This window comes from Trichosurus vulpecula, chromosome 3 (genome assembly GCF_011100635.1).
Source record: "Trichosurus vulpecula isolate mTriVul1 chromosome 3, mTriVul1.pri, whole genome shotgun sequence".
NCBI classification, from domain to species: Eukaryota; Metazoa; Chordata; class Mammalia; order Diprotodontia; family Phalangeridae; genus Trichosurus; species Trichosurus vulpecula.
Genome location: NC_050575.1, coordinates 134,321,636 through 134,393,724, shown reverse-complemented (window position 1 = coordinate 134,393,724; position 72,089 = coordinate 134,321,636). Strand labels below are relative to the sequence as shown.

The following is a 72,089-nucleotide window of genomic DNA, read 5'->3' as shown; positions in this document are numbered from 1 at the left end:
ATCAAAGACTGGAAAATGGAACTTATTGAATAAGAATTCAATACCGTCCCCCCCACCTTCTTCAGCTGTCAAAAAGGGAAACAGCCTTTAAAAAGAATCTTATAATCCTTTGTTTATTTTATTCCTACAAAGACATATGTCTTACTGTAAATTATGTGCTACTAAATGATAAAAATCTTATCAATGTACCTATTCACTAAATCTATAAGTAACCTAGACTTAAGAAAATATCTAAGTTAGTTTGGCTTAGCTGTTAGGACTAGCTTTTCTTAAAGAAAAGAGTTTAATCCTTTAATCAAATGAAAAATAAATCAAAGCAATCAATGCTAACTGATTTAAAGGGCATTCCTTTTCACAGCATTGACAGAGGCAGGAGTCATGGAGGGGAGATATTTTAGAAGGTAAAGATGAGTTCCTATTTCATAGAATCTTGAGAGCTGGAAAGCACCACAGAGGTACTCTATTCTAATTTATGCCTGCATGGAAATTCTTGTACAACAGTCCTGACAAGGATTCACCCAACATTTACTTGTACACCTCTTGTGATTCAGAATGGGCTACTTCCTGAGGCAGCTCATTCCATTTTTTAGACTGTTGTAATTGTTAAGAAGGATTTTTTCCTTTTATATACAGTATCCACCTTTTTCTCTGTTAACTCCTGACCTTTGTTTCTAGTTCTGCTCTTTCTGGCCAAGCAGATCAAGTCTAATTTCTTTTTCATATGACAGTCCTTTAAATACATGAAGGCAGCCATTTCATCCCCTCTAAATCTTCTCTTCTCCAGGTTAAATCTTCCTAGTTCCTTTACCTGATCCTCAAATGGCACTTTTACCATATTGTTCATTATATCTTCCGTTCACTCCTCAGTCCCTACCTCATTCTTAGAGGGGCTCACCTCCAGCTTAGGGGAGTAATTCTGGTCTGGGTTTTTTTTTTTGTTCTTTGTGATCTCACTTTCTAGATCCTATTTAAGTTCTCTTTCCTAGTTGCTTCTCTCACTCTCTGGAAGGTTTATCCTTCTTCAGTTGTAGGGGAGACAGGACCCCTTCTCCTGGCCAGCTTAACCTGTATCTCATATTCGTACTTCCCACCAGGCAGTCAGGGCACAACACACTTCCCCTTCCTCCGTTGTTTTCATTGTAGAGACATGGAGGGCGGGGGCTGCTCAAGTAAGGTAGAGGGATCTGTCTTTTAACAGACATGTGGTGGATCCAGGGTGGGGATCCTTCCAGTGAAAAGCCATTGAGCCAAAGCCCCCACCTCTGACTGCCTGGTCACTTCCTTTCACAGTGTATCCCCCATCATTAGAATAGGAAAGTTAGCCCTGAGGAAACCCAGTCAGTGATGCTGACTGAATGATTCATCTGTTTGCTAATCTCTGAGTGGTTTCGATAGCCTAGTCACGTACCCAATCATTGTTTTTCTAGTGTCCATAGCCTCAAGGAGATCCTGAAACCCGACCTTTAGAAAGGGGAGGGAGTTGGTCTGAAGCCCCAGGTTACTACCTTGCACCCCTCCTCATGGGCTGTGCAGGTATATATGGTCCAAGACAGAATGGGATGTACTCATACCTGCACCATGAAGTCAGCAGCGATCTTCATGCTGCTCAGTGGCATTGCCATGCTGTTGGAGTTCCCAGTGGGTAGGTGCTCATGGAATGGACTTCCTAACTGACTGCTTTCAAGGCAGAGAAGCACTCGGCAAGTGGTGTGTGTGTGTGTGTGTGTGTGTGTGTGTGTGTGTGTTCGTGTATTGAGGGTGGGGCTCTGTCAGACTGGGGCGCAGTACATTTGGCTTAAAAGTTAATCCTAATGATAGGTAAAGTGTGGTCAGATCCCCTCAGGAGACTAATTGGTAGTTTGTTATCCTTTCCAGACTGTACACTATGCCCGCTTGTGAAAGAGAATGTCTATGCATTTCTTAACGGCACAACTGAACAATATAAAGAAATAATAAACAACAACACAGATAACCAAGCAATTAAACAAAATGGCCTACACCTGAAAGCCTGTATTGATTCAAAGCTGACAGCAGAAGACAAGGATGCTGCTATCAGCTTGGTGGTAATTCTAATTCTCTCTCTCTCTCTCTCTCTCTCTCTCTCAGAAATATAGTTTAATTATTGAAAATATGAAGGATCAGATACAATCCAATGGGCTTTGTTTATTTCTGTAACCAGAAGTGCCATGCCATTCAATTCAATGACATTTACTAAGTACCCAATAGCGAGACACTAACAATACAAAATAAAAAATGCCTCAATTTCTGCCCTCAAGTAACCTACATTCTAATTGCAGGGAAGTATTCATTCAGTACATACCCAAGTCACTGTGATGCAAGTAGAGTGAGAGGTCCAGATCAAGTATTATAGGAAATTTGAGGTGGAAAAGATTCCTTTCTCTTGTCCAGAGGGCTCAGTCCTCTCAGGGACTGATTTGGGACTTAAAGGAAGGGAGGGATATTAACAGAATTTGAGGGAGTTATTTCAAGGGTGTGTGAAGGTACAGAGATGATGAAAATGGTGATAATGATACCAATTTATATTTATATAGTACTTTAAGGTTATGTAACTTATCTCATTTGAGTTAGGTTGAGGCAAGACAAGGGTGATGATGGAGAATAGTTCAGTTTCATTGGAATACAGACTAGAAGACAAAGAACAAAAACTTGAATAGTTAGGTTGGAACCAGATCATGGAAGGCCTTGAGTGCCAGAGTCAGGAGCTTAAAATTATTTGGTAGGTAATTAGGAGACATTGAAGGTTTTTGAGTAAAGGAGACATGCATGAGAAAGTTTTTTAGGTGTTGTTATCAAGGATGAATTGGAGAGGGGATAGCTTAAGCATGAGACATGTTACAGTGATCTAAATGAGGAGAAATGAGGCCCTGATCTGAACTGGTTGCAGTAGGAGTATGGAGGAATGGTTGGATGGGAAAGATATTGAGGGGTAGAAATGATGATACTTGTCATATGATCAAATGTGTATGTGAGGGAGAGAGAAGATTCAAAGATTCCATTCAATTAAAAAAATCCACATTTAAAGGTACCTCCAAGGGCAGGGCATTGAGCTAGGCTCTCAGGTTATAAAGAAAAGAAATAGTTCCTGCCTTTAAGGAGATCATATTCTACAGGGGTGGGGTGGAAATGGGGAGTTCAACTTTCAGTGTAGCTGAATGTTGCAAAGGAAAGAGTGCTAGGTATAATTGGAGGTCCTGAGTTTGAATCCTGGCTCTGTCACTTGGGCAAGTCACATGGGGTCTATGGGCTTCAGTTTCCTGATCTTTAAAATGAAGAATTTGTGCGAGATAATCTCAGGGTCCCTTTGCACCCCTCAATCTACAATCTTTCAGTTGTGTGAAAAGATTTGCGACCCCATTTGGGGTTTTCTTGGCAAAGATAGTGGAGTGGTTTGCCATTTCCTTCTCCAGTGCATATCACAGATGATGAATTGGGCCAAACAGGGTTAAGTGCCTTGCCCAGGGACACACAGCTAGTGTATGTCTGAGGCTGGATTTGAACTCAGGAAGATGAGTCTTTCTGATTCCAAGCCCAGTGCTCTATCTATGAGCTACTGGCTGCCTTTAACCATAACCCTGATTCCAAGGATGAGAACAAAGAAAGGTCATTGGATTTGACAATAAAGAGGTGACTTTGGGAGAGAGAATTTTAGTAGAGTGATTTGACAGAAAGACAAAAGAAAAATTAAGACTAATCCTAACTCTAACTGCAGAAACACTGAAACTCATTCTTTCTTCCTCTACTGTTGGTCCAAGTGAGATTGACTCATTTTCCCTTAAGAGAGCCTCTAAGAATCTTCTCTATTGCTGTCAGTATTATCACATCTTCCCAGTGTCACAGACCTGTAACCTTGGAGTCACGTTTGCCTCTTCTCTCAACCTCCCTCTGTACTTTGCCTACTCAGTCACCAATTGCTTCAATTTTTCTTTTACTTCCTTTCCTCAATTTCTCTCCCATCTATCCTCTCCTTTCCATGCCTATTGTCTTTAGTCTGACTTTATGCCAACGCATGTTACTCTGCCTCCATTCTCAATCCCTGTCAGTCTATCTTGCACAGCATAACCAGGGTCCCTTTCCTTAAACAAAATCAAATTATGCCACTCCCCAACCCAAGAGCCTCCATTAACACTCCAAAGGTTAATTTTACTCCTTAATAAAATCTTACATTTTAGTCCCCTCTTCCCCATTTCCTTTTTCTTCTGATATCTAGGAGCATTACTCTTCCTATGCCATATTCTTTTTCTTTAATAATTTTCTAATAACTTTGCTTTGTAGTTATGTTTGTATTGTTCCTTGATGCCTCATAAACTGTTGATTTTCTCTTTGCAGAATAAAATAATCGCCAGTAAATACTGTATTCTCTAATAGAGCATGTCAAGCAACAGAATACCTGGACTTGTCCTGAATCTTCACACTTGGCAACTAACTCATGAAGATGCTTAGCCTCTGAGTCAATAGTGCTTTTACTCACCCAGTGCCCCTTTCCCCCCCTCACCCTAGTGCAGAATGGCAGCTGACATAAAAATCTTCAATAAACTCCCTGCAATTCAACTGTGGATATGTCTTTTCTTTCAGCCAGAAATGGGACAACCTGGAGGGAAAATTGGGGATGTCCTGGCTATAGAGGTCGGAGGATGCTGTCACATCTAATTCATAACTTAATAGTCAGGGACCACACATAGTCTCTAATACGCAACATATAGTCATCACTGCAAATGGACAGAAAGGTACACACAACATAGAGTCATACATTCACACACATTTCTCTGTATTTTTCTGAACTACTTATCGGTTTCCATTTTTTTCTGTATTCTCTGGATTTATTTGGCTTCTTCTCCTCAGCCCCCAACTCCATCACTTCTCTGAAGGTCCAGGGATTCCCAACTCTATCTTGGTCAGTCCTCAGAGCATTAGAGAATCACTTAGTGATTTTTTACTAGTGAACTCTCCCACTTCTGGGTCATAGAAAGCCCCTCAAGCCATCCCCTTCTTCTATCTTCTCTAGATCCCAGAGATTGTCTCATTTCTCCCCTTCTTTGCAAGCACCATGGGTTCTTCCACCTGGGTTCCTTTTTCCTTGAAACAGTTTCCTCGCTACCCTCCCTCTCCTTCATTCCCTGAAACAAAACCAGAGTTCTTTTGAGGAGTTCTATATTTTACCCCTGTTTATAAATACTGGGTAACAGTGGCAAAAATAACAAACACAGTGAAATTACAATGAGAGGCAATATTGCATAGTGGATAGAGAGGTAGACTTAAAGTTGGAAAGACCTGTCTTCAAAATCTGCCCCTATTACGTATGGTTGTGTGGCCATAGTCAAGTCACTTAACCTCTCAGCCTCAATTTCCTCACCTCTAAAATGGGGTTAGTGATACCAATCTTATAGAGTTGTTGGGAGGCTGAAACAACACAATGCATCCATCAAAGTTTAAAACACTCTATAATCAACAGTTATAGTTACAAAAAATCTTAATAGCTTTTGACATATCAATGATCTAGGCACCCAGTCCCATTGAGATTCCATCCCTTCTTTTTCTGAGACATGATTTCATGACACCTTTTCCCATGGGATCGAACTCATCTCATTTCTCACTTATTCAGACTTCTCCCCACCACCATAATTTTAAAAAATCACGGGGGTGCATAGAGCATGGACCAGGTGTGCCAGCACACCTGGGCACACCTGGCCTATTTCTTATGCATGATTATGTAGTAAACATTGTGTTATTTCACCAGACTTTGACACACTTCTATCAAAAGTCCTGTTGGGTTACTTACTTTTAGTCAACTATGGGGTGTCTAATGAATTTGGAAAATGTAAATATCATTCTACAGGTGAGTCTGGAAGATGGATAATTCAGGACAAATAGTATCAGGCATGAAATTATGATTTTCAAGTTAGTAGGTAGCAAAGAAGTAAGAAACGCTATCATTGTTCACACAGAAACATACATATAAATGGAGTCACACATAGACATGTTCATCACTTCATCACTTTTTTTCAGTCTTTAGCGATAGGGACTGGACCTGTGATTTCATTGGTACAGGGATTTCTTGGATAAGGAAACTCTCTCTACTAATGCATGTTGGCATCTTCTTTGCAGTTTAGAGTTAGTTACCCAGGGCACAAGTTCAGTAGCTTACCCAAGATCACACAGCCAATATATGTTAGAGGAGGGACTTGAACCTAGGTCTTTCTGACTTTAAGATCAGGTCACTATCCACTATGATAAATTGTCTTTCTCTCCATACGTACTATAAATCTATGGGAAAGGAGGCCAGGGAAAGTCTGTTGCAGCATCTCAGAAAAGTGGAGATTTCACACTATTGATTGAATATCCATTTCCCAAGGTTGGGCTGGGTCTGTCTGTCTGTCTGTCTGTCTCTGTCTCTCTCTCTCTCACACACACACATATGCATATGTACACATATATATATGATACATATCATTCATTCTAATTTTATTAACTTATAGCCAGTACAAATTAAATAGTATATTTAAATTTTCATTTGCAAAGGCCATCATACTTTCTTTTCTCTTTTTTTGCTTATCCATTAATTTTTATCATTCACTTAAAAATTTTTGAGTTCTAAATTCTCTCCCTCCCCCATCCATTGAGAAGGCAAGCAATATGATATCATTTGTATGTGTGAAGTCATGCAAAACATATTTGTGTATTAGTCATGTGGCAAAAAAGCAAGAAAAAAAGAAAGTGAAGAAGTATGTTTCAGTTTGCACTTAGAGTTCTTTGGAATTGTATTGGATTATTGTCTTGATTAGAGTAGCTAAGTCTTTCACAGTTGCTCATTATTACAATATTGCTGTTACTATGTACAATGTTTTCCTGGTTCTGCTCATTTCACTTTGCATATGTTCATATAAATCTTCCCAGGCTTTTCTGAAGCCATCTCCCTAAAATTTCACACAGCATAACAGTACTCCATCACAATCATATACCACAACTTGTTGTTCAGTCATTTCAGTCATGTCTGACTCTTTGTGACTCCATTTGGGGTTTTCTTGGCAAAGATACTGGAGTGGTTTGCCATTTCCCTCTCTAGCTCATTTTACAGGTCTGGATGATTGCAATAGATTCCTCACTTTTGCCAATCTTTTGTTCAACCATTAAACTTCCTCATACCCAGATTAGATCATATCACTTCTTTTCACAAAACCATTCAATGTCTCCCTATAATTTACTGAATGAAAGGGCAAATGCCTTAACCTGGCATTCAAAGTTTTCCATAATCTGGAGATGGTGGCTGGAAAGCAGGGACTTGCGTGAGCTCCCCTCCGAGTCCCTCCAAAAACCTATAAAAATGGCTCTGAACCAATTCTAGAACTGCAGAACCCACAAAACAGCAGAGGGAAGCAGGGCTCCAGCCCAGGACAGCCTGGATGGTCTCTGGGTGAGGTCTACCCCGCATGGAGCTGAGAGCGGAGCAGAGCAGAGCCCAGCGTGGGCGGCGCGGACCAACCAGACCAGGAGCCGGGCAGAGCAGGCCCTAGTGCCCTGAATCAGTGAGCTGCGGCAGTTACCAGACTTCTCAACCCACAGATACCAAAGACAGCAGAGAAGGTTAGCGGGAAAAGCTGCGGGAGTGGAAGGAGTTCGAGTTCGAGGTTCGGCCACCGCCCCTGGGGCAGTGGAGGTGGGGCAGCTACAGTTGCTGTTGCTTCCGGCCCCAGGCCCACATGGTGGGAAGAATTAAGTGGCAGATCAGAGCAGGAGTGCACAGACTGCTGAAGATCTAAGCCCAGTTCGGGTTGGGGGTTCTTGGGGAAGGAGGAGTGCTGGTGTGGCAGAGCTGGCACATCCCCCCCAAATGTGGAACATAGCTACAAGCAGTCATACCTCGCTGAAAAACTCAAGGGCCAAGTTAGTTGGTTGGGAGTATGGCCAGGCTGTAAAAACACACCCAGATTCAGTCTCAGACTTTGGATTCTTTCTTTGGTGACAAAGAAGACCAAAACATACAGCCTAAAGAAGTCAACAAAGCGCAAGAGCCTACACCAAAAGCCTCCAAGAAAAACATGACCTGGTCCTAGGCCATGGAAGAGTTCAAAAAGGATTTGGAAAAGCAAGTTAGAGAAGTAGAGGAAAAATTGGGAAGAGAAATGAGAATGATGCGAGAAAACCATGAAAAACAAGTCAATGACTTGCTAAAGGAGACCCAAAAAATACTGAAAAATACACTGAAGAAACAACACCTTAAAAATAGACTAACTCAAATGATAAAAGAGCTCCAAAAAGCCAATGAGGAGAAGAATGCCTTGAAAGGCAGAATTAGCCAAAGTTTTCCATAATCTGGTGCCACCTTATTCAAGTTTAGCTCATACTTCTCTCCTCCATATGCTAATATTCTCTAGCTACATCATACTGCTTTCTACCCCATTAATAAAGCAGTTGTCCTTTCCACCCCACAACTTTCCCCATTGTAGTTACAATATATCATGGATCAGCATACAAAATTAAATAAGAATTTTTTGGGAATTTTGTGGAAGCTGCAGATGACACTTAGAAGATAGCAGATGACACAGAAAAAGTTTAGAAACTCAGAAATGCATAGAATATATGCATAATATTGTATAATATAAACATATTTTATTTTTAAATACCATAGTAATTCAGACTTCTTCTCTGGTATGAAGGTAGCATCAAAAAATTCTATGTGGATTTTCCAGATTGTGGGGGTACTGTGCCCCTAACACTTTCATTGTGGAAGGGATAACTGTATTTTGTACTTTTCTACTTTTGCCTTTTGCTTACATTGTACTTGGGGCTATGGACATTTTCCCTCCATTTCTACTCGTTGAAAACTTATTGAATTTTTAAGACTCAGTTCAAATGTCACTGTTTCCATAAATACCTCCTTGATCCTTCAACTAGGTTGTGTTCTTTTCCTCCTTGGGTCTTACATAGCATGTTCCTTCCAGTTCTCTTGCAAACTTATTATAGTCCATTTTGTGTCATGGGAATTACTGTGTGTACTATATCCTCCCTACAAAATTGTGAGTTCCATGAGGGCAGGGGCTATGTCTTATTGCTCTTTGTATCTCCTCCAACCTAAGTACAGTGTTCTGCACATAGATGGGTAGTAAATGATACTTATTGGATTAAATTGAATTGAAACTGATGGGACCTTAGAGAGCATTTCTTTTTAGGATATTTAAATATGAAGCTTGATTGGACCTTGGAGATCATTTTGTCCACATCTCATTTTTACTGACAAGGAAAAGAAGGCCAGGAGAGGGGAAGTGACCTACTCAGAATCATTAGTTAATCATTAGCTAAGTCTACACTAGATTTTAGGATTCTTGACCCTAATACGTACCTGTCTGCTTAGCCACCTTAGGAAATAAAATTATATCTTACGCTAAGTTACTTTTCTAGCTATTTTGATTAGGAAGTGTGTGCGTGTGGCGGGGAGTGGGGTGGTGGAGAGAGGAGAGAACTCCTCCTTACCCTATTTGTCTCTAGTCAGAAGAAGATGTTTGAGGGAAAATGGGCTCTGAGTCATGTGCCAGATTGAAGAGTTTTCTGTTGGTAATGGTGTTGGATTTCGAACTAAGCATTCCTTCAGAAAATGATAGTATTGTGCCATTGGTCACACCTCAGAGAACGGAGGGCCCCAGGGCTTCATTTACCTGCATCGTGGAGATAGTTTACTGCTATTAACAAGGAAGGAGCTTCTTGTTTCAAAACCCTCCAAATAAAGGAGAAGGGAAACAACATTGCTGTTCCTTCAATTTGATGTGGAAAGTGGAATGAAGTAAATCTCTTTGAAGGTATTTGAGGAGCAGTCATATGTAGCAAGAAGAAACATGACCAGGAACATGGGACCTGAGCAGATTGGGAATAATGGGTGGGGTACTTCAGGATAATATTCTAAAGGCTGTGCTCTTTCTGGGCTTTCTCTCTTCATCTCATCTCCTAGAGAGATGTAGCAGCCAGGAATATCATGAATCATCATCCTTACTTCATAAGATCACAGATTTAGAATTGAAAAGGATTTCAGAAGACATTTAGTCCAGTTTTCTTAGATAATGAAACTGAGGCCTAAGGAGTTTATGTGACTTGCTTAAGATCACATGGGTAGGACATAACTATATAATGATGATAGTAATAACACTGAGGCACTGGTTTCACCTCTGTTCTCCATCTACACACAGGTTACATTTTGGTATGCTCATATGGAAGGATTTCTTTTGGTGGTGGGGTGGTGGTGGTGTTGTAGAAAGGACTCTGAACTTCTTGTACTGGTGGTGCTCTAATGAGATTCCTATGCCAGAAGTCTCTACCAGGCGACTAGCTTTCACAGTTTTAGTACCAATGATGGAGCAGGCTTGAGCCTGACTTGTGGAGTGAGTGACCACCACAGCTGCCCAACTGGAGAACTGGTACATTATGTTGTTATATACCTTCATGAAGCTGCTGGTTTTGGGGGTGGTATCTATGATCTGTGATAAGGACACCACTGAAAGGCTGAGGACTCTTGGATGTAGCTGATATCTTATGTAAGCTGGTTGAAACCTTGAGACCTTCCCAGGTCCCCAAAGAAATACTGGGAAAGAGGGTACTTGAGAAGAAAAAGAAATGGTTATAAAACCTCTATTTCTGACCAGGAGTTTCTGAATTAGATCGGGTTTCTCACAAAGAATGCAGGCAGAATGTGGATTACATAAAGAGACAATTGGGGAGTGAGACCTCCCTCCTCTTAAGCTGTAGAACGCATGCCACAGAGGCTGGAACTCAACTGTTATATTACAGGCCAGTGGTCCCAAGGATATCAGCTCACCTACAGAGGGTGAATAGGGTGACAGGATAAAAAAAGAATCACAGTGGATAAGTGCCCAGTTTATTTGACTAGTAACTGGTTTGACAAATAATGCCCTCAGGGTAGCTGATAAAGATCCTATTCCAGTAGGCTAACAGCTACTGCTTGTCAACATCTGTGTGCTAACTTTAGTTAGGATGACACCCAGACATTAGAGTGTATGTAAGGTATACTATATATGTCTTTAATATGATACTACAGTATGTACCTACAAGTGATGTTATGTAGTACGTACCTGTATCAGATCTATGATTTTCTATGTCTCCCCACAACAGCTGCTGTTGCTGAGCTCTCTAGCCTCCTCTGCTCCTTTTTTTGTTTGTTTCTTTCTTTCTCTTGCAGAATGTATGAGTCCCTTGAGAAATCCCTAAATGTGACTCGTCACCTTCCGCTCAAAGACTGAGATAGTACCAAATCACTCCAGGGCATCAGAACCAAGACTATGACTTTGGCGTCGGTATTCCCAAGGAACGAGGACACCAACTGGTCAATCTTCCGGTGAGAGATTGTTCCCCACGCACAGAGTAAAGCCCGCAGGGAGGGTAAGAGAAGGGAAGGGGGGGGGGGGGGGGGGGGGGGGGGAAGGGAGAGGAGGAAAGGGAGAGGGAGAATCAGAGTACTTGATTAACCTTGGAAATTTTGCAGGACATCCGCCAGAGCCTGCCTCTCCCAGCGGCCTTGCCCTGTCTGCTCCCTCAGGTGAACAGTAGCGTAATTGCTGAGAGCATCGTAAACTCATTCTTCAACAGGTACTCGGAATAGCCCTTTCTGGCCTCAAAATCTCCATAGAGCCAGGAGGCTACATTGCCATAGAGGGAGCTGCGACAATAGAAGAAAGGAAGACTCAGTAGAGAGATCAGGAACAGCCGCGCGATTGTGTGGATGGAGGAATGAAACACAAAAAGACAAAGACATGGGGCTAGGCGAGTCGTATAGTCTGGCTTTTAATGGAGTTGCTGACAGTAGTTCATACAGGTTAACTGCTGTCATCCTGACTTCTAAGAAGAGTACAATATAGCATTGGATAAGTTTTTTATCTCCTTGTTCCTGGGAGTGAGACACTATTTTCCCTCAAGGCAAACCAAATTGAAACATTTATGTTCTTTCCCATATAGATAATCAGATTGAAACGTTTCTGTCATCTCCCATGTAGATAATTAGCTACCAGGAGGTCTTTGCCACGTCTTCTTATCCTAAACATGACCTTTTGCCTTGCATAGATCCTTCCTTAATTGACCCTGCCTTGCAGAGGTCTAAGAGGCCTAAACGGGATATAGCTGGCTCCCCACACTCTGCCTCTTAAAAGAAGCTCTGATTGAATTAGGGCAAACCCAGCCTTTTTCAGTCTTCTGGAGGGACAGGTTGTTGCACTTGGCCCCAAGGTGGGGAGGGGAGGAAAGCAGACCTGTTTTAGGATCCGGCCACTTAGAGGCACCACTTTAAAGATGGTCTTCACTGTCTATCTTTAGGCAGGTAGAGGAGGCTTCGACTAGTTACACAGTCCCCATTGAGGGTCTGGTATAGTCTGAGAATCCCGAGGAAGCCTCTGCCCAGAGAGCAAAATGGCAGCCAACAAAGGGCTAAATTAGGCGCGCAGCTTGAGGCAGCTGGATTGCAGAAGGTCGGAGGCTCCAGACCAGGAGAAAAGAGAGGGACGAATTGCCGAGTCCCTAATCATTCGCAGGGATCAAAAGTCACCTCTGCCAGTAGAAGACTCCCGGCTGGGCCTGAACAAGCGGCAGTGAGGACCGAAACTTTCCTACTAGAACAGAGAAACAGATACACCCACACTGGCACGTCCCCAATAATAGAAGATAGCCGTAGCTGATGGAGGCAGAAGAGCACAGTCGAAGAAGAGTTGGGAAGGGAAAGGTCCTCCAGGATCATGGTCGATGACTTTGTTCACGCCGGTGGGCTCTTGAGCTACCTGGACCTGTTTCCCATTTTTTCGTAGGCTCAGAGGAGACGGGAGTATCTCTGCTGCTCCTTTACCTGGGAGGATAGCGAAGAAGAGTGGCACTTCACCCAGGCTATGACTCAGGAGGATCTAGCCTCACTCGGAGAACTCCGGAATAGGCATTTAGGGCTTCCGACTGAGGGCAGGTCCTGCCGAAATAGGAGCGGGGAGTGATCCAAGTCAGGGAGGGGTGAACCCAAAGGAAGGCCAAGTACACTTGGGTGAAAAGGCACATTCCTCCCGTCCTCTCCGCCTGGAGGGAGGAATTAGTAACCGTCAGCTTGGTCTTTTCAGTGATAATTGTAAAGATGTCAAAGACTAGAAAGCATGCTGTGCTAGGGAAGGGCTGGAGGATTTTCCTCTTTCTCTTACTTCCCTATCGCCCCTACCACCATATTCCCCAATGTCATTCTCGGTATCCCTCGGTGTCTTGGAGTCGCCATTCTCTGTCTTTGAATTGATGGGTAGTAGAGTGGGAAAAGCATGGGATTTGGAGTCAGAAAATCTCAGCTTTAATCCTGAGTTTGACTTTAGCTCATTTCGCATCTCTAGGCCTCACTGTCCTCATCTGTAAAATGAAAATGTCTTCCATAATTCAGCTATCACTTCTAGAATGAAACCCTTTAGTTACTCCCCAAAAAAACTCTGAAAGGGGTCTCATCCACCTCAAATTCCCTTGTCACTTTGTCTATATTTCTACTTTGCAATTATCTCACTCTTTTTCCATAAATGCTTTATTTTTTAGTTAATAAGCATCTCCCACCCCTCTTTGAGAAAAGAAAAAAGAAAACTTTAAAAAAAACAAATACACATAATCAAACAAAGCAAATACTCACTCCATCAGGAGGTAGGTAATATTCTTTCCTCATTAGATCTCTGTAATCATGGTTGATCAGAGTTCTTAAGTCTTTCTTTTTTTAATCATAGGTATTTAAGCACCTGCCGTTATCCTAACTTCTGATGCCTATTTTGCATATTTAAGCATGATTATTTACACAAAGTAGCCACTTAATAAATATCGACTTACTGAAGAGCTTTTTTCATGTTTTAGAAAGGTGTTATTTTCTTTTTTTCATGTTTTAAAAGGGTTTTATTAACTTTAGATTAAGTAGACATATCGTACTTAATTTAAATGAGTTCTGGGATTTTTAAAACATCATTTTCTGTGATTAATATAGTAAATGCATTTAAAAATTTTTTTATTTATTTATTTTTAGTTTTCAACATTCATTTTCACAAGATTTTGAGTTCCAAATTTTCTCTCCATCTCTCTCCTCCCCATACCCCAAGATGGCATGCATTTTGATTACCCCTTCCCCCAGTCTGCCCTCTTTCTATCACCTCCTCCCCCCTTATCCTCTTCCTCCTTACTTTCTTGTAGGGCAAGATAGATTTCTATACCCCATTGCTTGTATATCTTATTTCCCAGTTGCATGTAAAAACAATTTTTTTAACATTTGTTTTTAAAACTTTGAGTTCCAAATTCTCTCCCACTGAAGAACTTTAATGGAGCCTGGTCATGATGGGGTTAGGAAATCAGTGGGACTTTGGTATCTTCTGATTTAGGGTGTTTGGGGGGATGTGAGGAGGCATCCAAAGTTCTGAGATTTGAGGACTGCCAGCATAGATCAAGTTCAGAACTCGAAAAGAGGGTGACTCCTCCCATCCCAAGGTAGGAAACAATGACTAAATAATCCACAGGAAAACCACATGTTCTCAAGATGTTTATTTTCTGAAGGGGAGAGTGTTCTGCTGAATTTGTTTGGGTATAGTATATTCTTTTGTGGCATAATAATGGATGCATCTTATGTATCCGAGGTGGCCCATCTCTGTTAATTATCTTATATCTCTTCTACCCTTTGTGGTTCAACTCCTTGAAAAGACCATCTACGATAGGTACCTCCACTTTCTGTCTTCTCACTCTCTTCTTAACCCCTTATAATCTGGCTTCTGACCTTATTCCATAAAATCTGCTCTCTCTACCTGGAAAAACTTATATGAACCAATGCTGAGTGAAATGAGCAGAACCAGGAGAACACTGCACATAGTAACAGCCACATTGTGTGATGACTAACTTTGATAGACTTCTCTCTTCTCAGCAATGCAAGGATATTACAACTCCAAAAGACTCATGATGGCAAATGCTATCCACATCCAGAGAAAGAACTTTGGAGTCTGAATGCAGATGGAAGCATACTATTTGCTCTCTGTTCCTTTTGCTTTTTTGTTTTGTTTCTTCTTTCTTGTGGTTTCTCCCGTTAGTTCTAATTCTTCACTACATCATGACTAATGTGAAAATATGTTTAATATGAATGTTTAAGTACAGCCTATATCTTGGGGAGGGAGGGGAAAAGGGAGGGGAGAAAATTTAAAATTCAAAATCTTATGGAAGTCAATGTTGAAAACTAAGATAAATAAATTAATAATTAAAACTCTGCTCTCCCCAAAGTTATCAATGATCTCTTAGTTGCCAAATCCAAAGACCTTTTCTTAATCCTCTTCTCCTTGACCTCTCTGCAGTCTTTGCCACTGTTGATCAGTCTCTCCTCCTTGATACTCTCTTCTCTCTAGGTTTTTGGGCTTTCACTTTTTCCTGGGTTTTCTCCTACCTATAAGGTACTCCTCAGCAACCTTTGCTGAATCCCCATTCAGATCACACCCTCTTACTGGAGGTGGACCACAGGACTCTGTCCTTGGCCCTCTATTCTCCCTCCATAGCACTGCACTTGGTGATCTCAACAGGTGCCAAGGATTTATTTACCATCTCTATTCTGATGATTCACAAATCTACCTATCCTGCCCTAACCTCTCTACTAACCTTCAATCTTGCATCTCCAACTGCCTTTCAGGCATCTCAAACTGGATGTCCAGCAGACATCTTCACCTCAACATGTCCAAAACTGAAGTAATTGCTTTCCCCCTAAACTCTTCTCCTCCTCCATACTTCCCTATTACTGTTAAGAGCACCACTATCCTCCCAGTCACCCAGGCTCAGAACCGAGCTATCATCCTCAGTTTCTTACTGTCTCTCACTCCCTATATCCAATCTTTTGCTGAGGTCAAAGGTCAACTCCACTTTTGCAACATCTCTCCAATATGCCTCCTTCTTTCCTCTGCCACTGCCATCACTCTAGTGTTGATCTTCATCACTTCATGCCTGGATTATTGCTATAGCCTGCTGGTGGGTCTGCTTGCCTCAAGCCTCCCCCACTCCAATCTAGCCTCCCTTTATCCACCAAAGTGATTTTCCTAAAGTGTATGTTTGACCATGTCACCACCACCCCCACTCAAGAAACTCCAGTGGCTCCCTATTGCCCTAGGATCCAACACAAAATCCTCCATTTGATATTCAAAGCCTTGTACCCTCTTCTACCTTTACAACCTTCTTATGCCCTGTTCCACACCACATATTCTTCCATCCAGTGACACTGGTCTCCTTGCTATTCCCCAAACATGATACTTCATCTCTCAACTCCAGGGTTTTTTTCTGATTGTCCTCCATGCCTGTCATGCCTTCTCTCCTCATCTCTGCCTACTGCTCTCTTTGGCTTTCTTTAAGTACTAACTAAAATCCCATCTTCTACAGGAAGCCTTTCCTGAGGCCAGTCATAATTCTAGTGCCTTCCCTCTGTTAATTATTTCCTCTTTATCCTGTATATAGCTTGTTTGTATGTATTTGTTTGCTTGTTTCTCCACCATTATATTGTGAGCTTCTTGAGGGTAGGGATTGTTTTTGTCTCTTTTTGTTTCCCCACTTCTTAGCACAGTGTTTGGAATGTAGTAGGCACTTAATTTTTATTGGCTTATTGATTTGTTTCTAGAGTAGGGTTTAACTATGGCTGACTACACTGTGTTACTTGGATTCAAGGGACAGGTATTGGCTGAGTAGCCTTTCAGGCTGTACTGCAGGTTATGTCTTTGATTGTTCCATATCTTAGTTCTATAACCTATATTTTAAGTGTCCATTTCTGTGTTAGACAATGAAAAAATGATTCTTGTACTCAAGAGGGGGAGGTTGAGGTTCCCCACCAGTATAGTTTTGCTGTCTATTACTTTGTATAATTCACTTAACTTTTCCTTTAAGAATTTGGATGCTATGCCACCTGGTGCATATATGTTTTGTATTGATATTACTTCATTTTCTATGGTACCTTTTAACAAGATACAGTTTCCTTTCTTATCTCTTTTAATTAGAGTTATTTTTGCTTTTGCTTTATCTGAGATCAGGATTACTACCCCTACTTTTTGTATTCTTACCCTTATTTACTCTGTGTATGTCTCTTTGCTTCAAATGTATTTCTTATTAAACAACATATTGTAGGATTCTGACTTTTGATCCACTCTGTTTTATGGGAGAGTTTATCCCACTCACATTCACAATTATGATTACTAAGTGTATATTTCCCTCCATACTTTTTTTCCCTCCTGTTTATCTTCTCTCTCCTTTTACCCTTTCCCTCTGGACTAGTGTTTTGTTTCTGTTCACTGTCTCCCATGATCTGTCCTCCCTTCTGTCAGTCCTTGGCCCCTACTTAATCTTCTTCTCTTCTACTTCAACTGATTGTGTATATTGTTCCCTCTTTGAGCCAATTCTGATAAGAGTAAGGTTCAAGTGATGACCACCTCCCATCCTCCCATTTCCCCCTCCACTGTAAAAGGTCTTGTGTGCCCGTTCATGTTAAATAATTTACCCTCTTCTACCTCTCCCTTCCTTCTGTACCCAATGTACTCTTCTTTCTTATCTCTTTATTTTTTATATCATTCCTTGAAATTCTAGCTGCACTGTGAGTGATACAGTCTTTAAGAATTACAAGTGTCATCTTCACATGTAGAAATGTAAACAGTTTTTTCTTTTTCATGTTTCTCTTGAATCTTGCTATTGAAAAATCACATTTTTATTCAACTCTGATCTTCTCTTTATGAAGGTTTGGAATCCTCCCATTTCATTGAATAACCACTTTTCCCCTTAAAGTATTATGCTCAGTTTCACCAGGTAGGTGATTCTTGGTTTTAGTCCTAGCTCCTTTGCCTTTTGGAATATCATGTTCCATGAACTCTGCTTCTTTAATGCTGTAGATGCTAATTTCTATGTAATCATCATTGTGGCTCCCTGATGCTTGGATTGTTTCTTTCTGGCTGCTTAAAATATTTTTTCCTTTACCTGGTAGTTATGAAATTTAGCTATAATGTTCCTTGGAGTCTTCATTTGGGATCTCTTTCTGGAGGTGATTGGTGGATTCTTTCAATGCCTGTTTTGCCCTCTGGTTCCAGGATATCAGGACAATTTTCTTTAATAATTTCTTGGAGTATGATATCCAGTTCCTCCTTTTGATAATGGCTTTCAGCTAGTCCAATTATTCTGATTTTATCTCTCCTGGATCTATATTCTAGGTCAGTTGTTTTTCCAATAAGGTACATTTTCTTCTATTTTTTCTTCTTTTCATTTTGTTTAATTGATTCTTTTTTTAAAATTTATTTAACATATTTAGTTTTCAGCATTGATTTTCACAAAAGTTTGAATTACAAATTTTTCCCCATTTCTACCCTCCCCCCACTCCAAGATGGCATATATTCTGGTTGCCCCATTCCCCAGTCAGCCCTCCCATCTGTCACCCCACTCCCCTCCCATCCCCCTTTCCCTTCTTCTCTTGTAGGGCAAGATAAATTTCTATGACGCATTGCCTACGTATCTTATTTCCTAGTTGCATGCAAAAACTTATTTTTTGTTGTTGTTTTTGAACGTCTGTTTTTAAAACTTTGAGTTCCAAATTCTCTCCCCTCTTCCCTCCCCACCCACCCTCCTTAAGAAGGCAAGCAATTCAACATAGGCCACATGCGTATCATTATGTAAAACCCTTCCACAATACTCATGTTGTGAAAGATAAATTACGTTTTGCTCCTTCCTAACCTATCCCCCTTTATCCAATTTTCTCCCTTGACCTTGTCCTTTTTTGAAAGTGTTTGTTTTTGATTACCTCCTCCCCCATCTGCCTTCCCTTCTATCATCCCCCCTTTTTTATCTTCTTCCTCCTTCTTTCCTGTGGGGTAAGATACCCCATTGAGTGTGTATGGTATTCCCTCCTCAGGTCAAATCTGATGAGAGCAAGATTCACTCATTCCCCCTCACCTGCCTTCTCTTCTCTTCCTATAGAACCACTTTTTCTTGCCACTTTTATGTGAGATAATTTACCCCATTCTATCTCTCACTTTCTCCCTCTCTCAATATATTCCTCTTATCCCTTAAATTGGTTTTATTTTTTTAGATATCATCCCTTCGTATTCAACTCACCCTGTGCCCTTTGTGTGTATATACCTATGTATATATACATACATACACACATATGTATATATATGTATACACACACATATATATGCATATTCATTTCAGCTACTATGATATTGAGGTCTCATGAATCATACACATCATCTTTCTATGTAGGAATGTAAACAAAACAGTTCAACTTTAGTAAGTCCCTTGTGATTTCTCTTTCTTGTTTACCTTTTCATGCTTCTCTTGATTCTTGTGTTTGAAAGTCAAGTTTTCTATTCAGCTCTGGTCTTTTCACTGAGAAAGCTTGAAAGTCCTCTATTTTATTGAAAGTCCATATTTTGCCTTGGAGCATGATACTCAGTTTTGCTGGGTAGCTGATTCTTGGTTTTAATCCTAGCTCCATTGACCTCCAGAATATTGTATTCCAAGCCCTTTGGTCCCTTAGTGTGGAAGCTGCCAGATCCTGTGTTATCCTGGTTGTTTTTCTACAATATTCTAATTGTTTCTTTCTGGCTGCTTGCAGTATTTTTTCCTTGACCTGGGAGCTCTGGAATTTGATGACAATGTTCCTAGGAGTTTTCTTTTTGGGATCTATTTGAGGAGGCAATCTGTGGATTCTTTCAATTTCTATTTTACCTTCTGGCTCTAGAATATCAGGGCAATTCTCCTTGATAATTTCTTGAAAGATGATATCTAAGCTCTTTTTTTGATCATGGCTTTCAGGTAGTCCAATAATTTTTAAATTATGCCTCCTGGATCTATTTTCTAGGTCAGTGGTTTTTCTAATGAGATATTTCACATTGTCTTCCATTTTTTCATTCCTTTGGTTCTGTTTTATAATATCTTGATTTCTCATCAAGTCACTAGCTTCCACTTGCTCCAAACTCATTTTTAAGGTAGTATTTTCTTCAGTGGTCTTTTGGATCCCCTTTTCCATTTGGGTAATTCTGCCTTTCAAGGCATTCTTCTCCTCATTGGCTTTTTGGAGCTCTTTTGCCATTTGAGTTAGTTTATTTTTTAAAGTGTTGTTTTCTTCAATATTTTTTTCAGTATTTTTTTAGGTGTCCTTTAGGTGTCCTTTGGGAGTCATTGACTTGTTTTTCATGGTTTTCTTGCATCATTATCATTTTCATCCCAATTTTTCCTCTACTTCTCTAACTTGCTTTTCCAACTCCTTTTTGAGCTTTTCCATGGCCTGAGACCAGTTCATGTTTTTCTTGGAGGCTTTTGTTGTAGGCTCTTTGACTTTGTTGACTTCTTTAGGCTGTATGTTTTGGTCTTCTTTGTCACCAAAGAAAGATTCCAAAGTCTGAGACTGAATCTGAGTGCGTTTTCACTGCCTGGCCATGTTCCCAGCCAACTTACTTGACCCTTGAGTTTTTCGTTGGGGTATGACTGCTTGTAGAGCAAAGAGTACTTTGTTCCAAGCTTGAGGGGATGTGCCGTTGATTTCAGAGCTATTTCTATATAGTCAGCTCTGCCACCCCAGCACTCCTCCTTCCTCAAGAACCACCAACCCAGACCTGATGCAAATCTTCAGCAAGCTCTTCACTCTTGCTCTGATCCGCCACTTAATTTCTCCCACCATGTGGGCCTGGGGCCAGAAGTAACTGCAGCTGTAGTTCTGTAGCTGCACCTCCCCCGCTGCCCCTGGGGTGGTGGCCGAACTACCAACTTTGTTGCCCGCAGCTTTTCCCACTAACTTTCTCTGTTGTCTTTGGTGTCTGTGGGTTGAGAAGTCTGGTAACTGCCACAGCTCACTGATTCAAGGTGCTAGGGCCTGTTCTGCCCAGCTCCTGGTCTGGCTGGTTCTGCTTCCTCCCAAGCTGAGCTCTGCTCCCCTCCACTCTGTGCACGATAGACCTCATCCAGTGACCATCCAGGCTGTCCTGGGCTGGATCCCTGCTTCCCTCTGCTATTTTGTGGGTTCTGCCGTTCTAGAATTTGTTCAGAGCCATTTTTTATAGGTTTTTGGAGGGACATGGTGGGGAGCTCACGCGAGTCCCTGCTTTCCAGCTGCCATCTTGGCTCCGCCCCTGGAAGTCTGTTTAATTGATTCTTGATGTCTCATAGAGTTATTAGCTTCCACTTGCCCAATCTCATTGCAATTATTTTCATGAGTTAGCTTTTGTGTTTCCTTTCTGTTTGGCCGAGTCTACTTTTTAAGGAGTTGTTTTCTTTTTCCAAGCTTTTGACTCTTTTTCCATAATTCTCTTACAACACTCTCATTTCTTTTCACAGTTTTTGTTCCTCCTCTCTTATTTGATTTTTTATTTCCTTTTTGAGCTTTTTCATGAGTTCTTGCTGGGCTTGTTTCCAATTCCCATTTGGGGGGTAGGGGTGGGGAGGCTTTGCCCATAGGTGTTTTGACATTGTTGTCCTCTTCTGAGTTTGTGTCTTGATATTCCCTGTCACCATAATCACTTTCTTTGTTCAGAATCTGTTTTTTTTGTTTGTTTTTGGCTCATCTTTTGCAGCCTTTTCCCTTACTTCTAAATTTGAGTTCTGCTTCCAGGGTGGAAGGGGCAATGTACCAGGGGCTACAGGTCCTGGCTGTTTACCTGGTGTTTCACTGGTGTTGCCCTGAGACCCATGGGGTGCCCCTTGTGTCTAATGCTGCACCAAGGGGGTGAGCTGAAGGGTGCTGGTGCTGCTGGAGGCCATAGGAGCCTAGCAGCTTACCTGGTACTAAGCTGAGTTCCATGGAGAGTCAGTCCCACTGCCTGTATTTGCCTATGTGCTGAGGCCCATGGGGTCCTGTCATTGGCATCTACCTATGGGTGGGGTATGGGTGGTGGTGTCTGCCTATTTGCCTGGTTAGGCTGGCTTACATGAGGGGTCCCAGCATTGGTGTATGCCTGTGCCTGGAGCTATGCTGAAGTATGTGGCAGGTCCCCATGCCTGTTTGCCTGGCTCTGCTGAGGCACTTGGGGGGTAGAGGAGTTAGTGTCCCAGTGCTGGTGTGTGCCCCTTGCCTGGCTATGCTGAGTTATATGAAAGGCCCTAATGTTGGCATTTTTCTGCTCTGCTACACTAGGGCTCAAGACTTTCTACTGGCTGGCTGAGGTGGGGCTTGCCTGAATACTTCCTGCCCTGGACTATACTCCCCTTTTTCTGAGAGAGACAGATCTTTCCTGACCCTCCAAGATTTTTTCACTCATCTTTTTGCTGGTTCTGCTGCTTCAGGATTCCTTTTTTCAGTGCTATTTCATGGTTATTTGGAGGTGAATATGGGAGATTTAAGGCAATTTCCTGCTTACTCTGTCATGTTGGCCCCTGGAAGTTACTAATATAACTCTTTTTGGCTATTAAAAATACTTTTTCTCTCTCTTTAAGCATCAAATTGTCTCATGTGAATGGAGCAGTTTCTAAGACAGACGCACTGCATCATACCACCCTAGAAAATCCAAGGAGAATCTAATATTGGAAACACCAATTGATATAGACAACAGCTGAATTATAAAAGGTAAGTTTTACTACATGGGCCCAGTGCTAATTGTTTTGGTGCTGTTATCCAGTGGCCAATTATTCAACTAAAGGGCCTAGTTTGTTTAGTAGAAAGGGGAAGAAGTATCTTCCTACCTGATTTCTTCCTGGCATAACCTAGCTTCTATCTTTGTCTTTTGAATGTTCTACTTGTTTATAATTACACACTTACATGCCTTCTTTATGTAGAGAAGGGAGAAGCCTGGGGGAAGATTGTTCAGTTTTCCTTCAGCATCTAAATCATTTTCTGAAGTTGTAGGGGGCTATGATGGAGTTCTCAGGAAGTCTAAAGAAGGCAGGCCTTGAGAATTAAGTTGTAATCAGTGGTTAATACGCAGCTGCCAATTTGTACTGGAGATTTGGTTAACGAGAGGTATAGAAAATCAGATCAACTTTTAGAGCAGAGGTAGGCTTCTAGCTCCAGATCCTGAGCAACATCCAAAGTACAGGGGAAAACATATTCTCAAATGATTCTTGGAGGTTTCCTCTTTTTGTGTGGAGAGTCCAATCCATATTGTAATATGTGTGTTCTTGTGATGGTTTCAGCAGATTAAAGTTAGATGGGAAGATACAGCAATCTTTTGCTGAGAGCTGAAACTGGTGTATTTTGGAAGGTGTGAGCAGGCAGCTACAACCATGTTCACCCAAGATAGTATGGGGAAACTAGAAGGTTGATGGGATAGGGACAGGGACAGAGACAAGGACAGACACTAAATCTGTGATTTCACTGGTAAGGATAACTCTTAGTTGAAGAAACTCCATCTGCTAATTCAGATTGAAACCATTTTCTGCATATAGTCAGTTTGTAGTCTTAGAGAGTCTTCTAGAGAATTGAGAGAGTAAGGGTCACACAGTCAGTTGTGTGAAGCCAGAATTGTACCTAGATCTTTTTTTATTCCGAAGCCTGCTACTGGTGATATCAAACTTAGATGGGAAAGGATCACTGTAGGCTGAATATTTACTTAGCAAATCACAAATTAACATTATCTATATTATGTTATATTTTTATTTATTTTGTTAAACATTTCCCAATTACATTCAAAAAATTTTTTTTGGAAGGGGTAATGCAGGGCAATTGGGGTTAAGTGACTTGCCCAAGGTCACACAGCTAGTGAATGTGTCAAGTATCTGAGTCCGGATCTGAACTCAGACTTCAGGGCTGGTGCTCTACTCATCGTACCACTTAGCTGCTCCACCCAATTACTTTTTAATCTTGTTCAAGCCACACTCAGCCAGGCTGCTAGTTTGACACCTCTGGACAACATGCTGACTCACTTCGTAATTAGCAAGTTTTAAAACAAACTTGCATGGTGCAGCAAAATAAATTCCTAAATTAGTTATGTCATATGTATGTCACACTTACTAGCTGTGTGAGCCTGGGCAAGTTGTTTTACCTTGTTTGCCTCAGTTTCCTCATCTGTAAAATGAGCTGGAGAAGAAAATGACAAACCACTCTAGTATCTTTGTCAAGAAAATCCCAAATGGGGTCATGAGGAGTCAGACATGACTGAAAAAGGACTGAAAAACAATAGAATTATAACCATCATACTACTACTACTACTACTACTACTACTTCTACTGCTACTACCACCACCACCACCACTTCTACTACTGCTACTACTATTACTATTACTACTAGTTATGTAATATGGTTATAGATGTTTTAGCCATGGTTAAGGTCCTGGGATATTTTATACTCGGTTAGTATAGGGTTCACTTTTCAAGAGTATGAGCTAGGCCCATAGTCTTTTTCAGGAAATTCTTGAATTCTGTATTTCTCAGGCAATAGATCAGAGGATTTACAATTGGGGTTACAACAGTATATATGGCTGAAATCAGTTTGTTGGAACTTCTTTGGTCAATGGCTTGGGATCGGACATACATGAAGATCAAGGCTGTATAGAAAATGATCACAACAATGAGATGAGAAGCACATGTAGAGAAGGCTTTCCAGCGGCCTGTGGATGATGGGATTAGGATGACAGTTGAAGAGATGTAGCCATATGACAGTATAGTGGAAATGAGTGGGAACACCAGGATGATGAATCCCAGGACAAAGTCTACAAGTTCAGCTGTTGAGAAGTCTGTGCAAGCTAGTTTAAGGATAGGCGAGACATCACAGAAAAAGTGGTTAATGACACTAGAACCACAGAATGTGGCATGAGAGATGAAGTAGACCTTGATTATAGAGATGATGAAGGCAGTTGCATAGGAAAAGGCCACCAGCTGCACACATAACTTTGTGGTCATGATTACTCCATACCGGAGTGGGTAACAGATGGCCACATAGCGGTCATAGGCCATGGAGGCCAGAAGGACACACTCAGTGCAGATCAGAGAAATGAAGAAGTATAGTTGGGTCATGCATCCAACAAATGATATGTTTTTTTGCTGAAAGAGAAAACCACTCAGCATCTTGGGAATGATGTCAGACACATACCAAACTTCCAAGAATGACATGTTGCTTAGGAAATAGTACATGGGCTTATGAAGAGAGGTGTTGGCCCAGACAGTGAAGATGATAATGAAGTTTTCCATCAAGACAAAGAGATAAACAAAAAGGAAGAGAAGAAAAAGCAGATACTGGAGCCATGGGGCTGTGGGGAATCCTAGGAGAATGAATTCACTGATGTTGCTGATGTTTTTTCCCCTCATTCTGCTTCATTGAGGGTTCTAGATCTGGAAAATAAAAATCATTATACACAATGTGGAATACTGAAGGTCAGGTGGTCAGAAGAGAGAGTCAATGAGAAACCCTCTGCTATGCTTTGTTCTTGGTATTAAAGTCCAAATACCTGGGTGATATGATCAGGTGGGAAGAACTTCCCCTTATCCAGGGATTTCCTTCTTTATTGGCAGATGTTATTCCTGCCTTCAATACTGTATGCTAGTATTATCTCATTAACCCCCGAAAGATGGTGTATTGCAGTTTGCCCATCAGTGGATGCCAGACATCACAGAGTTTCAACAGCAAGTGGTCCAAATTTCCAAAATAATCAGCCTCTCTACAGGAAATATCTGAGACACTGAAAGGTACAAATTCTTGCCTGAGACAGTGTTTGAAGCAAGTGGCCTGGGCCCCATAAAGTATGCAGAATTCCTCAGATAAATATTTTTTAATTTTATTTTTAATTTATGGAATAAAACAGGCATTTCCATAACATAGTGAAATAAAAAGATGATTGTACATGAAACTGAAAATCTACTATGCACAACTTGATACTCCTTTCAAATATATGACAAAATTATCATGTAAATTTCTTTTTTTACTTCCCAACGCTGCTAGCTCCATACCCTAGAGATGGCTATCATTAGACACAAATAGTGTGTGTGTGTGCGTGTGTGTGTGTAAAATTATTCTACACATATTTCTATTTATCAATTCTTTCACTGGATGCAGATACTATCTTCCTTCATAGGTCTTTTGTAGTTAATTTGGATATTTATAGTAGCCAAAATGACTTGGTCACTCAAAATTTTTTTAAAACTATATTGCTGTTACTGTATACAATGTTTTCTTAGTTCTACTAATTTTGCTCTATATTATTTCATGCAAATCTTTCCATGTTTTTCTAAAATAATTGAGCTCATCATTTCTTATAGCACAGTAGTATTCTATCACAGTCATATACTACAACTTGTTCAGCCATTCCTCAGTTGATGGGCATCCCTGCAATTTCGAGTTCTTTGCTGCCACAAAGACAGCTGCTATAAATATTTTAGAACATATAGGTTTTGTTTTCCTTTTTCCCTAATCATCTTTGGAAATAGACCAAATAGTGGTATTGCTGGGTGAAAGGGTATAGGTAGTTTAATAACTCTTTGGGCATAATTCCAGATTGCTCTCCAAAATAGTTGGATCATTTTACAATTCCACCAACAATGAATTAGTGTCCCAATTTTTCTACATCTTTTCCAACATTTGTCACTTTACCCTTCTATCATTTTAGCCAATCTGGTAGGTGTAAAATGATATTTCAAGGTTGTTTTTATCTGCATTTCTCTAATCAATAATGATTTAGAGCATTTCCCCTCTACAATTATAAATTGTTTTGATTTCTTCATTGGAAAACTGACTGTTCATGTCCTTTAACCATTTATCAATTGGGGAATGACTTGTATTCTTATAGATTTGACAAAGTCCTCTATATATTTTAGATATTAGGCTTTTATCTGATTAACTGTTTATAAAATTCCTCCCACCCCCAGTTTTGTGCTTTCCTTCTAATTTTGGCCATATTTGTTTTATTTGTAGAAGCCCTTTTAAACTTAGTGCGTGAACTGAGGTGGCACAGTGGATAGAGTGCAAGGCCTGGAATCAGGAAGGCTCATTTTCCTGAATTCAAATCTGGCCTCAGATACTTACTAGCTGTGTGACCCTGGGCAAATCACTTAATCCTGTTTGTCTCAGTTTCCTCATCTGTAAAATGAGCTGGGGAAGGGAATGGCAAACCACTCCAGTATCTCTGCCAAGAAAACCTCAAATGAAGTCACAAAGGGTCAGACATGACTGAACAACAACAACAGCAAGCTGGCAAGGAATACTTAAGAACAACTAGAAGGTTTTAGAAAAACCCTCACATTGGGAAAAAAGGAGAATCAGGGAAAAGACAGGAGTATTGCTTGGTGAAGATGTGCTGTCACAATGGGTGATGGAGATAAGGCCAAACTAATCAACCTATTTTATTGCTGTTTTCTTTAATAAGTTGAATAATCTTTTTATTATAATAAAGTATAGAATAATGAATAAAAATGTTCAACAGGAAGTTGACCCCCAAGATAAGTAATAAAAGTAGAAAAAGCATTAAAATTAGAGTCAGAAGAACGGGATTCAAGTCTCGGTGCTGATACTGTTTGATGTGTTTGTTGTTCATATGTGTCTGATTCTTCATGACACCATTTGGGAACTTGGCAAAGATACTCGAGTAGTTTGCCATTTCCTTCTCCAGCTCATTTTACAGATGAGGAAACTGAGGCAAATAGGGTTACGTGACTGGTCCAGGGTCATGCAGCTAGTAAGTGTCTGAGGGCAGATTTGAACTCAGGAAATTCACTGCACCATATTTAAGCTCCCTCTAAGCCCCAGTTTTCACCTCTGTAAAACAGATATAAAATGTAATACCTGCCTCATAGGGTTGTTGTGAAGCAAAAACAAAAAACACCCCTTAGTTCTACATAAATATAAAAATTACCTATAACCAAAAGTTCAGGAGTCTGTGGAACAGCTAGTGAGCCGGGCAGGGGGAGGTTCTGCTCCAAGCCACTATTAGATGGGAAAGACAGCATGAGAGCAGCCTTATATTAAGGCTCTCAGGGCTTATCCTTTCTACTGGTGATTCTCTTGGCTGTATTCCTGCCTGTTAACCTGATCCATGCACGATCCCCTGCTGTTCCCTGCTCTGACTCTGGATTCCTGTGCTCTTGAGCTCACTCTCCATTTTATACCCTCTCTCCCCATTCTTTTACTGAGTAGACTGCAGATGTTATCCCACTCTAAATCGCTCCCTTCGTTCAGAGAGTTTAGAGTTCTTAATTCTGAACAGTTAGGCTCAGTAAGGAGAGCCTGGCAGAAAGTACGAGACACAATCCTTGTCCTCAGAGTTCTTATGATATACTTGGAAGAACTGTGTTCAGAAAAAAAAGAAATAATTAAAGACAAATATCAGAAAGCATATCTTAGATTGTATTTGTGCTGTTAACAATAGCAACAACTAGAATTTCTGTAACGCCTATTACGTGCCAGTCACTGTGGTAAGTGATTTACAAATATTGTGTCATTTGATCCTCACAATGACTCTGGGAAGTAGGTGCTATTATTACCCTCATTTTACAGATGAGGAAACTGAGGCAGACAGAAATCAAGTGACTTGCCCAGGTGCATACAGCTAGTAAATGTATGAGGCCAGATTTAAACTCAGGTCTTCCTGACTCTAGGCCCAAAACTCTATCCACTACATTACCAGCTACCTATAAAAACTGAGATTTTCACCTTCTGGATGCAACACGAAAGAGCTCCTGTTAGAAAGAGCAGCAAAAATAAAATTTATTTTTCAAAGGAAGGAACATCTGCTATCATAGTTGACTTAGTTTAAAGAAGTAAGATTTTATACTTTGGTTACAGGAGACTATGCCACAAAAAATTGGGTAAGCTTAGGGCTCTTCTGTGAAACATGAGTTTAAAATTCAAACACTATTGTGAATTTTCCAAGTATATTTTCATTTATTCATGGACATCAAGTGATTTTAATTCAACAGAAATACAATTAGTCTTAAAAATGAAAAAGATCTTAATTGATGAATTTATTCTGGCTGTTGATTGACCCATGGAAGAGGAATGACCTGTCTCCTTTGTTCAAGTGGGTGGAATTGTGGGAAGATGAATGAACCTCTAAAAGAGTATATGGGCAAAGAGAATTAGTTTGCTGAAAGGTTCTGCAGTTAGAACCCAGGGCAAGTCAGTGATTCAGTTGCTCTAGTTGAGTGGCTTACAAACTTAATTAAGCTTGATCGGCACCTGACTGTCCATGATCCCCCTCCACAAAAGTTTGGACAAGTGTCTACAACCCTCTGAAGAGGCCAGTTCCAGTTTTAGATAGACCTAAATAGGAAGTTGCTTCTTATATCAAGCTATGTAGAATATGCATAATCTAGATTCTGTAAGACAAACTTCAAATATTTAAAGATTTTTGTCAACTATTCTCTCTTCCTTCCAGTCATAATGGGAGAAGTGGTTCTCTTGATGGCAAATGTTAAACATATTCTCATCCCTTTCCAAGCTAGAACCTTTCTCTCCCTGTCAGTCCCTCTAATGAAGAGCAAAATCTCTAATCAGCACATCAATCAGCTTCAGTAAATAGGTGCTCAAGTTCACAAATTTAGAGCTAGAAGGGACCTCAGAGGCCAAGGTACTGATGAAGAAACTGCAGCCGAGGAAGGTTAAGTGGTTTGCCCAAAGTCACACAAGTAAAAAGTGGCAGAGCCTGGATTTAAACTCAAATCCTTTAACTGCAGATTAAGTGATTTCCCTTACTAGACTATGTTGTCATTCCTCCCCTCCCCACGTTGAACTGTAAATCTCTCTAGATTAGAGTCTTTTATCTATCTTTGTGTCCCAGGTTCCCACCTCAGGGCTTTCCAAATAGTATGCACTTAATACAAGTTTCTTTTTTATTTCAATTTGAATTTGTTGCAGAAAGAATTAAGAAAAGTAGGTGCTATTTAACTGAGTGAGAGAGCAAGAGTATTTGGCAGAAGGGGAAAACGGGGAGGAAATAGTAGGAAAGGAAAATCCCCTCCAGTAGAAGGTAAAGGTGAAGACTATACTGTTTTTGCCTCTGTATTTCAAGTGCCTGGCACTGTGCCTGGAACATTGTGGAAGTTCATATGTGTTTGTTGAATGGAATGGAATTAAACAGTAATAGACTAGGAGCAAGAGGAAGGAAGAAAAGAAGGGGAGGGATAATCAAGCTAAGGAGGGAGGGTGCGATGAAGGAAAGGAAGGAGGGGAAAGATCAGAGGAAAGAAGAGAGACAGTAAAGGGATGGGAAAGGGAGACAAAGAGGGACAGTGAAAAAGGAGTTGATGGATTGGGAAGAGGGAGAAAGAGAGACTGAGGAGAGAATAGGGGGGTGAGGAAAGAATGTGGTGGCATATAATAATGAAATAATTTGATATTCTCCACTGAATCCCTGTCACTGTTCTTCCTTCCCTGAATCTTCCAAACAGATTCCACCCTCCACCCCCTTCAATATCGATTCCAGGTTTTTCCTGCTTTTCATCTTTTAGTCTCATTCAGAGTCATCCCCTTCCCCTCCTTATAATGAGACATGCAAGGGACTGGAAAAATTAAGTGTCTCCCAGAGATTCTATTTCCTCCCCTATGGTCCTAGAAACCTTCTTTCTTTCCTCTTTCTAAAGCCCAAGGGCCTCTCAAGAGGCAAATTAGGGTTATTTCTATAAATACCATACTAAATGACATGAATGGGAGGTGGCCAGTACAGCGGGAAAAGGATTGGAATAAGAAAATAGAGGATTTTGAACGAAATCCTATCACAACTTCTATGACCATAGCCAAGCTCCTTAACCTCTTGGAATCTGTTTCTTAGTTGGTAAAATGAAGAGATTAGCTTAAGGATCCCACTAGTTCCTTCCAGCTCTAAATCTGTCATCTTGATACTTTACTTATTGAAGCAAGATCAGAAGTCTCTGAGGGTTGCCCAATACAGAAATTATCTGTAATGTCCATTTCCGCTAAAGCCTCCAAGTTATAACAGACAGTTCTCTAAACTTCCCTGTTCTTGTTGAGGGCACCATCATTCTTCTGGTCACCTAAGTTGGAAGTACAAGAATCATCTTCAACTCTTCCTTCTCCCTGGCACTCCAGCACTGATCAATTGCCAGATCTTGCCATTCTATCTCCACAACATCTCTCACATCTCTTCCCTTCTCTCCACTCACCCCCACCTCCATCACCTTTCACTTGGTCTATTACAAAAAACTCATAATTGGTCTCACTGATTCTAGTCTTTTCCTTCTCCAAAACAGTGTCCTAATAAACTTATAAAATAATTTTCCTCAAGCAGAGCTATGATCATGTCACTCTTTTGCCCGAGAATCCTGTCATTCCCTTTTGTCTCCAGGACAAAATACAAAACACCTTTAATGCCCCTCACAGTCTGGTTCTATCCTTTTTTTCTAGACTTATTTTGATATCACTCCTCTTCTACTTTGCACTTCAAACTCACTCAACTGTTTGCTGTTACTCAAACTTGGCATTCCATCCTCTGCATCTCTGCCTTTCCACTGGTTGGGCCTCATTCTTGGAATGTCCTTCCTCCTCCTCACTATCTCTTAGAATTCCCAGCTTACTTCAAGGTATAGATCGTGTGCCCCTCCTACAGAAAGCCTTTCAGAATCCCCCTGATTGTCAGTAGTACTTTTTCTCTCTCCTCAGATTAACTTTTATTCACTCGTCTATTACGTGTTTTATTCCTCAGTAGAATAAAACTTTTTGAAGCAGGGATTATTTGTCAGCTTTGCTTTTATATCCTCATTACCTAGCACAGTACCTTTCATAGATGAGGCATTGATAAATGCTTTTTGAAGTAATTTGGATAGAATCCTAAGTTCCTGAAGCTTATTGAAAGTAAATTATTCAAGGGTCTTTGATTTGCCTCAAGAAAATGGCAAAGACCATAGGGTCGGGGAGAGAAACCCTGTCAACTGTCTATTGTTTCTCTGTCCTTTAGTGTAAACATCTTCCATATAGCAACTTTATTGCAGACTGCCTGTACACAAGATTAAATATATATTTTCTTAAATAAAAATATATTTAAAATTAAATATAGACATCTAAGAATAAATAAATTTAAAAATTAAATAGAAATATTTATTTACTTAAATGCAGGTACGTATTTATTTAAGCATAAGCATGCTTAAAATTAAATATAAAATAATCTTTATTTAAATATATTTAACATTAAATATAAATACATTTAAAATGTAATATGAATTTAAGCATAATGTAATTAAATGTAAATATACATTTTATAGGTTAAATACAAGCTATCTGTCTATCTATCTAATTAAATACCCCTCCCCCCATGAAGGGCATTATTATTTAGGGTGGGCATATATACTGTTCTTGAGTACAGGAAATAGACAATAGTGTTTCTGGAATAGAAATGCAGTGAGTGAATTTTCAGTCATTGAGCCAGTATAAAGTTTCAGTGAATGATTTTTCCCATGATTTTGAATGATAAAGGAAAGATTTTGGTAAGGTTAGAGAATAACGTTAGGAGAACAGGATGGGATATTACCTGTGAGACTCTATGTGAACTTGTTTGTGATATCTGCCTAACACATCCAGTGCTCCTCTCTTCACCCTGACTCAGTTTGAGATACAACTCTACCTGATTCCTGGGAGGCTATCTGATCTTGCTTGCTTCTTAAAAGTTTGGTTGTCTTTTACAGATGCCTGACAGGTAGTATGACCTAGCCCGAACATGACCCCTAGAGTGAAGGAAACAAGAAAAGTTTGCCAAATTACGGCCAATTAGCTTTAGCCATTGCTAAAGAAGATGCTTTTTCTATTGGAGTTTGAGGACTCTTTAAGGCCCAATTCCCCAGGCTCCCCAGATGTGACCCTGCCAAGCTGCCAATTAGAACAGAAATGTTATGACCCCAATTAGGCTATTCCATCAGGAGTCTCTGGGAGTTGGAGCAAGACATTATATTGTCTTGGAGGCAGGCACAACAGGGTATTTTGGAATTTCTTTTTTTTCTTTTTTTAAAAATTAATTTATTTAATATATTTAGTTTTCAGCATTGATTTTCACGAGTTTGAATTACAAATTTTCTCCCCATTTCTACCCTCCTGCCCACTCCAAGATGGTATATATTCTGGTTGCCCTGTTCCCCAATCAGCCCTCCCTTCTGTCACCCCACTCCCCTCCCATCCCCTTTTCCCTTCCTTTCTTGTAGGGCAAGATAAATTTCTACACCCCATTGCCTGTGTATCTTATTTTCTAGTTGCATGCAAAAACCTTTTTTTTTTTGAACATCTGTTTTTAAAACTTTGAGTTCCAAATTCTCTCCCCTCTTCCCTTCCCACCCACCTTCCCTAAGAAGTCAAGCAATTCAACATAGGCCATATGCGTATCATTATATAAAACCCTTCCACAATACTCATGTTTTGAAAGACTAACTATATTTTGCTCCTTCCTAACCTATCCCCCTTTATTGAATTTTCTCCCTTGACCCTGTCCCTTTTCGAAAGTGTTTGTTTTTGATTACCTCCTCCCCCATCTGCCTTCCCTTCTATCATCCCCCCTTTTTTATCTTCTTCCTCCTTCTTTCCTGTGGGGTAAGATACCCAATTGAGTGTGTATGGTATTCCCTCCTCAGGTCAAATCTGATGAGAGCAAGATTCACTCATTCCCCCTCACCTGCCTTCTCTTCCCTTCCTACAGAACTGCTTTTTCTTGCCACTTTTATGCAAGATAATTTACCCCATTCTATCTCTCCCTTTCTCCCTCTCTCAATATATTCCTCTCTCATCCCTTAATTTGATTTTATTTCTTTTAGATATCATCCCTTCATATTCAACTCACCCTGTGCCCTCTCTCTCTCTCTCTCTCTCTCTCTCTCTCTCTCTCTATATATATATATATATACACACACACATACATATATACATACATACACATGCACACACACATACATATACATACATACATGCACACATATATTGTATACACACACACACACACACACACACACATATATATATATATACACACATATATATGTATGCATATTTCCTTCAGCTACCCTAATACTGAGGTCTCATGAATCATACACATCATCTTTCCATGTAGGAATGTAAACAAAACAGGTCAACTTTAGTAAGTCCCTTGCGACTTCTTTTTCTTGTTCTTTTTCTTGATTACCTTTTCATGCTTCTCTTGATTCTTGTGTTTGAAAGTCAAATTCTCTATTCAGCTGTGGTCTTTTCACTGAGAAAGCTTGAAAGTCCTCTATTTTATTGAAAATCCATATTTTGCCTTGGCGTATGATACTCAGTTTTTCTGGGTAGGTGATTCTTGGTTTTAATCCTACCTCCACTGGCCTCCAGAATATCATATTCCAAGCCCTTCAGTCCCTTAATGTAGAAGCTGCTAGATCTTGGATTATTCTGATTGTGTTTCCACAGTACTCAAATTGTTTCTTTCTGGCTGCTTGCAGTACTTTCTTCTTAACCTGGGAATTATGGAATTTGGTGACAATATTCCTAGGAGATTTCTTTTTGGGATCTAGTTGAGAAAGCGATCTGTGGATTCTTCAATTTCTATTTTGCCCTGTGGCTCTAGAATATCAGGGCAGTTCTCCTAGATAATTTCTTGAAAGATGATATCTAGGCTCTTTTTTTGATCGTGGCTCTCAGGTAGTCCACTAATTTTTAAATTATCTCTCCTGGATCTATTTTCCAGGTCAGTGGTTTTTCTAATGAGATATTTGACATTATCTTCCACTTTTTCATTCCTTTGGTTCTGTTTGATAATATCTTGATTTCTCATCAAGTCACTAGCTTCCACTTGCTCCAATCTAATTTTTAAGGTAGTATTTTCTTCAGTGGTCTTTTGGACCTCCTTTTCCATTTGGCTAATTCTGCCTTTCAAGGCATTCTTCTCCTCGTTGGATTTTTGGAGCTCTTTTGCCATTTGAGTTAGTTTATTTTTTAAGGTGTTGTTTTCTTCAGTATTTTTTTCAGTATTTTTTTGGGTGTCCTTTAGCAAGTCATTGACTTGTTTTTCATGGTTTTCTTGCATCCTTCTCATTTCTCTTCCCAATTTTTCCTCTACTTCTCTAACTTGCTTTTCCAAATCCTTTTTGAGGTCTTCCATGGCCTGAGACCAGTTCATGTTTTTCTTGGAGGCTTTTGTTGTAGGCTCTATGACTTTGTTGACTTCTTCTGTCTGTATGTTTTGGTCTTCTTTGTCACCAAAGAAAGATTCCAAAGTCTGAGACTTAATCTGAGTGCGTTTTCACTGCCTGGCCATGTTCCCAGCCAACTTACTTGACCCTTGAGTTTTCTGTCAGGATATGACTGCTTGTAGAGTAAAGAGTACTTTGTTCCAAGCTTGAGGGGGTGCACTGTTGTTTTCAGAGCTACCACAGCCAGCTCTACCACACCAGCACTCCTCCTTCCCCAGGAACCCCCAACCTGGACTGGACTCAGATCTTCAGCAGGCTCTTCACTCTTGCTCTGATCCGCCACTTAATTCCTCCCACCAGGTGGGCCTGGGGCCAGCAGCAACTGCAGCTCTAGTTCTGTAGCTGCCCCACCTCTGCTGCTCCTGGGGCAGTGGCTGAACTGGGAACTCTATCACCTTGTCCCCAGCAGCTTTTCCTGCTAACCTTCTCTGTTGTCTTTGGTGTTTGTGGGTTGAGAAGTCTGGCAACTGCCACAGCTCACTGATTCAGGGCAGTAGGGCCCACTCCACCAGGCTCCTGGTCTGGTTGGTCTGCAGGGCCCACAATGGGCTCTGTTCTGCTCCACTTCCAGCTCCATGCACGATAGACTTCACCCAGCAACCATCCAGGTTGTCCTGGATTGGAGCCCTGCTTCCCTCTGCTATTTTGTGGGTTCTGCAGTTCTAGAATTGGTTCAGAGCCATTTTTTATAGGTTTTTGGAAGGACGTGGCTGGGAGCTCACACTAGTCCCTGCTTTCCAGCAGCCTTCTTGGGTCCGCCCCTCCGTATTTTGGAATTTCTTGTCCTATAGAGCCTCAGTGGTTACCTTTCTGGCTATCTCAATGCCTCCAGTCCAAACATATGGTCTACACTGTCCCATTTGAGTTTCATTTCTATTCAGCCTCTAGAGCCTAGAGGTGAGGTGGGGAACCTGCAGCCTCAAGGTCAAGTTTTACAGAACAAATCCTTTTATTAAGGGGATTTGTCTTGTGAAGTTTGGATTCAGTCAAGTGGCTTTACTTGAAGACCTAGAAGGTAACATATGGCCTCAAGGCCATAGGTTCTTCATCCCCTTTTAGGCCAACCCCATTCCAAAGGAGGAGATGTCAATCTTCTGTTACTACTTTTTCCATATCTTCACTGAATGGCAAGAGTGGTAAAGTCAGTCAGTCAATAGCATTTATTAAGAGCCTACTATATGTCAGGCATTGTGTTATGCACTGGGAACAAAAAGACAAAATAGACATTCCCTGCTCTCAAGGAGCTGATAGGCTAATAGGAGAGACAACATGTAAGTACCTATTTTCAAACAAGAAATATGCAGAAAAAATTAGAGACATTCAATAGAAGAAAGACATTAGCATTAAGGGGGGCCAAGAAAGGATTCTTATAAAAGATAGGATTGAAGCTAGAGTTTAAAGGAAGTCAGCAAAACCAGGGATATCAAATAAGGATGGAGAGGATTCCAGGTACAAGGACCAGCCAGTGAAAATGCCCAGAGTCTAGAGTTGGTGTCTTGTGCTAGGAACTGCAAGGAGGACAGTGTCTCTGGATCACTGTGTACATGGTAGTGGTGGTGGAGTAAGGTGTAAGAATACTGGGAAGGTAGGAGGGGTTCAGGTTATGAAGCATTTTGAATGCCAAGCAGGATTTTTTTATTTGATTCTGAAGGTCATTGGGAGCCACTGGAGTTTATTAATTGAAGTGTGTGACATGGTCAAATCTGGGCTTTAAGAAGGTTAATTTGCCAGCTGAGTGGATGATGGGCTAGAGCAATGCTTATTTTAAAGGGTCATGAGTGGAAAAAGTTTAAGAAGCACTAGACTAGAGTGTGAAGGGGCTTGACACAGGGAGACCAACTAGCAAACCCCTGCAATAATCCAGCTGTGAGATGATGAGGGTACTCACAAAGTGGTTGCAGTTTCAGAGAAGAGAAGAGGGCATATGTGAGAGATGTTGTAAGATAAAATTGACAGGACTTTGAAACAGCTTGGATATAAGGGATGAGAGAGAGTGAGGAGTTGAGGATGACACCTGGGTGTTTGAGTGAGAAACTGGAAGTGACAATGGGAAGCAGGGAATATTCTAATTCCCCCACCTCAAGCAGTGAGTCATAGGAAATGAATGAAAGTACATTCATTTCTGGAAAGGGCAGCTGGAAAGGAAGGCTGCATTGTTAGGAAGGAGACAGATCTCAGTGAGATCCAGAAGCTAGAAGAAGATGGAAAAAAAGGTTTTTTTTTTTCAAACCTATGGACTAATTATCCTAGAGAGTACAGTGGAAAGACTGGGTAATATTAGAGTGAGATATTGTGGTGGTTAGGTTGAGGCAAATGGAAACAAGGGATCAGGCAGTGTGGAATGGGGCCCGAAGGATTTCTACTTGGGGCTCACGGATTTGGTTAGTCCCATGCTCATTTAAACTAAGAAAAAGAAGGAAGAAATCTGGATATGTCAGGGAAACACACTAGGATCATAGGTTTAGAACTGGTAGGGCCCTTCGAAGTAATAGTCCAACCCCCTCATTCTATAGATGAGGAGACCAAGGACAAGATCATTTATATCTTTATTTTTATTTTACCAAGATTTCATTTTTTAAATTAAATATTGATGTATTTTATTTTGACACAAAGTGGACCTAACGAAACTCAAATCAACCTCCCTTGAAAGTAAAGTTCCTGAAAAATTCATTTATTGTTAAAAGAAAGAAAGGATGTTACTTTTGACTTTGACATTATACTTTAGATTTTAGTAAAGCATTTGGAAAGTCTTTCGTGGTGTCTTTGTGGACAAAATGGAGAGACATCTTTCTCCACTGGGAAGCTGGCAGTGTTCCATAGCTTGATCACCCTGAAGGAGAAAAATAAAAGAGATTGACTTGGTTGGTTAACCTCTGTTGTAGGCATACAGGGTTCTGGCTCATCAGCTGTGAGAAATTGCCTGAGACAGAGCTGATTGTGCATCCTCAGAAGGATAGTGCTCTCATTGGCAAGTGCTTTTTTATAGTCTTAAAAGTAAGTTGGTTGGTAAAATCTCTGTGTACCCACATTGGTTTCTTTAGAAAACTCTCCTTTTGCTTCAATTGTGGAATTATTTCTATTTGTTTCTTCTAAATTTCATTCTTGAGAAGTACCCATTCTTCTTTTTAAAATTTTTAAAAATTTTATTCTGAACTTAAGAAATAAAATAAGCATTTCCATGACATAAAAGAATAGAAAAAAAGATGATTGTACATGAAACTCCCAATCTGTTATATACAACATGCTATTCCTTTTAAATATATAACTTTAAAAATGTAACTTTATTTTTTCCCCTTTTTTCTTCCCCTCAATCCTAGAGATGTTTACTATTAGACACAAAGATGCACACATATGTAATACCATTCTATACATACTTCTATTTATCAGTTCTTTCTCTGGATGCTGGTAGCATCTTCCTTCATATGTCCTTTGTAGTTGATTTAACTATTTATAATAGACAGAATGACTTAACCACTCAAAGGTGTTCTTAAAACAATATTCTTGTTACTGTATTGTGAAACCTATGATCCCATCTCACTAAAAGTGTTGACAATCAGGTGTGAGGAAGAAAACACCTAGGAAGCCTGGACAAAGCAAAACAATGGGTACAGCAGAGAAATTGTCTTGTCAGCTGTTTCCACAACTTAATTAGATTCCTAAAGCACCCATATTATGTGTGAATGTAACTGCAAGGCATGTTGCCCCCACCTTAGCAAAATAATTCCTTTCTTAATATAAAGAAGCATTAAGTATCATAGTCATACCCACTAGTTACACCCACTAGGTATAAGTTTCATATAGATAAGCTTAGGTGGCCCCAAGGCTCTGCTTGAACTCACCCTGCTGTTCACCTGAGATAAACCTCCAGCCCCTCCTCTTACACATATCTACACCCTTCTAAAAATTATATAAAATCCCATAATTTTGTTCACTGGTTAGCCAGCCTTAGCCACAGCAGACCAGCCAGCTTGGTTCTAAGGTTGACTCACTAGAGGGATGCAGGAGCAGGTTTTTTTTTTTTGGGTGATATGTAGGAGTGCTGATGATTTATGTGTATTTGCTTTATATTCTGCTACTTTGCCAGTACATACTTGCCAGTATGTACTCTTGTACTTGAGGAAAGCTCCTGGTAGACCTCTCCCATCTGTCTTGCCCAGCACCATCCCTGGCCCTAGGCAAATACACCTGCCTTTACAATCAACATCATGTATTGTGTATCATTTCTGACTGGACCCAAGTAATTCATAGCAGCTGCACTTCATTTCAAGTTTGACAGTATACAATGTTCTTTTGTTTCTACTCATTTTGCTCTTCATTATTTCATGCAAGTCTATCCACATTTTTCTAAGATCATTGAGCTCATCATTTCTTATAGCACAGCAGTATTCCATCACAAACATATACCACAACTTGTTCAGCCATTGCCTAATTGACAGGCACCCTTGCAATTCCCAGTTCTTTGCCATCACAAAGAGAGCTGCTATACATATTTTAGAACATATAGGTTCTTTTCCTTTGTTTCTGATCTTCCTGGGAAACAGATGTAGTAGTGGTATTGCTGGATCAAAGGGTACAGGCAGTTTAGTAATTCCTTGAGCATAATTCCATATTGTTTCCAAAATGGTTGGATCAATTCACAGTTACACCAATAGTGAATTAGTGTCCCAATTTTTTCATACCTCCTCCAACATTTGTCACTTTCACCTTTAATCATCTTAGCCAATCTGATAGGTTCTTTCACCTTGCATTTCTCTAATTAATAATGATGTAGAGCATTTTTCCATATGACTATAAATTGTTTTGATTTCTTCATCAGAAAAGTGCCTATTCACATTGTTTGACCATTTATCAATTGGGGAATGACTCATCCTCATAAATTCAACAAAGTTCTTTGTATTTTTGAGATGTGAGATCCTTTATCTGAGAATTTGTCTATAAAATTCCCTCCCACCAATTTTCTGCTTTCCTTCTGATTTTGACTACATTTTTTGTACAAAACCTTTTTAATTTAGTGTAATCAAAATTATCCATTTTATACCTCACATTGCTCTCTATCTCTTATTTATTCATAAAATGTTCACCTATCCATAAGTCTTACAGGTAATATATTTCACGTTCTTCAAATCTTCCTGTAATCTCTCTCTATATGTCATGTATCCATTTTGTTCTGATCTTGGTAAATGGTGTAAGATATTGGTCTATGTCCAATTACTGCCAGGCTGTTTTCCAGTTTTCCAATTTTTTAAACCAAATAATGAATTCTTATCCCCAAATCTTAAGTCTTTTTACACTTGTCAAATACAAGGTTATTATGTTTATTTATTACTGTAAATTGCATGTATACTCTATTCCATTGATCTACCTTTCTATTTCTTAACCAGTACCAAATAGTTTTGATAATTACTGCTTGAAATCTGGTACCGCTAAACCTCTTTCTTTTATATATTTTTTTTCCTTTGGTTCCTTTAATATTCTTGACTTTTTGTTCTTCTAAATGAATTTTGTTATTGTTTTTTTCTAATTCAGGAAAATAATTACTTGGCAATTTAATTGAGATGCCATTGAATGTATAAATTAGTTAAGGTAAAATCGTCATTTTTATTATATTGGTCCCTGCCTGCTCATGAACAATGAATATTTCTCCAATTATTTTAATCTGACTTTATTTGTATAAAAAGTTTTTATAATTTTATTCATATAGTTCCTGAATTCATTTTGGTGGGTATACCCCCAGGTATTTTATACTGTCTGGAGTTATTTTAAATAGGATATCTTTTACTATCTTTTCTTGCAGGTTTTTTTTTGTGCTATGTAGGAGTGCTGATGTATGTGGATTTACTTTATATCCTGCTACTTTGCTAAAACTATTGTTTTGACCAACTTTTTAGGTGAGATTTTGGGATTTTCCAAGTATATCTTAACATCCCCAGCAAAAAGAGATACTTTTATTACATCATTCCCTATTCTGATTCCTTCTATTTTTTCTTCTCTTACTACTATTGCTTGGATTTCCGATACAGTATTGAATAATACAGTATTGACAGTGAGCACCCTCATTTCACACCTGATCTTACTGGGAAGGCCTCCAGCTTATCCTCATTACAAATAATGCTTGCCGATGGTTTTAGGTAAATCATTTTTATCAATTTAAGTAAAAATCCATTTATATCTATACTTTTAAACATTTTTTTAATACAAGTGAGTGTTGTACTTTATCAAAAGCTTTTTCTGCATCTATCGATATAATCATATGATTTTTGTTATTTTTATTATTGAAGCCAAATTAAATTATAATTATAATTCATATTATGAGTTTTCCTTCTGTTAACCAATCCCTGCATTTCTGGTATTAATCTTGCCTGGTCATAATGTGTAAACTTTGTAAAATATTGTAATCTTTTTAGGGAGCAATTTATTTAGGATCTTTGCTTTCATGTTCATTAACGAAATTAGTCTGTAATTTTTTTCTCTTTTTTAAATCTTTCTGATTTAGATATCAATATCATAGTTGTTTAATACAGGAGTTTTATAGGATCCCTTCTTTGCTTATTATTCCAAATTATTGATTTGATATCGGAATTGGTTGATGTTTAAATGTTTGATAAAATATACTTTTAATTCCATCTGGTCCTGGTGCTTTTCTCTTAGGAAGCTCATTCATGGCCTGTTCAATTTCTTTTTCTAAAATAGGTATTTTGAGAAATTCTATTTCTTCTTCTTCAAATCTAAGTAATTTTTATTTTTGTAAATATTCTTCCACTTTACTTAAATTGTTAAATTTATTGGTATATTGTTATGTTAAATAAATCCTTATAATTGCTTTAATTTCATCTTTGTTAGTGGTATATTCACTCTTTTCATTTTCAATACTAGTGATTTGGTTTTCTTCTCTTTTAAATCAAATTAACCAAATAGTTTATCTATTTTATTGTTTTTTTTCATAAAACCAACTTTTCCTTTTATTTGTTCATTCAATGACTTTTTACATTCAATTTTATTAATCTCATTTTTAATTTTTAGGATTTCTAATTCAGTGTTTAATTGGAGATTTTTAGTTTGTTCTTTTTCTAGTTTTTAAAAATTGCATATCCAATTTATTAGTCTGCTCTTTCTCTATTTTATTGCTATAAGTGTTTAGAGATATAAATGTTCCTCTGATTACTGCTTTTGCTGCCTCCCATAGGTTTTAATATGTTGTCTCATTATTGTCATTCTCTTTAATGAAATTATTGTTTCTATGATTTGTTCTTTGACCCACTCATTCTTTACAATTAAATTGTTTAATCTCCAATTAGTTTTTAATCTGTTTCTATGGTCCCTTATTAAATATAATTTTTATTGCAATGTGATCTGAAAAGGATACTTTCAACATTTCTGCTTTTCTGCTTTTGACTAGAAAATTTTTATGTCCTAATGTATGGTCGATCTTTTTTTTTTTTGTAGGTGCTCAATAAATATTTGTTGATTGAAAAGTAACACAGTCAATTCTATTTTGGCCCAATATGTACATTTAGTGTCCTTTTGAAATTCTGCAATATCTAAGCAATGTTGTCTGAGTTAATGCAGATGTCTTGGTCTCCCAATAAATTTTGACTTTGTTTAGTATTAGAACTCATCATCTGACTCTGCATCCCAACTACAAGCCTGTAGCTGCTCATCCTGGGGGAACTCAATTTCAATGTCATAGACAAAATCTGGGTCATCCTTCTTTTTCTGATTCTTCTTAAAGAGTTCGTCCATGGTGCTCTTCCTTTTTGCAAGTTCCTTATCATCTAGTTTGTTTGGGTCTTCCTCAGGATTGATGGTTGTTTCCCGCTGAATTTGTTCCATAGTTTGGTCCAAGGTTTGCCCCCTTAGAAAACCTTTTAAAAAAGTGAATAACTTCTCCAACTGCTGCAGAGACACCCCCTCGAGGTAGACCTTGTGTCTTGGGTTATACTTTAGCTGTTCAGCAGCCCTGCTGCAGTCTGAAAACTTGGAAAAGTTTTGGACTGGCATGATATGCTGGCAATTTTTGCCCTTGGCTTCCCCTTGATAGATCATGATAATGACTGGAGGCTGGAATCTAATTCCACATTTTTTGGCAGTGTACACCATTTTAATTCACAGCTCCTGGGCAAATCAGAAGGAATCTGATGGAAACATTCTAGCTGGTTGCATAATGACTCCCTGGGTCTCCCAGGAGGAGGTGAAGGAGGTCCCGGCAGCTGCCCAGTATGGTTTTGGCTCCGCTTCCGCTCAGCTTGGCTCCGGCTCCTGGCCGCTGAGCAGTATGGTCAATATTTGTAAAGGTACAATGAACCACTGAGAAAAAAGTGTTTTCTATTTTATTTTTCTATTTATTTTATTTTTCTATTTTAACTCTATTCTTTCCAGATAGCTATCATATCCAGCTTGTCTAAAAATTTCTATACACTTCCTTGACTTCTTTCTTATTTTTAGTTAGATTTATCTGGTTCTAAAGGGTAAGATTAAAGTCCCCCACTATTACAGTACTACTATCTATCTCCACCTGTAATTCATTTACCTTTTTTTTTTAAAGTTAAGATTCTGTAGTGTTCGGTATTTAGTAGATTCAGTATTGATATTGCTTCATTGTCTATGGAATGTTTTACCAAAATGGGGATTTTAAAAAGTTAAATCTATTTTAACCATAACTTTGAGATCATAATCACTACCCCTGCCTTTTTTGCATCAGCTGTAGCGTGATAAATTTTACTCCATCCCTCTATTTTAACTGTGTGTGTCTCTCATTTTTACATGGGTTTCCTGAATGGGCCAGAAAATTCTAGGCTCTCCAAATTTCCTCCACAAATAGATAGAACATTGCCATTAAATGAACACAGAGCAGCAAAAATAAATGGGTAAAACAGTGTCTTCCTAAGGCAATTCAGGAAGACCTCAGGAAAGACAGGACCTCCAGGAGATGAGGTTTGGTTTAAACCACTCTGGGCCTACTCTGCTGAATCATCAAACAGCAGGTCCTGAGCACAGCTCTTTAAGGAAGCAGACTAGGCTTCAAGAACTTTCACCTCACAAATTTTTATATAATGAACAGCATGGGGATCAAATGGCTGAAAGCTGAAGGACTCTCTGCTGTTTCTAGACAGCAGGCCTAGCAGTGCTGACCAGGTGATTCCAGGCTGTTGTTTTAGGTGCAGAGGAGCAAGGCCACACTGGGTGAGTGTGGTACTGCAGGGAGTAAGAACATTTTTGGGACAGCATCGGTGGGAGCCCTAATTGTGGCATAGGGGAGGTTGGGCCCCTGGACAGAATTCAGAAAATAACAGTAAGGAGGATCTGAGCCTTGAGGCACCAATACCCACAACTTGGAATTAAATAAACTGCTAAAAATAAAGTAAAACAAAATAAAAGTAAAAATAAGCAAGCAAAGGAGAAAGAACTCAACCGTAGATAGCTACTATGGTATAAAAGAAGATCTGGGTTCATATTCAGAGGAAGATAGTGAGGTAAAAAAAAGCCATTCCTACCCCAAAGAATAATGTCAAATGGTCACAAGCCCAAAAAAGAGTTATTAGAAGAGCATAAAAAGGAATTTGAAAATCAAATAAGAGAGACTGGTGAAACAATAGGAAAAAAAATAAAAGTAATCCAAGAAAATTATGAAAAGAAAGTTAGCTGATTGAAACGGGAGGTCCAAAATATGAAATAACTCCTGGAAAACTAGAATTGGGCAAGAGAAATGGTATTATTAGACACAACAAATAGTAAAACTAGAAAAAATAGAAGAGAATCTGAGACATCCCATTAGAAAAACAACTGATCTGGAGAACAGACCAAAGAGAGACAATATAAAAATTGTTGAAATACCTGAAAGTTATGATCAAAAAAAGAATCTGGATACTGTTTACTTCTCATATAAGAAAATGTTATCAGCATTCTTAAGACTGTCACCATTTCTAGGGTAGTTTGAAAGAAAGGTTGTGGCTGAGTTGTATGTTTTGCTCCTCAAACCTGAGAGGCCAGGTCAAAACTGAGATTTCGTTGATAACTATGCCAGAAATGAGGCCCTTTTTATATAAGCAAAAACAGTCTTGTTTCCAATTACACTTCCTGACTTCCACAGACATGGAACTCATCACAGGTGCGGAGACACGAAGACTTATTTTAGACTTTGGAAGAATCTTAAAGACAGCTATTTTTAAGCACCCCTCTCCATCATCTTGAGACCATGGCACTTGTCCTGTATCCTTCATTAAACCTGTTTGTATATGGAAGTTATAACTTGGATTTTGCTTTCACTTTCAGTGGTGTGGTAATGATTCTTGTAACACAACAACAAAATATAGAGAATCTAATGAGAAATATTTGGGAATGCTTGTGTGTGTGTGTGTGTGTGTGTGTGTGTGTGTGTGTGAGAGAGAGAGAGAGAGAGAGAGAGAGAGAGAGAGGGAAGGGAGAGAGAGAGAGATCTTAATCTCTAAAATGAGTTACTAGGGAATGGGAAAGGAATAAACATTTATATAGTACCTACTGTGTGCCAAGTATTATGCTAAATAAATATTAGCTCATTTGATCCTCACAACAACCCTGTGAGACAGGTACTATTACTACCCCCATTTTGTGATTGGGGAAACTAAAACAAACAGAGATTAAGGGACTTGCCCAAGGTGAGTGCTAGTAAGCGTGTGAGGCCAGATTTGAATTGAATCTTCCCAACTCCCGGCTCATTGCTCTATCCACCATGTCACCAACTGCCCAAGACCCAGGATCTATTAAAACTCAATATAGTTTAGGATATCTAGTTTATCTTGTCTATTACCCATATTTTATATATTTGTGTATAGGTATCTAAAACAATTAGTTTTATTATAGCCCCTTCTCTTGAATTATGTCCCTTGTTATCTGATGAGTATCTCTATGGTCATTCCTACATTGTAGTTTCTCTCTATGGTAGCTAACCTTGCAGATATGATAGACATTTTTCTTCTTCACCCTTCCCTTTCAGTTTAAAGTCATCTTCATTAGATTTCAAGACACCAGGAAAATACCTTCTTACCATCCTTTGTTAAATGAATTCTATTCCTGGCCATGTATCTGCTATTTCCATATTTTAAGCCCTAGTTCAGAAATCTGAATTCCATTCTTAGGCAGCTGTTTATTTCCCAAATTTATCTTTTCTTCTAAACCTCTTGCCTTTGATGAGTAGCAATGATGAAAAAAATTTCCCATCCTCTTGTACTTATTTCTCTTTTAAACCATTCAGGAACAGTATGCTGTGGATGCATGCTTTCATCAAAATATACAGGGTACTCTGCCTTATGAGGTGTTAAATCATTTTCTTTTGTAGTATTTATTTATAAATACTTGAATGTTTATTTTCTTCTAGATCTGGAGCCCATATTTCCTTCTGCTGTTAATATCTTCCCTGTGAGGTTATCTGCTTATGCTTAAAGTCTTCATACTTTATTTCTGCTGAGATCGTTGGTAATTTTAGTTCTTTCACCCTTATATTTCCCTATTGCTCAATTTGTGACTCTCTGATCTCTGATGGCAGGTTCCTTGGGGGCTGGATCTCAAAGTATCTTAGTGTCATCCCATGCTGGGCAATTCATAGGTCACCAGCCGACGTCTCTGCCTCCAATGATGACTGGAAAGACAGAACTGGCCCCATTTGGTCATTAGGCTCTTTCCCTCAGGGGTAGTAGAGTACTAAACAGCCTCTCACACATATTTCCTGTAGTGTTTCCTCTGTTTCTCAGTTCTCTGGTTCAGCAGCATAGAGTGCTGCCATGATACTATTATAGACTAAGCAAGTTTCTTCCCTTTGGAGTTTGGGTGTCCATAGTATTGGAATGAGGGAGAAGGGGTTGGGATGTGGTGTTGAATTCTTTTGCAAGCCTGTGGACTGGATTTTGTAGCTTAGAGTTTGGTGAGTGGTTGATGAGGTGGTGCTGAGTGAGTTCTTGTTAGGGGTTAGGGAATATTAACCTTTTCTGCTGTTAATTAATAGAGTTTTTGCCTTGTTTGAGTTCTTGGTGTCCTAGGCCATAAAGACAGCTGAAAATGTACTAGTGGAGCATTAAGGTTGTCTATCTCTTATCTCTCATCTTTGTCATGTGACTAATCCTTCTTGTCTTCCTATCAGGCAAGTTTTTGATGACCTCTTTTACTCTTATTTTTCTTTGAAGTTCCTCATTAGTTGTTTGTTGAGGCCTATTCATACCCACCTCTTGCCTCTTTATTGCCCTCTATGTGATACTCATTTTTATGTTCTGGAGACTATTGTATTCCAAGTACATTGCAATATAGCAACACTAGTAAAATTCAGCATTAAAAAATGGGGTCAGAGTCCAAGGCAGGGGTGGAGGCAAATGTAGAGTTAAAGCCTGTGTCTTTCAGTAGTGTGTTCAAAATCATTAGTGTATTGGTAGTAGCAGTATTTCAGTAAGATCACCTCAGTAATAACTTCATGATTATCCCTCAGAGCAAGGGGGACTAGACCTGAAAGAAAATGGATCCTCCAAGGCAGCAGCTCACCCTGTCTACTAAACCTCAGATCACAGGGATTCCTGGCAGCATATCACCTTCTAGCCCTTCAGAATTTTCATGACCCAGAAAGTATGCTTTGTAATCTGTTATCAATCCTTCAGCAGTGGCAACTGCCCAGGTTTCTGGTCAAAGAAGCTCCTCTTAAATCTAGGGGATCTCAGGTACCAAGATCTTAAATTTTGGACTTTCCTTGCCCATTCTCACAACCTTTAAATTATTTCTACCTTATATTTGCTTCTTAGTTGATAGTCCCAATTTGTCTCTGGTTAGTGGCAATTAGCTTAATATGAAAAAGTGAAAAATTGCTTTATGTTATGAAATCACGTGATAGGTTATTAAAACTGAAATGATTTAGGAGAAAAAATGGCCTTTGCTTTCATGGGAAGCTTGTAGTCATTAAAAACACTTTGTAATTTCCCAAAGACAATCCAGCTTGTTCTTTTCCCATTCATCCTTCCATTAATATATAAATATTATAGATGCTTGTATAGATAGTATAGAGGAATGTCTCTCAGACAAAAGAAGAATTCTGTACAATCTGTGAATTTATCCAAGTCATTGATAAAAATTCTTAAAAGCACAGGACTAAAGAAAGGTCACTGGGGTACTCTAATAATAATTTCCCTAGAAAGTTATCTTTTTTTGGAGGGAGGAAGGCCGGGCAATTGGGGTTAGGTGACTTGCCCAAGGTCACACAGCTAGTAAGTGTGTCAAGTGTCTGAGACTGGATTTGAACTCAGGTCCTCCTGACTCCAGGGCCAGTGCTCTACTCACTGCTCCACCTAGCTGCCCACCCCCCCGAAAGTTATCTTAACCCAGTAATAACTACTTTTTAAGTCTTACCAATTTTTAAATCAATCTTCCTATCAGTCAATAATTACTTATTAAATACCTAATATATGTTAGGCACTGGAGATTTAGGGACAAAATGAAACAGGCTCTGCCCTCAAGAGGCTTACATTCTATAGATGGAGACAATACAATACGTATGTGTACAAAATGTGTACAAAATAAATAGAAGGTGATTTTTTGATGGAAAGGTACTAGTATTTGGGGGGGGGGGAGATCAGGAAGGGCTTCAAGGAGGTTTCACATGAGCTGAACTTTGAAGGAACTCTGAGATTATAAGAGATGGAGATGAGGAGGGAGAGCACTGCAGGCATTGAGGATTACCCACAGGTAAAGCATTCTTTCTTGGTTCTCCTTTCACCTACTTGACCATTCTTGTCTTCTTTGCTGGATCTTCATGCATATCATACTATATAACCATTGATATTCCATGAATGCTCTCTCCTGGGCCTTCTTCTACATTCTGACTATACTCTCTCATTGACCTCATCAGCTCCTACGTATTTAATTATCCTCTGTATGAAAATGACTCCCAAATCTCTATGTCTAGTCAATGTATCCTGAGTTCCAGTCCTGAATCACAAACTTCCTGTTAGACATTTCTCATTTCCCAATGAATATCCCATAGGCATCTCAGACTCAACATGTCCACAGTGGAAGTCATTACCTTTGCCCATTTCCAATGTTCTCCTGGTCCTAATCACTTCACTCAGCATCAGCTCACGTAAGTCTTTTCAGGTTTTTCTGAAGTCTGCCTGTTCATCATTTATTATAGCACAATAGTATTCCATTACATTCATATACCACAACCTGTTCAACCATTCCCCAATTTTTGGCATTCCTTCAGTTTCCAATTCTTTGACATCACATAGAGGGACACACACACACAGCTAGTAAGTCTCTGAGTCCAGATTTGAACTTAGGTCTTCCTGACTCCTGCCTTGAGGTAGGTAGGTGGTACAGTGGATAGAGTGCCAGGCCTGGAGGCAGAAAAATTTATCTTCCTGAATTCACATAGACACCACCTGCTATGAATATTTTTGTATATGTGGATATTTTCTTCTTTTATGATCTCTTTGGGATACAAACCTAGTAGTGGTATTGCTGAATCAAAGGGTAAGCACAATTTATTGCCCTTTGAGCATAGCCTCAAATTACTCTCTGGAATGGTTGGATCAGTTTACAACTTCATCAACAATGCATTAGTGTTTCAATTTTCCCACATCTTCTCCAATACTTATCATTTTCCTTTTCTGTCATATTAGCCAATCTGATAGATGTGAAGTGGCACTCAGAGTTCTTTTAATTTGCATTTTTCTAATAAATAGTGATTTAGAGCATTTTTCACATGACTACAGAAAGCTTTATTTTCTTCATTTGAAAACTGCTTGTCCACATCCTTTGACCATTTATCAGAAACACTTGCTGTAAAGATTGTCTCCTAGCTTTCTGCTTTCCTCCTGATCTTGCATTGGTTTTGTTTGTTTGTTTTGTTTGTGCAAAATGTTTTATATTTAATCCAACCAAAATTATCCATTTTGCATTTTATAATGTTCTCTATCTCTTGTTTGGTCATAAATTCTTCCCTTTTCCATAGATCTGACAGGTAAACTATTCCTTGCCTTAGTAATTTGCTTATAGTATCAACCTTTATATTTAAATAATGTACCCATTTTGACCTAATATTGGTGTATGGTGTGTGATGTTGGTGTATGCCTAGTTTCTGCTATACCATTTCCCAGTTTTCCCAGAAGTTTTTGTCAAATAGTGAGTTCTCATCCCAGAAGCTGGAGTCTATGGATTTATCAAACAGTAGATTATTATACTCTTTTACTATTGTGTCTTGTGTTCTCAATCTGTTCCACCAATCCACCTCTCTATTTCTTAGCCAGTACCAAACTGGTTTTCTGATTGCTGCTTTATAATATAGCTTTAGATTTAGTATGGTTAGGCTACCTTCCTTTGCATTTTTCCCATTAATTCCCCTAATATTCTGGATCCTTTGTTCTTCCAGATGAATTTTGTTATTGTTTCTTCCTAGCTCTGCAAAATAATTTTGGTAGTTTGATTGGTATTGCACTGAATAAGCAAATTAATTTAGGTAAAATTGTCATATTTATTATATTGGCTTGGCCTACCCATGAGCAATTGATATTTTCCCCATTGTTTAGATCTGACTTTATTTGTGTGAAAAGTGTTTTGTAATTATGTTCATATAGGCCCTGGGTTTGTCTTGGCTGGTAGACTCCCAAATATTTTATATTGTCTACAGTTATTTTAAATTAAATTTCTCTTTTATTTAAGTTAAATTAATTAAATTAAATTAATAAAATTAAAATTAAATTTCTATCTCTTACTGCTGGACTTTTTCAGTCATAGGAATGATGATGATTTAGTGGGTTCATTTTATATTCTCTAAGTATACCATCATATCATATACAAAGTGATAGTTTTGTTTCCTCATTGCCTATTCCAATTCCTTCAATTTCTTTTTTTCTCTTATTGCTAAAGCTAACATGTCTAGTATAATATTGAATAATAGTGGTGATAATGGACATCCTTCTTTCACCCCTGATCTTATTGAGAAGGCTTCTAGCTTATCTCCATTACAGATAATGCTTGCTGATGGTATTAGGTATGACTTATCATTTAAAGGAAAGCTCCATTTATTCCTATGTTCCCCACTGTTTAATAGGAATGGGTGCTGTATTTTGGCAAAAGCTTTTTCTGCGTCTATTGAAATAATTACATGATTTCTCTTGCTTTTATTATTGATATGGTCAATTATGCTGATAGTTTTCCCAATACTGAAGCAGCCTTACATTCCTGCAGGGAATCTCATCTGGTAACAGTGTATTATCCTCACAACAAATTGCTGTAATCACTTTGCAAATATTTTATTAAATTTTTATTATTTTTTTAATTAAGAGTTTTTATTTTTCGTTTACAACACTCAGTTCCTCATGATTTTGAGTTCCAGAATTTCTTCCCTCCCCTTCCACCTCGCTCCCCATGACAGCATGGAATCCGATAGATCTTCCACATATAACTTCGCATTAAACTTATTTATACAATAGTCAAGTTGTAAAGAAGAATTATGACCAATGGAATGAATCATGAGAAAGAAGAAACAAAATAAAAAGAATAAAAACAAAAGAGAAAAAAATGAAAGAAAAAAAAGAAGTGCAAATAGTTTGCCTCAATCTGCATTCAGACTCCATAGTTCTTTCTGTGGATGTAGATAACTATCTCTATCATGAGTCCTTTGAAGTTGTCTTTAAACCTTGTATTACTGAGAAGAGCCAAGTGTATCAAGGTTTTGGTCATCACAGAATCAATATATCTGTGGTTGTGTATAATGTCCTCCTGGTTCTGCTCTGCTCACTCAGCATTATATCATGTAGGTTTTTCCAGGTTATTATGAAATCTGTATCTTCCCCATTTCTTATAGCACAATAGTATTCCATTATATTCATATACCACAACTTGTTCAGCCATTCCCCAATTGATGGGAATCCCCTTGATTTCCAATTCTTTGCTACCACAAAAAGAGCTGCTATAAATATTTTTGTACATATGGATCCCTTTCCCATTTATGTGATCTCTTTGAGATACAGCCCTACAAGTGGTATTGCTGGGTCAAAGGGAATGAACATTTTTATAGCCCTTCGGGCATAGTTCCAAATTGCTCTCCAGAATGGCTGGATCAGTTCACAATTCCACCAACAATGTAACAGTGTTCCAATTTTCCCACATCCTCTCCAACATTTATCATTTTCCTGTTTTGTCATGTTAGTCAATCTGATAGGAGAGATGTGGTACCTAAGAGTTGTTTTGATTTGTATTTCTCTAATCAGTAGTGATTTAGAGCATTTTTTCATCTGCCGACAGATATCTAATTTCTTCCTCTGAAAACTGCCTGTTCATATCCTTTGACCATTTCTCAATTGGGTATGACTTGTATTCTTACAAATTTGGCTCAGTTCCCTGTATACTTTAGAGATGAGGTCTTTATCAGAGACACTAGTTGTAAAGATTTTCTCCCAATTTTCTGCTTCCCTCCTAACCTTTGTTGCATTGGCTTTTTTTATACAAAAACTTTTCAATTTAACATAATCAAAATTATCCATCTAGCATTTTGTAATGCTCTCTATCTCTTGTTGGGTAATGAATTCTTTCATTTCCCACAAATCTGATAGGTAAATTATTCCTTACTCTCCCAAATTGCTTATAGTATCAGCCTTTATTCTTAAATCATGAACCCATTTTGACTTTATTTTGGTACACGGTGTAAGATATTAGTCTATGCCCAGTTTCTGCCCTACCATTTTCCAATTTTCCCAGCAGTTTTTGTGAAATAGTGAATTCTTACCCCAGAAACTGATGTTTTTCTATTTATTTAGATCTGACTTTATTTGTGTGAAAAGTGTTTCATAATTATGTTCACATAGACCCTGGATTTGTCTTGGCAGGTAGACTCCCAAATATTTTATAGTATCTATGGAAACTTTAAATGGAAGTTCTCTTTCTGTCCCTTGCTTTTGGGCTTTGTTAGTAATGTATAGGAATGCCGAGGATTTATGTGGGTTTATTTTATATCCTGCAACTAAGCTAAAGTTGTTTGTTATTTCAAGTAGTTTTTTTCTTGATTCTGTAGGATTCTCTAAGCAAATCATCATATCATCTGCAGGAAGTGATAATTTAGTTTCTTCTTTGCCTATTCTTATTGCTACAGCTAACATTTCTAGTACCAAATTGAATAAAAGGGGTAATAATGGATATCCTCGTTTCACCCCTGATCTTATTGGGAATGTGTCTAGCTTATCCCCATTACAAATAATGTTTGTTGATGGTTTTAGGTAGATGTTATTTATAGTTTTAAGGAATGCTCCATTTATTCTTATGCTTTCTAGTGTTTTTAATAGGAATGGGTGTTGTATTTTGTCAAAGGCATTTTCTGCATCTATTGAGATGATCATATGGTTTCTGCTCATTTTGTTGTTCATATGATCAATTATGTTGATAGTTTTCCTAATATTGAACCAGCCTTGCATTCCTGGAATAAATCCTACCTGGTCATAGTGTATTATTCTCCTCATAAGTTGCTGCAATATTTTTGCTAATGTTTTATTTAAAAATTTTGCATCAATATTCATTAGGGAAATTGGTCTATAATTTTCTTTCTCTGTTTTGACTCTTCCTGGTTTAGGTATTTGTGTCATAAAAAGAATTTGGTAGGACTCCTTCTTCACCTATTTTTCCAAATAGTCTATAAAGTATGGGAATTAATTGTTCTTTAAATATTTGATAGAATTCACATATAAAACCATCTGGCCATGGAAATTTTTTCCTAGGAAGTTCATTGATGACTTGCTCAATTTCTTTTCCTGAGATAGGGTTATTTAGGTATTTTACTTCCTCTTCTGTTAACCTGGGCAATTTATATTTTGGTTAATGTTCATCCATTTCCCTGAGGTTGTCAAATTTATGGGCATACAATTGGGCAAAATAATTCCTAATTATTGTTTTAATTTCCTCTTCATTGGAGGTAAATTCACCCTTTTCATTTTTGATACTGGTAATTTGGTTTTCTTCTTTTTTTGTAAATCAAATTGACCAAAGGTTTATAAATTTTCTTGGTTTTTTCACAAAACCAGCTCTTGGTTTTATTTATTAATTTAATAGTTTTCTTGATTTCAATTTAATTAGTCTCTCCTTTGATTGTCAGTATTTCTAATTTGGTATTTAGTTGGGGGTTTTCAATTTGTTCTTTTTCTAGCTTTTTCAGTGGCATGCCCAATTCATTGATCTCCTTTTTCTCTATTTTATTTATGTAAGCATTTAGAGATATAAAACTTCTCTAAAGAACTGCTTTTGCTGCATCCCATAAGTTTTGGTATGTTGTCTCATTATTGTCATTCTCTTGAATGAAGTTATTAATTGTTTCTATGATTTGTTCTTTGGCCCACTCATTCTTTAGAATTATTTAGTTTCCAATTAATTTTTAGTTTATTTTTCCATGGTTCTTTATTACAAATAATTTTTATTGCATCATGATCTGAAAAGGATGCTTTCACTACTGCCTTTCTGCACTGGATTGTGAGGTTTTTATGCCGTAGTACATGGTCGATTTTTGAGTATGTGCCATGTACCACTGAGAAAAAAGTATATTCCTTTTAATCTCCATTCAGTTTTCTCCAGAGGCCTATCATATCTGCTTTTTCTAAAATTCTATTCACCTCCTTGACCTCTTTCTTTTTTATTTTGAGGTTAGATTTATCAAGTTCGGAGAGGGGGAGGTTGAGGTCTCCCAATATTATAGTTTTGCTGTCTATTTCTTCCTGTAACTGTTAACTTCTCCTCTAAGAATCCGCATGCTATACCACTTAGTGCATATATGTTAAGTGATGATATTGCTTCATTGTTTATGGTGCCTTTTAGCAGGATGTAGTGTCCTTCCTTATCTCTTTTAATTAGATCTATCTTTACATTTACTTTGTGTGAGATTAGGATTGCTACCCCTGCTTTTTTTTATTTTAGCTGAAGCACAATATATTCTACCCCAGCCTTTTACCTTTACCCTGTGTGTATCCCCCTGTTTCAAATATGTTTCTTGTAAACAACATATTGCAGGATTATGGTTTTTAATCCATTCTGCTATCTGCTTCCGTTTCATGGGAGAGTTCATCTCATTCACATTCACAGTTATGATTCCTATCTGTGTCTTTTTCTCCATCCTATTTCCCCCCTCTTTATTCTTTTATTTCTCCCTTTTCCCTTCCACTCCTCAACAATTTTGCTTTTGACTGCTGTCTTCCTCAGTTTACCCTCCCTCTTGATTTCCCTCCCTAATCTTACTTTTCCCCCCTTGCTACTTCTTCCCTCCCTTCTGACCATCCCCCTCCCCTTTTTCCCCCTTTCCCCTCTTACTGCCTGTAGGACAAGTTTGATTTCTATATTTATCAGAGTATGCTATTCCTTTCTTGAACCAAATCCAATGACAGTAGAGCTCAGATATTGTTCTTCTTCCTCCCTTCTTTCCCTCTACTATAACATATTTTTGTGCCTCTTCATGTGTTATAATTTACCCTTTTCTACTACCTCCTTATCTCTTCTCCCAGAACCATCCCTTCATATCTCTTAATTATATTTTTTATCATTATATCAGTTATTTTATATTGACACCCCCAGTCTATGTATATTCTTTTCAATTGTTATAACTGCACTATTCTCAAGATTGACATATGTATAAAACATATATAAAACAAAATAATCCTATATAGGGATGTAACTAATTTGCCTTATTGATTAACTAGGGTTTTTTCCCCCGTTTACCTTTTTATGTCTCTCTTGGGTTTTGTATTTGAAGATCAAATTTTCCATTGAGCTCTGGACTTTTCATCAGGAAGGTCTGGAATTCCCTCATTTCCTTGAATGTCCATCTCCTTGCCTGGAAAGTTATGCTCAATTTAGCTGAGTAGTTGATCCTCGGTTGTAGTCCAAGCTCCTTTGCCTTTCAGAATATCATATTCCAATATCTCCTGTCATTTAATGTAGAAACTGAAAGATCCTGTGTGGTCATGACTATAGTTCCATGATATTTGAATTGTTTATTTCCAGCTACTTGCAGTATCTTCTCCTTCATCTGGTAGTAATGTAATTTGGTTATCATATTTCTTGGCATTTTCAATTTGGGATCACTTTCAGGGGGTGGTCAGTGAATTCTTTCGATGATGATTTTACCCTCTGGTTCTAGAACCTCGGGGCAGTCTTCCTTAAGGATTTCTTGGAAGATACTGTCCAGGCTCTTTTTTTCATCATGGATTTCAGGTAGACCAATAACTCTTAGATTGTCTCTCCTGGATCTGTTTTCCAGGTCAGTTGTTTTTCCAATCAGATATTTCATGTTTTCTTCTATTTTTTCATTCTTTAGAATTTGTTTGACTGATTCTTGATATCTCATAGAGTCATTAGCTTCTACTTGTCCAATTCTAATTTTTAATGTATTGTTTTCTTCCTTTAGCTTCTCTATCTCCTTTTCCATTTGGTTGATTTTACTTTTCAATGAAACATTTTCTCCATTTATATTCTGATTCTCCTTAACCATTTCACCAATTTCACTTTTTAAGAATTTGTTTTCATCAGTGAATTTTTTTTCCCATTTTTTTCTTTTACTTCCCTAATTTGCTTTTTCAAGTCCTCCTTTAGTTCTTCCAGGAATGCTTTTTGGTCTGGAGACCAGTTAACTTTCCTTTTTTTTTGTTTTGAATAGATTTTTGAGTTTTATTGAAATCTTACATGAACAAGAAATTGGAAATACAATCACATCAAGGAACAAATTGCCACGGCTTTGACGTTGAAGCCAAACAAATTTTGTAGGGCAGATTTCAAAAACGTGTGAAGTTATAACAATTTAAAAACACAGTTAACCTACTTCTAGGAATGCAAAACATACAATCATTGGTTATTTTCAATACAAGAAAACTGAAATTTGTTTGCTTTAATTTCTTAAAACTACTAAGACAAAGCACTAGCTCGTACTTTTATTTACAGCATACTCATACTCCTATGTAGTCTGTGTCAAATCCAAAAAAAAAAAAAGAAAAAAGAAAAAGGAACTGTCCAAAAACCAGAGGTTCTGCAAAAATCATGATTTAACAGTATGCTCAGACTGCTTTGAAACTGCTAAGATGAAGCCTAAAATGATAAAAGCATTGTGATCCCCAGAATAAGGGAACTCTGCAAGCCCAATAATGTCCAACAGCATTTATGAAAAGAGAAAAAAAGTAAAAATAAAAAGACTTGAGTATATACACAATAGTGATTCTTCAGCCCAATACAAATGGCAGCAAATTGCTACTGAAAGATGAAACAGTTAAGCCAAATTTTTTTTGAAGAATGTAGATCTATAGCCAATCAAATCTCGCCAATATCATTGTCAAGCCCTCACTTGTCTACTTCATTTCCACTGTTGCCCATAAGTATCCTGATAAAATTCCTGGTTGTCATTACTGTAGCCATAGTTACCAGAATAGTCGCCACCTTGCTGAAGCCGCTGCTGGGCGATGGGCTGGGAGTCCCAGTTCTGCTGGCTGTTGGTCTGACGGTGCATGGAATCAGGCTGGTTGTACCCATCGGCCTTTCTCTCGCCTCCTACGTTGCCCCCACGGTTACCCCGAGCTCCACGTGAACCACGGCCTCTCTGCGGCTGTGCAGGGCCCCCTCTCGCGCCCCGAGCTCCTCTCGGCGGTCCCAAAGGTGCCCCCCTCTGTGAATAGCCAGCTCTACCTCGTGGAGGTGGTGCTCCTCGCCCCCGTGGTGGTGGCGGAGCACCGCGCCCACCCCTTCCTCCTCCTCTTCCTCTTACTGCATAGCCATCATCGTAGCCATAGTAGGGGTCTTCATAGCCTCCACAATAGTCATGATAATCATAGCCATAGTAGTCATCGTAATAATCTTCATAGCCATAGTAATCTTGGGGGTAGCCATAACCGCCTCTTCCCCCACCGCGCCCTCGGCCTCTCAGAGGAGGTGGCATACGAGGTGGGGGATGGTAGTAGTAATCTTCATACGCCGTGCTTCTGGAGGCCTGTCTTGCAGCCTGGCGTTCTTTTCTCTTCTTGTCTGGAGGCTTGGCTAACACTATCTCAATTTCTTCCCCTTCTATTTCTTTCCCATTCATCTCATCCATGGCCTTAACTGCTGCTCCCCGGTCTTCAAAGTGAACAAATGCATAATCTTTCAGCTTCTTCACCCTTTCTAGTTTTCCAAATTCAGAAAAGGATTTCTCCAAAATTTCCTCTGTCACTGTAGTGGCCAAGTTTCTCACAAATAAAACTTTCACCTTGGCCATCACCTCCGGATCTGGTTCTTCCACAGGGTCGGCCCACTCCACGGTCACAACATTGCCCCAGACTTTGACTTTCCCACTCATAAGCCTGCGTCGGGCTTGTGCTGCAGACTTGTGGCCTTCATACTCAAGGAAGCAGAACCCCCGATTCTTCTTTTTGTCATCGGGTTGATGATAGAGAATAACGTCCACCAAACCCTCTGTGACTTTGCTGAATTCTTCCAATACGTTTTCCTTGGTTTTATTCTTTGGAATCGATCCAACAAACAGCCTGTTGTTTGCCACCGAGACGCACACTCCAAGGTGTTTACCAGGACGGATTTCATAGCTGTCGCACAGCTTGACAGCTTCCTGTGCAGCATCCTTTCCACAGAAGGTGAAGAATGCATACCCTCTATTCTGACCAGACAGAGGATCCGTCATAAGGCGTAAGTCCCAAATGGGACCAGCCTTTTCAAACAGTGGTACCAACTCATCTTCATATAAATCTCTTGGCATCTTACCTACAAAAACCTCTGTCCCCATGCCAGGTTGTACACCAGAGTACACGCTATCTGGAGGAGGACCACCATATTTTCTCTGTCCTGTGGTTACATCTAGTGTGTAACTAGTCCTCTCCAGCAAAGCCTTAATCTTTGCCTCATCAGGTCCCTTCGTTGATTCTTGTACCTTGCTCCCTTGTTTCTCCCTTTGCCTGTAGGTCTTCATAACTCCACATAAAAAAGCACTTTTGTTCTGTACATGAGACGGGTCACTTTCCTTAAACTGTTGGAGCACAGAGAGGGTGCCTTCTTCATTAAATTCTCTGAGAGCATCAACTGCTCTTTCATCAAGATCGACATAAGCTACCAACCCTGTCTGAAATATTTCATCAAGTCTCTCTGCCACCTTCTGTGGGAGGCCTGCCTCTATCAGTGTCTTGTAGTGCTCTGTGTGAGTTACACTGGAAGTGTCCATTGGTTCTTCCTCTTCTTTTAACTGTACCGCATTACCATTCACCTGATTAGCCATTTTATTATGCTGCAGGGCAAAGCAGGCGCCGGCGATGGGGGCCCGTGAGAACGAGCGCGAGGCTCTTTGAAAATGACTAGAAATGGCGCGCCCGCCACCCCCTTTCTGTCCCCCCCACCCCCACCCAGGGCCGCCGACTCCGCCGCCTCCTCCGCCTCCTCCTCCTCCTAACTTTCCCTTTTGAGGTTTCAGATGTGGGTGTAGTGTTCATGCTGTCCTCTTCTGAATTGGTTTTGATCTTCCCTGTCTCCATAATATGCATCAATGGTCTTTGAAAGCTTCTTAGTGTTCTTTTTCATGGTTTTTTTTTCTCCTGGTTTCTAAAGTGGACCTCTGCTTCTGGGGCTCAGGGGGCTCTGTCCCAAGTTTCTTGTGTTGGGATCTAGCTTAATGTATTCTGTCCTCTGGTTTTTTGAGGTGTGGGGGAGGGGTGGTCTGGCTGCTGGGAGTCTCCTCTTCTCCAGGACTGTTCTACAGCATGGGCAGTCTCAGCTGTTATCTGTCCTGGTGTCTGCCACTTCCCCTGGCTGTGCAAAGCCATGTTTGGAGTCCTGGCATTGACGTTTGTTAGATCCACCCCTCTGGGGCTCAGTTACTCTTGTTGTTCTGCTGAGGTGAGTGATGCTGGGACACTTCTCTTCCTGCAGTAGTCTCCTTCCACCACCACAAGAAGGGCCCTCTCCCCAACTTCTCTTGCTACAGAAGCCCCTCTTCTAGCTCCTCTGTTTCTCCTGAGGTAGTGTTCCCTGGGTTTATTCAAGGGAGGGATGAGAGCCATTTTACCCGGCCATCATGGCTCCTGGAATTTCAAGAAGGTGAGTTTCAAACCTTTAGACTGTGGGTTGGAAGCCTCTGGGCTAGCTGCTCCTGTAGCTGCAGGTTCTGCACTGGTGTCTCCCGTAGCTCTGAAAGACTCTTGTCCTGGGCTGAGAAGCCTGGGGCTCGGTCACAGACGTACCTGGTACTTCTGTCCTGTTCCTGCTCCAGCATTTCACTAGCCCAGTGCTTTCCCAGACCGGCACGTTGGCTGGATTCCTGTGCTGTTCCTGGTTGGTTTGTTTCAGTGCCCTTGCACATGCCTGGTGCTCCTGCCCCTCTCAGTCTACCAGTGGCTTCTAACTTTCTCAAATCTGTTCAGATTCACTTTTTTAGATGTGTCTGACAGAATTTGTGAGAGACTTCCAGTAGTTCCTTCCTTTCACAGGGCCATCTTGGCTCCACCCTATTTATTTTTTTTGATCAATATTCATTAAGGAAATTGGCCAATAATTTTCTTTCTTTTAGCTCTCCTTGGTTTAAGAATCAGCATCATATTTGTGTCATACAAAGAATTTGGTAGAACACCTTCTTTGCCTATTTTCCCAAATAGTTTATATAGTATTGAAATTAATTGTTCTTCAAATGTTTGGTGGAACTCACTTGTAAATCCATCTGGCCCTTGAGATTTTTTCTTAGGAAGTTCATTAATGGCTTGTTCAATTTATTTTTCTAAAATGGGGTTAAGTATTTTATTTCCTCTTCTGTTAATCTGGGAATTTTACATTTTTGTATATACTCATTCATTTCACTTAGACTGTCAGATGAATGATAAACAGTTGGGGAAAATAACTCCTAATTATTGCTTTAATTTCCTCTTCATTGGTGGTGAATTCACCTTTTCATTTTTGATGGGGTTAATTTGGTTTTCTTTTTTTTAAATCAAATTACCCAAAGGTTTATCTATTTTACCAGTTTTTTCATAAAACCAGCTCTCAGTTTTATTTATTAGTTCAATAATTTTCTTGCTTTCAGTTTTATTAATCTCTCTTTTGATTTTCAGGATTTTTAATTTGGTGTTTAGTTGGGTATTTTTAATTTGTTCTTTTTCTGTTTTTTTTAGTTGCATTCACAATTCATTTATATGCTCTTTCTGCATTTAATTGACATAAGCATCTAGAGATATAAAATTTCCCCTAAGTACTGCTTTGATTGTCTCCCATAAATTTCATATGTTGTCTCATTATTGTCATTCTCTTTGATGAATTTATTGTTACTGTGATATATTGTTTGACCCACTCATTCTTTAGGGTTAGATTTATTTAGTTTCCAATTAATTTTAATCTATCTTTATATGGCCCTTTATATCATGTATTTTTTTATTACATTAGGATTTGAAAAGGATGCAATTACTATTTCTGCCTTTGGGCATTTCATTACGAGATTTTTGTGCCCTAATACATGTTCAATTTTTTTTTGTAAATGACAAATACCACTGAGAAAATGTATATTCCTTTCTATCTCCATTCAATTTTCTTCAGAGGTCTATCATATTTAACTTTATCTATTCACTTCCTCAGTTTCTTTTTTGTTTATTTTGTGGTTAGATTTATCTAGTTCTGAGAGGGGGAGGCTGGGGTCCTCTACTACTACAGTTTTACAGCATATTTCCTCCTAAAACTTATTTAACTTCTTTAGAAATTTGGGTATTATACCATTTGGTGCATATACGTTTAGTATTGATATCATTTCATTGTCTTATGGTACCTTTTAGCAAGATGAAGCTTCCTTATTTGCTTCTTTTAATTAGATCTACTTTGTTTTTGCTTTGTCTGGGATCATGATTGCTACCCCTGATTTTTTTTTTACTTCAGCTGAAGCATGATATATTCTGCCCCAGACTTCAACCTATGTGTCTCTCTCTTCTTCGGATATGTTTTCGTAAACAGCATATTGTAAGTTTCTGGCTTTTGATCCAATCTGATATCTGCCTCCATTTTATGTGAGAGTTCATCCCATTCACATTCATGGTTGTGATTACTGACTGTGTATTTCCCTCCATCCTATTGCCCTCTTGTTTATACTTTTTTCTCTCCTTTCACCCTGTCCCTCCTTACCACTGTTTTGCTTCTGAGCACCACTTCCCTCTATCTTCCCCACTTGCTATTAGCCACCCCTTTTCTTTTCTTGTTCCCCTCCTACTTCCCTATAAGGTAAAATAGATTTCTATACTTAGATAAGTGTGTATATTATTCCCTCTTTGAGCCAAATCCAGTGAGAGTAAGGTTCAAATATTGCTCATTCCACTCCCTCCTTTCTCTCTACTCTTTCATGCCCCTTCATGTGTTATAATTTATTCCATTCTGCCTCCCCTTCCTCTTCTCCCAGTCCTATCCTTTTTTCACACCTCAACTTCTTCTACCTCTCTTACTTGATTTTTAAAATGCTTTTTGAGCTCTTCCAAGAGGACTTCAGCTTGAGATCAATTAATATTCCTCTTTGGAGCTTTGCATGTAGTCATTTTGACATTGTTGTTCTCTTCTTTTTTTCTTTTTTTCTTAAACCTTAAATACACAATAGAGAAAAGAAAGAGAAACACATTATCAACTTAAATATTGAAACATAAATACAAAATAAGAAAAGAAAGAAAGCATGTCATGTGCATGACAGAACATAAGAAAGGATTCAAAATATATAGCAATAAATTTCCATTTCAAGAAAGTGTGTATAATAAATGCTACATATTGTGGTGAGAACAGTTCATCTTTTCTTTGCTTGCTTGTAAGTTTTCTTTTCTTTTCTGCTGTGCAATTTTTGCTTTGTTCTTTTCTTCCCCTCCCACCCCAAATGCTACAGCTAAGCACGGATGAATTTATGTATAGATATCAATATATATGTACACATATACGTATATACACATATATACATATATGGACATATATTTTCCCTAACAAATTCTACTCATCCTCTTTGTTTTTATGTTTGTGCATATCTCTTATTTTCTATCCCTGCTGACTCCTCTACTTTACTTCTACCCACTCTCTTGCCCTCCTATTACTTAACCTATCCCCTTTCCAAGGATCCCTCCCTTATCTTCCCGTTCCCATAAATCTAAACCCTCTACTATACCCTCCTTTTACCTATTCCCTCACCTCTCTCCCTTCCTATCCCCTTAAAGTTTTATTTCTTTCTGAATATAGAAGACTTTAATCCCTCTCTCTCTCTCTCTCTCTCTCCATATCTATATCTATATCTATATCTATCTATCTATCTATCTATCTATCTATCTATCTATCTATCGTTCCCTCTTGAATCCATTCCTGATGAAAGTAGGTTTCCAGAACTAACAGCCCTCCTCCCCTATCTAATTCCTTTGTGTTGGTTCTTCCTCTTGCACCTCATTTGTATGAGACAAGTGCTCTGTTTTAGCTGTTTCTAAATGGTTTTACTAAAAGTAATATAAAACTAATATAATATAATATATAACTAAAAGTTATGTCATACTCTGTCTACCCCATCTTTCTTATGAACTATCCAATTACTAATGACAATTTTAGACATACATTTTACATACATAAAAGGTAAATGGTTGGTCCTCAATGAGTCCCTTGTAATCAGTCTTTAGAATGTATCTTATATTTCTCTTGGCCCTTGTATGTCAAATCTTCTATTAAGTTTAGGTGTTTTTTTTTAAACAAAGTTCTCAAGGTCTGATAGTTCATTAAATGTCCATTTTTCCATTCAGAATCATGTTTAGCTTTTCTGGGTATCATTTTTTTTGGGCTGGAAGCCCAGTTCTTTTACTCTGATATGTAGTGTTCCAAGACCTGTGGTCTTTTACTGTTGCCACTGCTAGTATTTGTGTGATTCATATTTAAATTATGAACATATTTATTTTTTCTTGTTGCTTGGAGTATTTTATCTTTGAATTGGGGTTTTGGGAATTTGACTATAATATTCCTATGGGTTTTCCTTATAGGGTCTCCTTCAGGTGGTGATCAATGGATCTTTTCTATGTCTATTTTCCCCTCTTGTTCTAATGCTTCAGGACAATTTTCTTTAATTATTTCTTGTATTATTGTGTCAGGATTCTTTTTTTGATCATAGCTTTCAGGTAGTCTGATTATTCTTATGTTTTCTTTTCTTAGTGTGTTCTCCAGATCAGCTGTTTTTCTTTTTTCATTTTCTCTTCTATTTTCATTTCTTCTATTTTGTTTTATTGTTTCTTGATATCGAATCACTTTGTTGGCTTCCCCTTGCCCAATTCTAATTTTCAAGGAGTCATTTTCTTCCTTAAGATTCTGGATCTTCTTTTCTAATTGGTTAACTTTCTTTTCATAATCTTGTTTTTGTTGGATTGTTCTTATTTTTTTTAGTTTTTCCTCGATCTCTCTCATTTGTTTTTTAAACTCTTTTTAAAGTTCTTCTATGAATTCTTTTGGGACAGGTGACCTTTTAATGTTACCCTTTGGGGTAGAAAAGTGTTTCTTTGCTTCCACATCCTCCTCTGAAGATGAACCCTGGTCTTCTCTAGTCCCATAGTAATTTTCTGTGGTTAGAGTCTTTCTTCTTTGCCTGTGCATTGTTTTTTGTAGTAGTAGTAACTTAATTTTTGTAGTCACCTATAGTCCCAGGGTACGGGAGAATGGTGCCTCTGGCCTCAGATCTTCAGATCTCCTCTCTGGCCTGGAAGTGGAACCAAGACCTCCAGCCTCCAGCCAGTGGCATCCCATCCCCACTGCTTCTGTACTTATTGAGTGGGCATGTGCTGGTTACTTCTTGCCCTCCAGCTGCATTTTCACGGCACAGCTGAGTCTTGCTTTCCTTGTCAGCAGAGGTTCCCTCGACCTTCCCTAGCTCAGATGCCCAGCTCCCCTTTCTATCCCTGGGTAAAAGTTGTGTGGCTAGGGCTGAGGCAGCCTTCCAACCCAACTAACCCCGGGGCCTGCTGCTTGTTTAAGGAATCTAGGACCTATTTTCAAGGTGTTTACTCTTCACATGGACCAAACTTCATCCTGAGATTTTTCTTCAGATCTTCTATTGTCCCAGGAAGAACGCTGTTATGCCTCTACTCTTACTTATTTTTACTGCTCTATGTTTGGCCTAAAGTGCTATTTTATCTCTTTTGTGGGAGAAAAATCTTGAGAGCTTGGAATTTTCTGACTTACTCTGCCATCTTCTCAGAATTCTCTCCTGTTGTCCTCTTCTGAGTTTGTGTTTTGCTCTTCCCTGTCACCATAGTAGCTTTCTATGGTCAGGGCTTTTTTTCTGCTCATATTCTAGCCTACTTCATCACTTTTAAAGTTGATCTCTGCTCCTGAAATACAGTAGACAAGCTTCTTGTTCTAGGGCCCAGAGGTCTGGTGACTGGCTTTTTGTGTAGGGCCTCCAGGGCTGATGTCTTTCCCAGTACACTGGGGTGGCCTGGCCTAGTCTCACCTGTTGTGCTAAGGATTCCAGGGCTAGCAGTTTGCTTGCTGCACTGGGGCTGGAATCCTCACAGATGGCCTGCTATGCTGTCTATTTGCTGAGCCAGGACTGCAGAGCCTGGGCTGCCAATCTGTGGCTAAGAGCCTCCTGCTGATTTGCCTGGACACCACCTATACTGGGCTCTGTCTCTCTTTTACCCAAGTGAGACAGACCTTTCCTGAGGTCCTTCTAAGTAATCTTGGGTTCAAAAATTGTTTCACTCTGTCTTTTTGTGGGTTCTGTCATTCCAGAATTCATCTAGAGGCTTAATTTAACTTCATTACAACTTCCTTGCTTTTCTCCACCATCTTGGCTCTGCCTCCTAATAATGCAAATTAAGCTTAGAAGTGTGCTGTACGTACAGTTTCCCTCCAGAGAACTGGTTGTTAAACATTAACAAACACAACTTTCTCTGTTTTCCAGGTTAGTTGCTTTTGATATCAGATGTTACATTTTTCTCCTTATTTTATACCTTAATTTTGTTCTAATATTTCTCGCTGCTTTATTTTGCCTAAAGAAGGGCTAAAGTAATGGAATTAGAGATGCAACCCCTGTTATCTACCTCACATTCTCTCCATCCATGTAGATACTTCCCATGAACAGTGCTAGGAGACCAGAATAGAAGCTTACCTGAGAGACCCTGGGTGAACTCAGGTGTACTTTCTTCTAGCCACATGCAGTATAATTGTCTTATTTCTTCATCTCATGCTGAATTAGTACGAGATGAAGCCCTTCCTGAGCTCTGGGAAGTGGTGTGGTCTTGTCTTGTCTCTTAGCACTGCCTGTCCTGGAGAAAGACATGTCTCAGTGTGCTCCCTGAGATTCATAAATTTGAGAATTAAGGAGATCTTAGTACAATATGCCTGATTGACTCCAGCCATTGATGTCCTAACAGAGAATGGATGACTTTCTATTGGAATTGGGGAACTCCTGGAGCTTAGTTCTCCAAATTGCCCAGATATTTCAATGCCTCACTGCCAATTAGAATTAGAATCTCTATGTTCCTGATTGGAACATTCTATCAGAAACCTCTAGGGGATGACTTAGATAACATTTTGGCTCTGCCAGTCACAGGAAGGCATATAGAAAACCCCTTCCCTATCAATCTTCATTCCTGACTGTCCTAGTAACTAATTTTCTTGCTTCTAAATCCATTCCTGCTTTCAATGCCTCTGTTGCTGTTAAAGACACTAGCATCATCTTGGTCATCCATGTTTATAACAGTTATCTTTAGCTCTTCTTTTTCCCTCTCTCCTCTTATCCAAATCTGTTGCCAAGTCCAGTTAATTACACCTTGATAAAATCTCTTGAGTCACTGTCTTCTCTCTATTCATACTACCAAATCTCTGGTACAAGCTCTCTTAACTCTGTTATTGGTCTTCTTTAACAGCCTCCCTTTTGATCACCCTACTTTTAGCTGCTCCTCTCTCCAACTAATCTTTCACATGGATGTGAAAATTATTTTCTAAAATGCATTGGTCTCTCTGTGTTACTCCACTGTTCCAAAACTCTGAGTGGCTTCTCATACAAATGTATATTCAGCCTGGCCTGCCACACAATCTAGCTCCAAATAAACTTTCCAGCTTTACTTCTCATTGTTACTTAGTATCTTTGTTTCCACAACTGTAAAGTGGAGGTAATATACTTTTATACCCAACTTACAAGATTGTTGTGAAGATAGCCCTTTGTAAATCTTCAGAATAACACAAATATTAGATGTTATTGTTGGGTGTAGCCTAGTGTGTAGGAGTCATAGATTTCAAGAGCGAAGGTAGGAGGGAAGCTAGGTAGAGTTCCATTTGGGACATGTTCATAGGTTTGCCATATCTAAGAATTTGAAGAGAATTCAGGGGCCTTCCAATCCAACTATATCACCAATGCGATACCCACAGCAGCTGCTATGAATATGCCAGCATATTTACAGGTTTGAATTGCAAGATGTAACAGACTCTCTAGCTCAAAGATGAAATCAAGACATTTATTCAAACACCAGAAAGCTAGATCCATCACAGTAATAAAGAAAACTATAAACATTATCAATGCAGGGGGCACTGCCATCCCCAAGCCTTCCCTCTTTCAGGCCTCCCCACAAACAAGCTCCCTTAAGCAAAATCACTCCCTTTCTCACTCACACTAGCTGCTCTGCTCTCTGCCTCTCTCCCAGCTCCAACTCACTCGCTTTCTGTTCCACCCTTCCTGCTCTACACCTTCAGCAAGCTCCTCCTACCATAGGCTCCATGTGACTCAGACTCATGTAATTCAGGCTTCCATGTCACTCAAGCAGGTCACACAGGCCTATTAATGTACAGAAAAGGTCTTCCCATTCCCATTAATATAACACCAACCCACACTTTAAGAAGGCTATGCTAAAAAGCATACCATCAAAGTAATCCTCCAGCCTTGGTTTGAAAATCCCCAGTGAAAGAGAAGCCACTACTTCCCAAAGCAGCCCATTTCACATTTTCAAAGCTTTAATCATTAGGAAGTTATTTTTGACATGAAGTATAAGTTTGCAATTTTCACCTGTTATTTTTGGTTCTACCCTCAGGATCCAAGCATAACAAAACTAATCTACATCAGTCTCTAGGGAGAAGAGGAACATTAGGCTCATAGAGCAACACAGTTCCTACATAGCATTAGTCCTACCAACCATAGTTCTTTGCGTATTGTTCCTCCCCTTTAGACTATAAGCTGCTTGAGAGCAGGGATGTTTTTTGATTTTTTTTCTTGCTATCCCTAGTACTTACTACAGTGCCTGGCACATTGTAACAGCTTAATAAATACTTGTTCACTTGACTTTACTTGAGTGTAAGAAAAAAATCCATGAAATTCTGAATAACTAGACCTGTTTGGAAATTGAATATATTGTATTAGGAGGTGAGGAGTTCTCTGTCACTAGTGGTTTTCACATAGTGGTTAACAGCTTCTGAAAGATGCTCTACAGGGCATTCCATTTTAGCTACAGATTGAATCAGAAGACCTCTGAGATCTCTTCCAACTTTGAGATGCCTGGATTATTTTAACTAATTTTCATGTGCCAAGTTTTCAAGTTCTCTCATCACCTGCCACTCATCCCTGGACATCTCCCATATTAATAATGTTCTTCAACTGTTTAATTCAATGCAGAACACAGAATACAAGGTGTACTGTTACTATTTTGAACACTTTATTTCTATTAATGGTAGTCCAAGATACAATTAGAGGAAGTGGTACTACCTAATGGAGAAGCTCTTGGAGTCAGGAAGACCTGGTATATACCCTGTTATATACTATCTTTTGACTCCAGGCAAATCACTTAATCCCTCAGATTTGTAGACAACTTATTTTCTAAGAAATAAGGAGAGTTGCTTATCTTTATAGGTAGAAATAATTTCCTCAATAAGATTACCATCTCATTACTATATATATGTATATATATAATATGTATGTATACATATACATATATACATACATATACACATACATATATATTTATAACATGAGTATATATGTATATATATATGCATATGTATGCATCTATACATTTGTGATTTTGTTAGTAGATGGTAATCTCTCCATTTAAATTATATATGTGTATGTATATGTGCATTTTTGATACCTCTATCCATCTACATATAGATATAGACAGTGAGAATGTCCTTATGTGCCTCTCTCCATTAGTTTCCCAAAGGCCTGCATCTCCTATGCCCAAGGATCCTTATATCACACATGGCTCTGTTCTCCAGAGTCCTGTGCAGAATTTCCAGGAGGTTAAAGACTTCACAATAATAAGACAGCTTTGAGTCCTCCATACTGGCATATCCCACCCAAATCTCCAGAGTAATAGATGCGTCATCCCACACATCTCCCTGCAAATGAAGATATATTAAGGGTGTATAATATACAAACATTTTTTTATATTATTTGAGAACAATATAAACATAAATTTTATACCACCAGTTATGAGGGAAAGGTGATTTCTTCCCAGGGAGTCTTGGAGGTCAGAGATGTAGCCAAATGTAAACATATTTTGAGGTTCAAGGTATGTGGGGTTTCCCCCTGTTGACTGCATTTCTAAGTGCCCTCTTCACATCCTTGTTCCGCAGGCTGTAGATAAGTGGGTTAAGCATAGGGTTTATCACTGCATAAAAAACAGATATTAGCTTCCCCTCACTCTTGGAGGACTTAGGTATCATGTAGGAGATTATTCCTGTTCCATAAAAAAGGATGACCACAAGAAGGTGGGAGCCACAGGTGGAGAATGCCTTGAGTCTCCCTGAGGTTGTCTTCATCCTGACAACAGTCACTATGATAGAGCCATAGGAGACTAGGATAAGGGACACGGGTGCGAGAAGAATCACCACACCCATGAGGAAAATGGCTGTCTCTGCTTGGTGAGTGTCTGCAGATGCCAAAGGTAGGAGGGCTGGGGCCTCACAAAAGAAATGAGCAATCTTATTGTCTCCTTGATAGGGGAGTCGTAATGTAAATGTAGTATCCACCAAGGATGCTACCAGTCCACTGACCCAGCATCCCAAGGCCAAATGACCACATACCTTCCATGTCATGATGCTTGGGTAGTGCATGGGGTCACAGATTGCTAAGTACCGGTCATAGGACATCACAGCTAGCAGGGCACACTGTGTAGACCCAAAAATGAGGAAGAGAAAAATCTGAGTTGCACATCCCATAAAAGAAATGACTTTCCTCCTGGTCATCATGTGAACTATAGCTTGGGGAACTATGTTAGTTGAGAAGAAGAGGTCAGCTGTAGACAAGTTGGTCAGGAAAAAGTACATGGGTGTATGGAGTTGTGGGTCAGTCAGAACCAGGTAGATGAGGAGTAAGCTCCCAAGCACAGTAGCCAGGTAGACCCCCAGGAACAATACAAAGAGCAGCACCTCAGTCTGAGGGTCATCAGAGAGCCCCAAAAGAAGAAATTCTGTCACCCAGGTCTGGTTGGCCTGGCTCATGTTCCTTCTGTTTCTTTAGAAAAGACCCAACAGGTAGTTGATGTGGGGATATATCCTGTAGAATTATATGATCTAATATTGTTAGATGTTACCTGGTTGCAATCTCCCACCCAACCAACAACAAATGTTCTGATTAGTGCCCAGTGAATATGATATTTGCAATGATATTTATTATATCATGCAATGAAGAAGTGATTCTATTGTTGTGCATCTCCAATTGTTAAAAAATGTTTCCATATAATGAAATGAAACCTCTCACTCTATACTTTCCCACTGTTGATGTTCCATTTGTTCTTTGGCTCTACATAGAATAAAATCTCACCCTTCTGCTACATAAAAAAACTTCAAAAATTTTGTAGACAGATTTCATCAACTTTCTAAACCTCTCTGTTCCTGGCTAAATACCACCTTATCTTTTCCCTTTATAAATAGGATATACTGTCTAGGTCTTTCCCATTTCTGTTCTCCTTTCTACACATATGTTCCATTTTGTTAATGTTCCACTCAAAATTTGGGGTTAAGAACCCAGTATAATCCTTCATATGTTGTCTGACCATCAGAAAGTTCACTGCTTTTAGACTAAAATGACAAAATATTGTACAAACTTTTTGTTTTCTATATTTATATCATACTAGTCCCATTTTGAGCAGATAGTCAACTAAAGCTTTTGAGGTTATCTTTACTTGAATGACTTTTGAACTAGGTTGATCTCATTCTCTGATTATGCTGATGGTTTTTCAGCAAGTATCAGAAATTCAGATTTAGCCATTTGACTAAATCCTGTTATATACACATGCATGCATGCATGCATATATGATCTCTCTCTCTGTCTCTCTCTCAATCTGTCTGTCTCTCTCTCTCCCCCTCCCTCTCCCCTTTGTTTTTCCTGGGGAGGAATAAGCAGCATTTAGGAAAACAACAAAAAGCAAAGAATTATTGGTTCAGTCAGTACATTGTGACGAACAATGAGGCACTCTCAAGGGAAACCTTAAGCACTGAGAGATAGTATCTCTGAGGTGGTTAACAATCCTACATCGAGACTTAGCACTCACTTTAGGCTTTCACCATATGCAAAGAAACTTTCCTCTTTGCTAGTATTGAAGGGCAGCATGAACAGTATGGGACCTCGGGCAAATCACTTAACACCTTTGGACCTCCATATGAAATGAAAAAGGTGTTCAACCACATGGAAGAACTTCTTATTTGGGTATCAGTGATACATCCTTCCTGAGTTTTCTTTGTTGGGAAGCAGAATCTACTTTGCATGGGGAAAGGTTGGAGTGGCCAAATGGAGAGACTGCTAGTCACATCCTAGGAACTTCAATAATATCTGAGTGTTGCCTGGGAAAGATAACTCCCTCTATATCAGATTCTGTCTCCTGTTAAAATTTATTGTTAGTCATTTCACTATATGAATCTGTTGTTTATCATACTTGCTCTGTGACATGTCCAATTATTGTTAGTCATTTCACTATATGAATCTATTGTTTATCGTACTTGCTCTGTGACATGTCCAATTCATTTTGACATTTGACTGCTTCCAGTCCAACTGTTACTCCTGACCTTTCACAGAGATCCTTAGTTGACATGAGATTTCCTTAGAGAGGGTTGTGTAATAGACC

At 39.0% G+C, this 72,089-nt stretch overlaps 4 protein-coding genes across 4 annotated transcripts; all 4 read right to left on the bottom strand.

Moving 5' to 3' along the window:
* Positions 1-24,285: 24,285 nt before the first annotated feature.
* Positions 24,286-25,227, bottom strand: LOC118842242 (olfactory receptor 6B2-like). The gene has a single exon (XM_036749839.1). It carries the CDS (start codon positions 25,225-25,227, stop codon positions 24,286-24,288), a length of 942 nt encoding a protein of 313 aa, XP_036605734.1.
* A 17,431-nt stretch (positions 25,228-42,658) lies between these two features.
* On the bottom strand, positions 42,659-43,170 carry LOC118844890 (centrosomal protein of 19 kDa-like). Its single transcript, XM_036752900.1, has one exon. It carries the CDS (start codon positions 43,162-43,164, stop codon positions 42,673-42,675), a length of 492 nt encoding a protein of 163 aa, XP_036608795.1. The 5' UTR covers positions 43,165-43,170; the 3' UTR covers positions 42,659-42,672.
* Positions 43,171-57,377: 14,207 nt separating this feature from the next.
* On the bottom strand, positions 57,378-59,304 carry LOC118843458 (heterogeneous nuclear ribonucleoprotein R-like). The gene has a single exon (XM_036751107.1). It carries the CDS (start codon positions 59,288-59,290, stop codon positions 57,389-57,391), a length of 1,902 nt encoding a protein of 633 aa, XP_036607002.1. The 5' UTR covers positions 59,291-59,304; the 3' UTR covers positions 57,378-57,388.
* A 10,227-nt stretch (positions 59,305-69,531) lies between these two features.
* LOC118842241 (olfactory receptor 2D2-like) lies at positions 69,532-70,467 on the bottom strand. The gene has a single exon (XM_036749838.1). It carries the CDS (start codon positions 70,465-70,467, stop codon positions 69,532-69,534), a length of 936 nt encoding a protein of 311 aa, XP_036605733.1.
* Between the last annotated feature and the right edge of the window lie 1,622 nt (positions 70,468-72,089).

Bases quoted from the DNA above. Each gene is read 5' to 3' on its own strand.
- LOC118842242 (XM_036749839.1), bottom strand. From the start codon at position 25,227: ATGAGGGGAAAAAACATCAGCAACATCAGTGAATTCATTCTCCTAGGA.
- LOC118844890 (XM_036752900.1), bottom strand. From the start codon at position 43,164: ATGGTGTACACTGCCAAAAAATGTGGAATTAGATTCCAGCCTCCAGTC.
- LOC118843458 (XM_036751107.1), bottom strand. From the start codon at position 59,290: ATGGCTAATCAGGTGAATGGTAATGCGGTACAGTTAAAAGAAGAGGAA.
- LOC118842241 (XM_036749838.1), bottom strand. From the start codon at position 70,467: ATGAGCCAGGCCAACCAGACCTGGGTGACAGAATTTCTTCTTTTGGGG.